The sequence below is a fragment of the Zingiber officinale genome, chromosome 2B (genome assembly GCF_018446385.1).
Source record: "Zingiber officinale cultivar Zhangliang chromosome 2B, Zo_v1.1, whole genome shotgun sequence".
Taxonomy (NCBI): Eukaryota; Viridiplantae; Streptophyta; class Magnoliopsida; order Zingiberales; family Zingiberaceae; genus Zingiber; species Zingiber officinale.
The window spans coordinates 105,495,411-105,566,246 of record NC_055989.1 but is presented as its reverse complement, the minus strand read 5'-3'; the positions used below and the strand labels follow the sequence as shown (position 1 = coordinate 105,566,246).

Here is a 70,836-nt window from a genome sequence, read left to right as displayed (position 1 = left end):
CTGTATTTTAATACAATCATGCACACACATATAAATGCCCTTGACATGTCCAAGGGTCCAATCACACACATAATAACTAAAAGCCATAATAGTTGGATCCTGCATCCACAAAGTTAGCACATCCTACTATTAACCTGCCTAAATTATGTATGACATGTGCATAATTAAACTAATACCAAATACACAGAGGCAAAACCCTAGCTGTGATACCAATTGTTGGTTGCTACTCGGAAAGCCTAGAGGTTCCACTGTACAAAAATTTTGTACAAAGGTCTGAACCTTTTCCTAGCTACCATGTGTTCTTTTAAATTAAATTTTGGATCGCCTGCGGAACTTAACACGTTTGATCCAAAACTTAATCTATTTGTTCTTTTAGGTTTTGACTTGAATCTCCTGCGGAACTTAACACGTTCGACCCAAATCACCTTAAGTTATTAATTCCATTAAATATTAATTTCCATAATCGGTTCCCAGTACTGACGTGGCGAGGCACATGGCCTTCTTGGATATGGGAGCAACCACCACCGACTAGACAAAACCTTTTATAGAAAGCTAATATATAATTTCCTAAAATAACTTTAGGTTAACCAAAAAGAACAATCAAATCACAAGGAAAAGAAAAAACAAAAGAACACAACATCGAAAAACATATTCGAAATTCTAGAATCGTAAGCCTCTTGTATTTGGTATTATTTCCAAAAATAACTAGTATGATGCAGAAAGAAAAATTACTAGTTATACCTTTTAGAAAGACCTCTTGATCTTCCGAGATGAGAAACCACCAACCACCTTCTTCTCCTCCTAGCTAGGTTCGGCTACAAAAAGGTTAACCAAGGATGAAGAACAAAACACCAACCAAACTCCAAGAGATGCTAGCTTTCTCTCCTTCTTCTTCTTCTTCTTCTTCTCCAAGTAGTATCCGGCCGCCACAAGAGCTCCAAGCCTTTGAGAGTTTCGGCCACCACAAAGAGGGAGAGAGGAAGAGGATGGTCGGCCACTCCAAGAAATAAAAGAGGGAGAGAAATAATAGAGGTTGTGTCTCATGAAGGCACCCTCACCCCTTCTTTTATATTCCTTGGCCTAGGCAAATTAGGAAATTTAATTACAATAAATTTTCCTTAATTCCCTTGACATGATTTAATTGAGAAAAATAAAATAAAATTTCCCCAATTAATCTTTAATGGCCGGCCACATTAAAGAGATAAATTAGACAAGTTTTAATCAACAATTAAAACTTCCTAATTTGTTTCCGAAAATTTAAAAAAAATAAAATTTCTCTTTAAAAATCTCTTCATGGTTGATAAAAAGAAATTTCTATAATTTTAATTTTCAACATGTGAATAATTTTTCAGAGAGAAAAAATAAAATATCTTTCCAATCTACAAATAAGGAAAGAGATCTAATCTCTTTCTTTTAATCTTTTGTAGATCTTTTAAAGAGAGATATTTTAATTTTAATTCCCTGTAATAAATTATATCTTCCACATAATAAAAATTAAAATTAAAATTCTTTTAAATTTAATGGGGCCGGCCACCTAAGCTTGAGTTCAAGCTAGGGCCGACCACCCATGAATCAAGGCTTGGCCGGCCCTAGCTTGAACCACAAGCTAGTTTGGCCGACCCCCTTCTCATGGGTATGAAGGTGGGTATAGGTGGGTATAGTACTCCTATAAATAAGAGGCTACGATAGGGACCGAAAGGAGGAATTGGTTTTGGTCTCCCGATAAAATTAAGCATCCCGTGTTTGCCCCGAACACACAACTTAATTTTATCAATAATAATTTATTCCACTAGATAACTATTATTGAACTACCGCACCAATCCCAAATTACATTTTTGGGCTCCTTCTTATTATGAGTGTGTTAGTCTCCCTGTGTTTAAGATATCGAATGTCCACTAATTAAGTGAGTTGCTGACAACTCATTTAATTAATATCTTAGTCCAAGAGTAGTACCACTCAACCTTATCATCATGTCGGACTAAGTCCACTTGCAGGGTTTAACATGACAATCCTTATGAGCTCCTCTTGAGGACATTATCAACCTAGTATCTCTAGGACACAGTTTCCTTCTATAATCAACAACACACACTATAAGTGATACCATTTCCCAACTTATCAGGCTTATTGATTCATCGAACTAAATCTCACCCATTGATAAATTAAAGAAATAAATATCAAATATATGTGCTTGTTATTATATTAGGATTAAGAGCACACACTTCCATAATAACCGAGGTCTTTGTTTCTTTATAAAGTCAGTATAAAAGAAACGACCTCAAATGGTCCTACTCAATACACTCTAAGTGTACTAGTGTAATTATATAGTCAAGATAAACTAATTCCTAATTACACTACGACCTTCCAATGATTTGTTCCTTTCCATTTTGGTCGTGAGCTACTGTTTATAATTTATAAGGTACTGATAACATCATCTTCTATATGTGACACCACATACTATGTTATCTACAATATAAATTAATTGAACAACTACAAACAAATGTAGATAAATTGACCAAATGTGATTCTTTATTTAACATAAATATTTACAAAAGCTTAGGCTTTCAGTATACACTCCAACAACTCACGTTGATCTCCTGTAGACTCTGCTAGGACCTGCAACACAAACTACGTCAATGTCGAGCCAGGGAAGGGGTCCCTGGCGTTGGTCCTCCGAGGCTCAAGTCAGTCACCGACGATGAAGTGGAAAGCGGAGCAACAAGAAGACTGTAGGGCAAACAGTGAATATCGCATACCTCCGCTGATGCTTGGACTCCCTTTATATAGAGCTCCGGTAGCGCGCGTGCATGTTTTCCAAGACGAGCACACTTCTCAAAGCTTTATCTGAAAAAACTTATTAGGAAAGTGTCCCTTATACAGTACCTTAACAGGCCGAGCATATCTCTGAAGTGACAATGGAAGCTTCCGCCGTACGATATTTTGGCAGTCCATACCCGGTGTCGACAGCACGAACTCCCAAAAGGATATCACTGGATATTATCAGAGGTGTACTGCTAGGCCGAGCGGGTTGGCCGCTCGGCCGGAATTCGGCCACCCTGGTGCCCCGTCTGACCAGCAAGAACCTCGTTGTTCCTCAGTGTGTGTCTGCTCGACCGTAGGTTCACTTTGTTATTGTCAAAGCCGCTCGGCCGAAGCGTGTTGCCAAGCCGAGTGGAATAGCCACTCCGCCAAAGTTAAACTCTGCATATCAATCTCTGTTGTCTGGCCGAGCAGGGTAGGCGCTCGGCTTGGCTTCTGCACATTGTCTCCCTTGAGCGTCGATTGTTTGATTGCTCCCCGTGTCGAAGGTCACGGTGGGTCGGAACCTTCTCCCCAGTCAGGTCATACTTCGGCCAACCGGTTGATTCTATCTACGCGTTGACCGCCTTGATTTTTACCTCCTTTGACCTCCACCGTTGCAGCGAGGTGGGACCCTTCATCATCACCGCATCATTAATATTAATGGTAATAATAAGTTTTTAAAGAATAAATATAATTTATTTATATTTTTTAAAATTTAAAATAAATTTATATATATTTTCATAAGATAATTTCATTAAGGTTTGAAAAAGTTTGTTTAAATTATTAAGAATTTTTGAATTAATTAATTCAATTAAAAACCTAAAATCACTCACTAAGAAAATCTCCTCTATTCTCTTACACCCTGTTTGGAATCCTATGGAATTGAATTCCTATGGTAATTGGAATTCAATTCCATAGTTTGGAATGAATTTTTGAGATGGATTTGATATGGAATTCAATTCCAATTCCATTCAAAATGTGAATAGTAAATCAGACCTCAAATGGTCAGATTTGGATAAGGATTTACCATGAACAACTAAAATTACTTAATTGCCCTTTTAAATTAAAACTCTTTTTTCCATCTGCCGGCTCTCTTGTTTTCTCCTGCCTTTCTCCCGTGCGTCGTTTCTCCTTGTGTCAAAAACTTCTCCTTGCACCGTTTCTCCCGTGCGCCACCTTCTTTATACTGCTGTCTTAACTGTGCGATCCCTTCGTCCTATTCTCTAATACTTAACTTGATTATTAAATGATTAGTTATGAGGATAAAATGGTAAATGTATAAGAATGGAATTCAATTCAAATAAATTCCAAATTAAGGAATTCAATTCAATTCTATTATTCACTAATCCATTCCAAACATAGGAATTGAATTCAATTCTTGCCATAATTCAATTTCTAATGGAATTCAATTCAATTTCTTCACTTAAGTTGTTTCCAAACAGGGTGTTAGCGAAGCGTTCTCCCTCATCTGTGCTCGCTCGCTGTCACCTTTCCACTCTGTTTCACCCATGCGATCGCACACACATGTCGTCGCCGACAATGTCTTCCCCTCTTCGTCTGAGTGCTTGCCGCCACCACTCCTCTCACAGCCTCACCCACAATGCTATCGTCGTCAGCCGCCAGCCAACACCTTCCCCTCTTCCTCTCCACAAGCCACCAACGCTGCCTCCTCACATTCCCTCCGTAGTCACTACCAGTCGAGACGCCGATAAGGATGTTTTGTTCCAGTGCCACATCAATATTGTTTGTACCATAAAATCGGACCAATTCCACCAATACTATATAATTCTGATGATTCCTTTTCAATCCCATTAAACTGATCCTCGATCGATCCAAATCCATTTTCTATTTCTGGATCATAGGATCATATGATCTAGATCGAAAGTTTACAAACCATGCCCTCTATTATCAATCACAAGCATGTCAAAGCATGTAGTTTCATTAGGTAATTGATAAGAAGACTCACCAAGATTGAGGTTGAGTTGTGAGTTTTTTTTTTTTTTGATATATTCCTTAAGTTGACTGGTTCAATCTCACGTAAGTTTTTTATCGGTCATCGAAGAAGTGCTCATGATTATTCATCCTGAGTGGTCCGTGTTCTTGAGTTTATCAACTCATCTGAGGAATGAGTTTTGCTAGAACTTTAGATTGAATTATCTCCATATCTCTATGTTCCAACAATATGCACTTCTCACTGTACAATAATGATTGCAAGTAAAAAAAAGTATTTATTCATCGTTTTATATAGTAGATAGAGGTTTTAATAGTTAAACAAGTAAGCCGAGTTAAGTTTTATGGTATTTAAATTTATTTGATAAGACAATTGAATCGAGTCAAGAGTCGTCTCAATAATTCTTACAACCCTATGCGAAAAAATTAAGATCTTAATATTTTTTAAAAAAACATTAAAAATATTATTAAAGATATTTAATTTTATTAGTAAAATTTAAAATGATAATTTCATACATTGTCAATGATTATTTATGTAATTAAAATAGGTCATGTAGGAATAATTTTATCTTAGTCAAACATCACTTCTTTATTAGTAAAATTTAAAAAATAAAAAATATTTCATGTTAACTAATTTGGCAATGAATAATAAATTACTGTAATATTATTAATATATATTTTAATTACTATTTTAAAAAAAGTTATTAATCAACTTTAACTTCAATGAAGGAAAATCTTAACGCAATGATAAAATTATTATTATGTGATCTAGAGGTACTAGGTTCAAGTAGTAGATATAGTCATTGAATACAATAGATCCTTCCCAGGATACCTCATTAACTGGAGCTTTATATCAATTTTAACATCAATAAATTATTAATTAAATTTATTTAGCCAAAAAAATTTAGCTAGCAAATATCAACAACGAATTATTAAAAATAAGAGTGCCCTAAACTCTAAAGCCTATAAAAATATCAATTAAATATAACCAATAAATATTTTAAATTTCTAAATCAAACTTAATTTTTATTAGTAAATTAAATTTTTATCATTAAAAATTACCAAGCAAATTTTAATAAAAATAAAAATAAAAATAAAAATAAATTATCAATCAAATCTAACATTAACAATAAAAAATTAAAATTATTGATTAAATAAAAAATTTTAAAAATTAATGACCAAATATAATTCGAATAGTAAAAAAAATTAAAATTACTGATTAAAATAAATCTTCATTAAAATTTATTTTAACCATAATTTTAAATATTTAATATCCAAACTTTATATATATATATATATATATAATTTAGTCGGCCCTAATATAATAGGGGTCCTAAGAATATGCCTTAATGATCTATACCTTGAACTGACCTTGCGAGTCAATCTGAATCTAAAATGAACTAAGCCGTCGAAATGATTGTTCAAACTTTACTTTGATTCTTTTTTACAAGCTTGAGGTTGGTTCAAGTGTGACTCGAACTTGATTCATTTAGCTATTATCGAGCTTTTAGTTCAAACTCGTTTGATTGTTTAAACTTTTTATAAATTTAAATTTATTTGATTGAGTTATTAAACTTAATAATATATGTTTGTTTGTTTGTTTATTTATTTTAAAATTTTCTTTATTTATTTATTTATCAGGTTGATGAGAATTTTATTAATGAATATAGTTCATAAACTTTATTTATGAGTATTTTCATGTTGTTTATAAGCGGTTAGTTAGAGGGTGACAGATTTATTATAATAGGATAAAGATAAATTTCCAATGAACACATGGTCTTGGAGAAAAAATTTTTCTCACCTCTTACTCACTTGACAGTCGATTAGAGCAACCACAATGGTTAAAGCTCTTAGAGAGCTCTTTAATTTGTTGCCCCATCTACACTACATTAAAAGTAAAAAACCTCAAACATCTCTCCACTATAAAAAAAATCTCTCAACAACTTTTTTATGGACCCCCCACACTTTTCATTATATATATTTTTCATCTCTTCTTCATATTTTCTATTATATATAATTAAATTTTTATAAAATTTAAATACATAAATTACTAACGCAAAATAACATTAATAATTAAAAAAAAATCATAAATATTATCATATGTCATATAAAAAGATATAAATTATAATAATATATAAAAATAAACTTAACACATCTATACTAGATTGCGTTTCTATTTAATTTTTTTTAAACTATTTTCTCATATATATGAAGTTGTCCTAGTGTCATCTTACTAATATCCTTTATGAGAATTTTATAATCTTTATGAAAGATCTCGATTTCCGGCAAAATTATTTTTTTATTTGATATTGTTTAATATTTTGTCATTCTTGATGTTAAGAATTTCATAAACCTTATTAAATTTTGACCGTTAACATCTAAAAATTAGTCATTGTTCAACTACTAAGTTGTTCAATGGCAAAAAAATTAGCCGCTTTTCTTGATGTTGCTTTTGGTTTCTATTTTACAAATATTAAAAAAATAAATTATTTTAATATTTAAAAAATTAAAAATTAAAAAAGCGGTTCCATGGTTCTTCGTTTAATCCAAGGAACTCTCTCCCACCATGAGAGGGAACTCCTTTTCATTGGGCACATAGACAATGAGAGCTCATCGGAGCTCCCATTGTAGATGTCCTTATAAATTGATCTTATAATTTATCTCTATTCACATAGTTTGGAAACGAATTGTGGGATACGTGTAATCATTTTTTTTTCTACAATGAATAATTTATTTAATCAATTTTATGTATATTAAATAAACATAAATAAACTCTTACTAAATACCATTGGTGATTAGATTAACTTGTACCTGAACCACTAAAACATTAAAAAGAGGATTACGATCAAAGAAACCACGCACACACAAAACCTAAAAAAGGGCATATTCCTTCACTCCAAACAAACAAAATTCAGAGCATCTGCTTATTGTTCTTTAATTTGTCTCTTGGAATTTCTTAATTAGTCTGCTGATCGGACAAATTGGTGTGACTATGCACCATCTCGGAGACAAAATAGTTAATATATTTCTGTGAATTGTAATCAGCTGTCCGAATCTCTACCTTCTCTCTGTCATCTTGCTCTGTAAAGACTCAATTAAACAAACATGTCTAATTTATACTTTTTTCAGACAGAAGTGAATTAATCCCCTCGGATTCTTGGCTTTTGTCTACTAAAATGAAAATGAAAAGGCACCAACCTCAACATATAATAATAATAATAATAATAATAATAATAATAATAATAATAATAATAATAATAATAATAATAATATGTAATAATTTTACAGTGCAAACAAATTCAATTTTATAAGTACAACAAAGTAATTTGGTAATTCTTTTTGCATAAAAATGAGGTCTCTTTGTATTTTATTGGAATCATCAGCATGACGATTCTTCTTCATTTATTATAAAATGTAAGTGTATTTTTTTAAAATTTTTGGTACTATTATAGCTACTATGAGTTTATAGCTAGTACATAATTATAGCATCTATGATTCAATAGCCACTATACAATTATATTCATAATGATTATAATATTGATATTTCAATTCTAATTAATACTAATAACACTATATTTTAGCAGATATAGTACATAATTGTTATAATATGAATACTTCATAGTCAACATTGGTCAATATATTATATTGTAACAATATCTTAACTCTTTTCAATATTAATAACACAGTGATGTATCAATTACATATCTATCACAATATAAGCATTTTATGTCTTATCAATATTGGTTAATATTATTTTACAATAATTGTAAATCATAGTTAGTATCTTATTTCTGATAACACTTGTATTATAGAAGCTAAAATTCGGTAATTGTTATTCATGGTGTTTGAAAATGATGAAGACAGTTAATTAGGAATGTAAATCAGTAGTTAAATCTCACGAAGACTCTGCTTCATCCTGTAAAACTATGAATGTCAGTGTTAGATCAGGGAAAGAGCCCCGACATTGACCCTCCGATACTCATGTTAGTCATCGAAATAGTAGAAAGATGGCAAAGAACTATAGCAATAATAGGAGCTCAATCACAAATAATGCATACATTCGCCGGTACATGGACCCCCTTTATATAGTAATCCAATAGCAAACGTGTACACTTCTCAAGGCGTGTGAAAAGATATATCAGAAAAGTGTCTCTGATATCATTCCTTAACAGAGCATATAAATCCCTGATATGATAGTAGAAACTTTTGTTGTACAATTTACCTATTGATCCTTCAGACCCACTAGGCCCATTGCCACCCACTCGATTGACTTTGGTGAGCCAATAGTTTCTTGCCTTTGACCCAAGAGCGGAGCTAGGCTTTAGGCTACCTTGGCTATAGCCCTGGGACCTAGCCAAAGTTGTGTTAATTTTAAACCTTGATTGCATTGATTTTTTCATTCCCAAATAGAACAAAAGAGTCTTTAGCCCGGGGAACTTTTGTAGGACATTTGTAGTCCGGGTGGGCTACAAATCTTGGCTCCGTCATTATTTTTACTTGATTTTGATCTCCATATCAATTGTTGTTATCATATTTAACTCATATTTGATGGGCTCTCTTTATCATCGTATCAATTATAATTGCTATTGTAACAGTTAAAAAAATCACACCCGCTACAATTATATAATAGTTATAAATAATAGCTACGATAATTATGTAATGGTTATAATCTCGTAGTTATTATAACAGCCTAAAAACAAAAAATAAGAACAGTTTTGAAAAATAAAAGGTCCGGTATCAGGATAAAATCTTCTTTTGATAATAAATGAAAAAAAAACATCCTTCCGTTTATTGCTATATATATATATGCATGGTGGTCGATGATTATGATTAAGTAAAGAATGCAAGATGGGGAGCATCAACCACTACGTGTGGAAATGGAAAACATTAAAATTAATAGTTGTAACCCGTGCACTAGTGATATGGATGTCTTAACTAATCTATTATTACGTTAATTATATCATGGTCTATCTACTATATTATTTAAACCTCTCTCTTCATGCTTTCATTGCCTCATTCAATTCCTCTCTTGCAAAGGGCTACAATTAGTTCTAAATAAACTTGGGTTATATGGCTAAGTGAGAGGGTGATGTTGGAATGGCTCGATCAGATTGAATCATAGATCTTATGATTCATTTATTTGTGATTTCATCGATTTGATTGAGCCGTGCCAATATCGATCTTTGCTTGGTCTACGATATATCGTCATCTAGATGCTTATGTTAAGTTGGAGTGGCTTGGATTATAAAGCAAGGTATGAGCTAAATTATATTTATTTTTTCTGTTATTATTCATTCTCAACAGATGCATCAACTTAGAGGAAACAAATTAGTAATAATTTTGTAATAACATATAAATTAAATTTATAGTCCTCTTAAGTTAATTACCTTTTTTAACTAAATAGATGTAAGCACAATTTAATAATTATAAATATGACATCAATTGTAATGATATTAGGCTATTATATCTCTAATAGCCGCTTTATAAAAATCACAATATAAAATTATTCCTTTAGAGCTCTTCAATTGTCTATACATCTTATGTTACAATAGGCTCAATCCGAAAGATTTAATTGGGCTATGATCAACACAACTACATTTATGAGCTTACTCTTCAACCCTTGTAAAATTATTATTTATATTATTTGGATAATATAGGTGTTCAGACTTCATCCAATTAGATAAACGGTCTTCCCCTTATTTATAATCCGGATGACGCCAAACAAAATACCGATTATTCTATAGTTAGCTTTAATTGAGAATTTTCAAGGAAGACACAAGAAATCATCAAACGCAGAGAATTCCTCTTTAGGTTTAATTGAATAAAATTAATTCAAATAAAGATATTGTCTTAATATTAACAAAATAAATGTTTAATAGTCTCTAAACCCCTAAACCATGTAAAATAAGAAAAATAACCTTAATAAAAAGGACTAAAAGTCTTTGAAATCTCCTAAAAGACTTTAATGATATTTTTAGAGTATAATATTGGGTGGTTATGAGTTACACTAATAATAAATATAGATCTCTAAATAAGTTTTAATTTAATATATTATATGCCCGTGATTCAATATGAATTAGAAGTTATAATTTTTCAAAGTTATGTTGTTTGGCATCACAAACTCCCGCATCACCTGATAAAATTGAAGCACAACATATGCATATTTAGAAGCCGACCTCTAGAATATTCATTTTTATTGAAATTCAAATTTGGATCTTCTTATTTGTTCCCTTAAGGGCATCTCTAGTTGTAGGAGTTCCCATAAGGTTTTTTCCCTTATAATTCATGTCAATGTCATATCAAAAGTAAAAGATCTCATCTATCTCTCCACTATAAAATTTTTTTTCAACAACTTCATTATGAGTCGCATTTATTTTTTCAAAAATAAATCATTATCAAATTATAAACACCATTTTAATTTTTTTAAGAAATAAAAAATTAATAGGAGTGATTCCATATTTGGGAAGCCGCTCCCAAGCTTAATTAAAAGAAACTCACTCCTATTATTTAACATGTCATTCAAATGGGCTCTCACTACAAAAATTACCGTGAATAACGACTGAATATTCCATCGGCATTTCGTCGGTGAATGAGAATTCCGACGGAATATCGACGGAATTTTTGATATCGATAAGAATTGGGTCGACGCTTAATTTACCGACGGAAATGATGTTCAGTCGGCAACTACCGACGGATTAATGTATTTCGTCGGTATATATTAACAACAGAAAACTTATCCCGTCGACAAAGGGCAAACGGATTTTAACGAAGGTTACCGACTGAATTTTATTCAGTCGGTATATTCCCGACGGAATACTTAATTCCGTCGGCAACATACCGGCGGAATACCCATTTCCGTCGGTAACTACCGACGGAATAGGTAATTCCGTCGGGAGTTTATCGAAGATGTACTGTTTCGCTTCAATAAATTTCCGACGGAACTTGTACTTCCGTCGGAAATTACCGACGGAATTAAATATTCCGTCGGCAATATGCAGTAACAAAATTTTAATGCCTCCCCTGCATTTCCCACTTATCATATATATAATTTTTATACAATAAAAATCATCACAAACGATGGTAACACAAACACAAGTCAAATATCAAACACAATCCATACATCAATCACAATCCATACAATCAACACAACATACAATATACTCACAAACAAATGATAAACTATCTAAAAAACAATACAAAACATACTAATAAGTGGTCATATATATCTCAAAAATTCAATACAAAATAAAATATAATTATCCAAATATCAAGTACTGACAATCATAAACATCCAAAAGTACTGACAAGTGAAAGTCAAATAAAAAATATCCAAACGTACCATGATACATCACCTACACATATATCCAAATATAATCCTGTAAAAATCAAATATAAGAGATTATAATCAGACTAAATCGATACAAATGTAATATTTAACTCAAAAATTATAATATATAACTAATTTTACATGTAAAAAATTACCTGGATTATATTGTAATATCTAATGATAGTACGGTGATGAATGTATCAATATGAACTCCTGGAAAATATAAAACACTTAAGATAAACATCTTATAATATCACAATAAAATAAATATATTTGACTTAACTAATTTATAAGAAATTTCTTAAAAAAATCAAGTTATAGTTAAACATACCTCAAAAAAATCTAAACATCGGCGGAGTCTGATGGGTCTCAGGTCTCCTCTGACTAGGGATGCTGTGAATGAGGCTGCTGTGATGGGTCCCATCTAGCAATGATTGCTTGCATCTGGGCCAATGCCTGCTCCTGAGCAACCCACTTCTTCTCCCACCTCTGATCCATGGTAGTCATCTGAGTCTTCAATTCTTGATTTTCTTTTCTTAATGACTTCACCTCAGAAGAAGAAGAGGAACTCGCACGACCCCTAGGAGTCCTCAAGCGATCAAATACCACCTTGGCCTGGGAGCCAAGGCCGTAGAGGGAGGAGTTCTTTGTCCTTCCACCCACAACATCATAATAAATTTCGTTTATTTTCTGGGTGGATAGATCCTATGACTCCCCTCCCTCTACTGGTGGTTGAGATGCCTGAGCAACCCTGTTTGTCATTTCCTCCTGTGTAGAAAAAATTTACAATTTATATCTTACACATAATTATTAAAGCTAATTAATCATTATTAAAGATTAAATATAAATTGCAAGTTAATAATTCAAACCCCAATGTTCTTTGATCGAGCATCAACATATGTGTCATCCTTTCTCTGATGAGTCTTGAAAAAGATCTCCAGGCAAGTAGGTTGTCTTTCTAAAGAACGCTCCTGCATGCACAAATAAGTTTGGCTAAAATTATACAAGTTTATTAATAAATAAAAATTTGATTTATATAACTTTAAATTAAAATCACCAGATCCATAGCGTGCTCAACAATGGATCGAGATCTTGATGTATGCTGAGCAGATCCGGTACTCGGGCCACCTGGCTCTGTATTCCTATTCGCTCTTGCTTTTAGAGCCTTTGTCTTCCATCTTTCTGCAGACCAAGTGGTCGTCCATGCACTCCAGATCTCGTCGGATACATAAGCTGGCCGTGTGCCATCCTTTCTCACATAGTATAATAGATCTTTGTACAACTTGACACAATAAATATTCCAAGTTACTGCAAATTCTACCTCGTGCCCATCCTCCCACGTATACTTTTTTTGCAATTAAAAAATAAAATTTTAGTATATTAAAGGATACATATAATGTACATATTCAATTTACTTACCACAAATTCTTGATAATAAAAGCCCTTAGTTGCAACATCTACATGTCTCCATGTAGTCCTAGATATGCAGACTCTTTCCTTAAATTTCCGTGTGATATATGTCGATACTCGATGGCCGTCGGGAGTAAATCTACATATAAGCAATATTAAGACATAAAATATATGTTATAAATAAAGAACTTGAAATACTAATAATAAAAAAATACTTACGACTCTCCAACAACCCTAAGGACGGTGGATCCATGGAGTGGTGCTGGAAGATCTGCCATGATACCTTATATCTACAAAAAAATTACAGCACATCATAATAAATCTTTACTAACATGATAAATAAGCAACAAAACATGATTGAAGCATTATTAAACTTGTATCACTTGAAACATTATAAATAAGATATTATGTGCACAATTTCATCTCACGATCATCGTATCATATTATCGAAACTCTCCTCTCCACTAATAGAAATGTGATAAAATTTGATCCAAATTATCTGATCCATGAAACTGCAAACTATTATGATATGTAAATATAGTTTCCAGGTTCATCGCAATGCTTATTTTTACTCTCGCCTATTAACTACAAGATCCTCTATGATGTTGGTATGAGAAATTAAAATGTTAAACATAACTTTGAACAATCCTTTTTCCAGTTTTCTTTAGTTAAATTAGATATCTAGCTGTCCTATAAACCATTAATAAACCCTTTGTTCTTGTAAACACATTAAATGTCACATATTGGCAAATATTTTGTTTAAGCTAGTTTCTGAAGATTTGCATACTAAGTGAAGAAATGTAAAGGATGTTCAAGTTATTAAGTTGACTACTACAAAGAATGTTCGAGTTATTAAGTGTCACTACAGTTTGGTGAATCATCAAACATCAGTAATAACAATTGGATGTTGTTCCAAACCCGTTGCTTTTTGTAAGCTTTCAGTTGTCGCTTGCTTGCTGTCGGCGGGCCGTCGTTGGGGGCTTCTCGCGGCAAGCCAGCCGTCGCGAGCAACTGCCTGCGGCTAGCCTGCCGTGAGCAGCTGCCTGCGGCTGGGGGTGTTGGGTTGCCGCGAGAAGCCCCCAGCGACGGCCCGCCGGCAGCGAGCAGGCGACGCCGTCCATGTGAAAACCAACAAACGACAGAGGAGAGCGAGGAGCATACCTGAGTCGCTGGTTGCGGAACGCGGTGAATGGGAGAGGGCACGAGGCTGCTGGACGCAGAGGAGATCGTCGAATCGCCGGAAAAAATCGTCGACAGAGAGAAAGAAACGAAGGTTGCGTGAAGAGGGAAGGGCTCCGTGCCCTAATTCTAATCTGTTTTACCGACAGAATTAAGGTTCCGTCGGTATTTACCGACGGAATTACAGTTCCGTCGGTGTTTATGGACGGAATTACAGTTTCGTCGGTGTTTATCGACGGAATAAATATTCCATCGGTAAATACCTCCGGTTAACGGGTCCGCGTTAACCCTTTTTAAACCAAACGGGTATGGTTTAGAAATATTACCGAAGGACATTACATTCCGTCGATATTTGCCAACGGAATTAACGTTCTGTCGGCAGGTTATATGCCCGCACCCGTTAAACTCCGTTAAACTGAAATTAAATTGAAAATATGCGACATTTACCGACGGAACCATAATTCCGTCGGTAATCACCGACGGGATAATATCCCGTCGGAAATTCCCGACTGAATTATATTCAGTCGGAAACTGCCGACATAATTATGGTTCCGTCAGTACGCCTGTCGTTAATTACGATCATTTTTGTAGTGTCCCATTACGAATGCTCTAAGGGCATTTTCAAGAGTGGAAGCTCTCATAAACTTCCACAATGTCACATTAATACCATATCAAAAATAAAAAATCTTATTCATCTCTCAACTATAAAAAAACTTCTTAATAAATCTTTTATAAGTCCCACATTTTACAAAAAAAATACAATTACAAAATTACAACCTCTTAATAACTCCTTTACTGTGTTTTTTAAAATAAAAATTATAATTAAAAAATAATTTTAATTTTAAGAGAGAGAGTAAGGAGAGGCTCCCGTAGAAAAGCGAAAAAACTCCCTCCCACTATGGAAGGGAGCTCCCTCACTACTATCACATCAGCAATAAGTGCTTTCATTATGGATGCTAAGGACATCCATAGTAGTGAGAGCACTTCATGAGCTCCCTCAATGCTATATTAACATCACCTCAAAAGTAAAATTCTCTGCATATCTGCTATTAAAAAATCTCTGAATAACTTCTTTATAAGTTTCATATTTTTTCGTTATATTTTACCTTCTATATAATTAAAAAACCTCACACGACACATCTCTCCCTTAATTAAAAAACCTCTCCACTATTATATTTAAATTAAAAAATTTATTTTAATAATAATAAAAAAAACATGAAGGAGCATCCTCGTAAACATGGAGCCACTCCTTGCCAAAAGTACGACAAGTTAACAATGAGAGTTCATAAAGAACTCTAATTTGGATACTTTAAGTACTTCTTACTCTAAACACATTATTATTATTATTATTATTATTATTATTATTATTATTTATTTTGGAGAGATAATATTCTGTCCTATTTTAAAAATTATATGAGCATGATAATTCTATTGGGCCTAATATTTTCCTTCAACTTTTCTTGGATTTGTAGCCCATCCCTTTAGTTTATCATTCAAGCTCAACATCATCTCACCAGCTTAGAGATGATCTACTTCCAATAATCAGTGTACACTTTTCTAAATTATTACGATGGTCGATTAAAGTTGTTATAGAGTTTGATCGGTCGTTTCAAATTTGATGTTATCTTTATGTTTTTTTTCATTACTTTCAATAATCAGCGTTCTATTAGCTTTTACCTTTTAAATCTGACACTGACACTGACAGTGTTTATGGAGGAGAAAGATTTCTTTTAATTTTTCACTTCTAAAAAGCCAGAAATTATCTATTAATGAATCACTTATTTGGCCACTGTTGAATTAATCATCCTGGTTTGAGCTGGGTGTTTTCAACAAATTCCCTGCAACATATAGATGCTACAAGAACAGGAAGCTAATTAAGCCAGCCCTTCTCTATCTTTACTCTACATACGCTGTCACTCACATGGATTCTTATGTTCCCCAATGAAATACTAGTTCGTATAAGCTGTTCACTGACAAGAAGATCACCTACTACAAAACCACAAGATACTGCAAAAATTTTGACCTTGGAGGCGAGCCATGTCGTTCCCAATATATATAATTATTTAACTTGGATCGAAGTTATGGATTCCACATGATTGAAACTATCAACGACAGCTCCAAACCACATGGAACCTCGAGCATGTTTGTCGTTTGATTGTTTCTGTATTGCAGCTTCGTTTCTCCCCACTGCACGCCGTTAATAATACATAATAATACGAAGAAGAGGAGAAAAAAAAATGAATCGTAAATTTCAATATCACCTACCTAATTTTTATAATTTCAAAATACAAATCACATTGCCGTTATACTCCTCCTTTCTTTCCACTAAATAATTACGTGGGTATGTGCATCGTTAATGTACTTTCGCAAATCTTCTTAATATATTCACACCATCACAATCTGAATTCGATAACATAAATTGATAGTAATAAAATTGTTTGAGAAAATTTGTCAAAGTTCATTATAAGGCTTTGGAATGAACTAATCAACACCAATGGATTTCTAGCACTTCCCTAGTTTGAAAAATGTCAAAATTTTAAATGTATCGGGCAGTTTTGTCTAAAATTAACTAATTAATAGATCTAGAGAACTCTCAATTATTTTAAATCAAAACCAATATACTTTTGTAAACTTCATTAATGCATACATGCCCTCAGATCTAAATTCAATAACATAAATTAAAAATGATGAATTTTAAAATTTACAAAGGCTTGAGAAAATTTGTCACAAAGACAATAATTCTCATTAACCAATATCACTAATGAGTTCCTAGGACTCTCTTGGCTTGAAAAATATCAAACTTTTAAAATTTTAAACTTCTAAATGTGTCAATTAATTTTGTCTGAAATTAATTGATTGACTTAGAGAACTTCGAATCACTTTAAACCAAAATCAATATACTTCTGCAAACATTCTTAATGCATTCATGCCCTCATATCTGAATTTGATAGCATAAATTAAGAGCAATAAATATTTGAACAGGTAGAGTAAAAATTTAGAGATGCGTACTCAAAGATATATAATTATTTTGTGGAAAGAAGTGAGGAGTATAATGAGAATGTGATATGTGAAATGGATGATATTGAAATTTCCTCACATGGTTTAATAAAATGTTGAGAAAGCCTCCGGGACAATGACGCATTCTCAATTTCCCAAGGATCGAGTCACAATTTCGACAAAGCAACAAATACATTTTCGATGAAAACCTTCGGTGAGATGGACCAGTTAAAAAAAATACTAACAAAAAAAAAAAGTTAACTTTAGAGAATTGAAACACTAGTAATTGTGGTGCGAGGTTCAATCATTGCAGTGCAGTAAGAGGAAGAATTGAAGTTAAATTCCTTCCCTCTTCCGTGCCAATGGCGATGTAGGTGAAGCATACCACATTGGGCTGCCTATCAACTGCCTCTTGAAGAAATGACAGTCCATAATCCATTATTTTAAGCCCTGGATTCTGTGACAAACAATACTACCAATGGCGTGAAGACCAATGAGGCATCTTCGCTTCTTTTTTGGGTGGGAAAAACTACCATATGGAGGAAGCTTCATTCAGCCATGGTGTTCATGCCCCTTTACGCTTCCATTAATTTGCTTTCCAGAGTCATCTTTTCTTATCTTTTCAGTTTGTCAAAAAAAAAAAAAAAAAAAAAAAAAAAAAGGCTGTAATCACTCTTTTAGCAAACTGTACGTAGAGGAGTGCCCCAATAATCACGTAATTCTAAGTTTTTCGAAAAATCAACTTTCAATTTAAGCAGTAGAATTCAGGTATGAGTAGAGTATGGTCACATTCAGAAAACTCAAAATGATTTTGAAATTTTTAAGATCAACAACGAGTTTTAACAAGTATGGCAGACTTAGATCTTTTAACAAGTTAACTTATCTCGAGGTTAAGAAGATTTCAAAAATCTAATACTCTCAATTTAGAATGTGAAATTTAGATCTGAGAATGTGATTATATTTAGGAGTCTCTCGAAAGTGTAATGAATTTGATTTGAAGTTCCTAAGATCATTCATGAATTTCAAATCAAAGTTATTACCTCCTTACATCATCCTACTGAAAAATTATGAGCAAACTATGTGTTTCGAGAAACAACTACATATTAAGGAAATTTAATTACGTGGTTCAATAAACTATGGTTTTCTTTAATCTCAACATGTTTGTATCCTAAGCACTGTATTGTGGCACGAAATGGAAGGGACGAAGGGTTTATGACAAATATGACGCTTCCTGAACAAACCCGAAGCTTCACTGTACTCGAACGGGAGAAGGCTATGAGACAGTTTGGATCTGTCCTCCAACAAAAGAAATCTTTCCAGCAGTGAAGTGCAGTATACTTTAATAAGAAACATGTTTTCCACCGAGATCAGAATCACATGACCTGGACAAGGTTCTTCTACTCCAAGCACTTATTCCTAGGAAAAGTTTGCATGAGACAAACTCAATTAATGACTCATGGGGCACTAGGCCTTGGCTGATTTTAGCATCTGATCTTCCCCAGACTGACACACTGACCCAATTTTTCTCTCACAAGTCAACCATACACCTACATCACCATTGCCTATCTAGGAGCAACACCAAAGTGACTATCAGGTTAAGGAAGAGTCCACTGAATGATCTATTAAACAAGTGAGGAGTTTGGTGGTTGAACTGTTTCATGAATTATTTGGGTTAGTTTGACTGTTTCCTCCACGCATTTGGCTTCTCATTCTTCTTCCTTCCTTTGATGTTTTTGTTTCTTCATCGTTGTAGGAATAAGAATGGTGAAGTTCACAGCTGCAGCAAGAGACTCCATTGATGCAGTTTCTGCAATTCATAAGCGCTCAAAAAGGTTTCACTTTTGTTTTCGTCGTCTCTCTTCTACTCTTCTTTAGGCGATTGTTTGAACGAAAACCGTCTTCTACTAGATTTAATCAAATCCTAGATTTCTGAAATGACAGTGATTGTGAAAAGAGAATCAAGAAAGATAAGCTGGATGCATCGATCCAATCATTTCATCATGTTAGTGTGGTAGAGCTCTTTCCCTCGTTTTCTTCCTTTTTTGTTTTACTCAATGAGTTTCCAAATAGCTTTTTGGACTCTGCATTTGATATGGTTGCAAGGATAAAGAAGAAGACATTCTAGCTGAAATGAACAAAAGATCATCGCCAAAATATCTGATTGAAAGCTCTTTAAAGACAGAGGTAATATGGAAATTGTCCAAATGAATCTTGAGCATGTAGCACTATTTATTCATAGGCGGCCTCTCACAGTCTCACTTCCTCAATGCAGATCCTACAACTGGAAAAATGCCTCAAAAATCAGATTGTGGTACGCCGAGCACTCGAAAAAGCACTGCAGCACGACATTTCTTATGTTGATGAATCATCTATTAGTTGCATCCCAAAAGTAAGCTCTTTCTTCTCTTAGCAGCATCCCTTGTGGCCTTTCAGCTGCTTCTTTATATATATATATATCCATATATATTTCGATTATAATGGAAGATGCCTACATGAAGAAGAATCAATATGAACCAGTAATTCAGATTTCACAATTGGCTCATCCAAATTTTTTTGATGTCAGCCAACAAAGGAACTAATAAGAGAGATTGCAATGTTAGAGTTAGAAGTTGTGCATTTGGAACAACATCTTCTATCCCTCTACCGGCGAGCATTTGAGCAACAAATACCCAATGCACCACCCCATGCCGTCGAAGATGAAACTACGCGACTGCTAGTTCCACAATCAGCACCATTTCCAGAATCTGCCTCGCATGATCTGTCTTTTAGAGAAGTAGCATCGGCAGTTCGAGGTCAAGAGAAGAATAGCCGCAGAATTCACCGCAGCCATTCGTCGTTAGTGCCACATTCAGTTCGTTCAGATACAGGGATACCTTGTGCTAAAAATCTAGCTCGAGCTTTTGGGGCATGCCATACTCTACCACTGTCTTTCCTTGAAGTATGTGATCATACTAAACCCTTTTCTTCCATGGTCACACTCTAAAGATGATAGCAAAAAGAAAGCTCTTTCTCCTTGGTTTCTAACCGTTGTTGCCTTTGGTCTATGTACAGCATGAGCAAAGCTTCAATTCAGGGGTGACGAGCCTCGCAGAACAGCTCGGAACTACAATCAAGCATCACATTCCTGAAACGCCAAACAGACTCTCTGAAGACATGGTCAGGTCAATGTGTGCCATCTATTGCAAACTTAGGGACCATCATGGTGTTTCATCTTCACCTACCTCCTCCTTCTCGTCAAGGACCACTTTCTCTCCCCGTTATACCAGAGAATTGTGGAGTCCTTGTCGTAAGAGGGATGCAATTCTTGACGCCTGGTTTGACAATTCTAGATGTTCTGAAAGATTGAAGGAGTTAAGCGGACCTTACAGTATGATGGTAGAAGTGTCTTCCATTTGCAAGGCCAGTAGAAGGTGCAGTGATATCCAAGAAATGCTGCAAAGCTACAAGTAAGGCACTGCCTGATTCATATTTGGTAATTGGAACTTTGATCTGTTACAAATGTAAGCACAGTGACAACTGAGATCCAAATAACTGCTTGATCTCAGTTTACACATCATATAAAGCTTTTGTTTGTTGAGTTTGGAACTGACTTGTCCTGTTACAGAGTGCTTATGCAGAAACTGGAAACAGTTGACCTAAGAACGATGAACAACGAGGAAAAGATCGCATTCTGGATCAATATCCACAACGCAATGACGATGCATGTAACTACTTCATTTTCAGATAATTCATCATCAACCATTTAGCTTACAGAAATTGACCCTCATCTCCTGCTGTGATCGACAGTCATACTTAGAGCATGGGATTCCAGGAAGCAACATGAAAAAGGCTTCAGCTTCATTGGCCACCAAGGTAAATCTAAAGTTATTTTTGTTTTATAGAGATTGTAAACTTGAAATGTTGATATTCTTCGTCTCAGAATGTGTACAATGTTGGCGGGCGAATGGTAAATGCTGATACTATACAGGGTTTCATACTCGGTTGCCGAATGCATCCTCCTGGGCAGGTATTTATAGCGCTTTTAATCCCTTTTTTGCATGATACTATGCTCAACTCTTCTTAATTGTAGTGGCTGAGGGCATTACTCTCCTCGAGAGTAAAGATCAAAGACAATGACGAATGGAAAGCCTTTGCCATTGAAAGCTCTGAACCTTTAATTCGCTTCGCACTTTGCTCAGGGAGCCATTCGGATCCTGCAGTAAAAATTTCTCACACTTATGTTTCTCTTCATCTGCAGCATGCTGAAAGTCTAAAACCTGTGTGAAATGGCTTTGGCTGCCTTCTGCTCCAGGTTCGAGTGTACAACCCCAAGAGATTATTCCAACTGCTGCAGGCTGCAAAGATGGAGTACATCCATGCGACCGTGACGATTGGCAAGGGACGCAGGATTCTTGTGCCAAAGATCTTGGACTACTTCGCGAGGGACTCCAACTTGTCCTCCCAGGAACTGGTGGAGATGATCAAGTGCCATCTTCCTGAAAGTTTAAGGCTCATCGTCGACGCATGCCAGGGAAGCAGTTCTGCAAAACTCATCGAGTGGGTGCCACACAACGTCTCTTTCAGATACTTGTTGCCTAGGGACCTTGGAAATCTCAAGTCTCATTAAGAGAATAAAACATGCATTAATGTATGAATCCTTTGTAAAATTGATGCTTTCCAAGTAACTAACGATCGTTTTGTTAACGGGCACACACATCAACTATTCGTTGTTGTAACAAGTCTTTCCTAAACCCCTGGGATTCAGTCATCATAGTTTGCTATTGAGGCAACTTTAATTCAACATAAAACAAATCATCAATAAGGTACGTTCTAATCATTTTCAATTATCAAGTAAAATGCTCTCAATGCTAAAACTTTTAAACCGGTGTCAACCTGCTGTTTAATGAGCATGATACCAGGAATAGAGGAACAAGATCTCCCAAATACTAATCTTTTTGTGGCATATACTTTCAGTAACCTCGAAGAGGACAGATACATAAACACAACTATGCTTACAATTCAGTAACATACATTAATCATAAGTGTGTATAGACAAAGCAATGTAGCTGTTTATTCATGGAGACAGATTCCTCAACAATAGATGACATATTTGACCTAATAACAGACAGTAGGCAAACTTACAACATCGAAATAGAATACCCATTTCATGACATTTCTTTGGTCACTTTGAATTCCATCCATAAGCACTGTATTGGACAGGATATCTGCACAACATCTTGGTTCATGAACGAGATGAAAGAGGAGGAAAATTAAAGAGCAAGGGAATACATGTATCAATGACCAGTCATATATGCAGAAGCATTCTTAGCATAAGAAACATTGAATCTAGATGATACAGATTCATTGTTGTAGGTTAAAAATCTGAGAAGATTGTTGAGACACACACTATAAAACTCACAATTTGTGTTACCTAAATCAAACAAAATGCCAGGTTGGTTATGCGACTGCTTAGGAACTATAACAGTCATGAAAACAGCACTGAGGAGTAAAATCCTAACATCCAGAAGATAAAACGCAAAATAGAACGGATTTGGTGAAAAGGTAATGTGTTAAAAGAGTAGTAGGAAAAAAAAATTCTCTTGTCAAAAGGAATCATCATTTCACAGTAACTCTAAAATCAACAAAATTGTACTCTAGAACTCCAAATATCTTTCAGCTGAAGATCTAAGTGCTTTGTCAGTCAACTTTTGGATTGCTCAATTCCATCAATCTGAAGCTCTAAAATCAACAAAATTGTACTCTAGAACTCCAAATATCTTTCAGCTGAAGATCTAAGTGCTTTGTCAGTCAACTTTTGGATTGCTCAATTCCATCAATCTGAAGCCTAGCATGATAGACTTGTAGTCCTTTCATGAACACCATTTCCTCTAATATAAATAGCTAAAATATCATCAACACTAAAAATCTAGTAAAATCAAGTAGAAACACACCCTAAATTGAGTCTTTAATAAAATGAAACCTAAAAAAACATCAAATTTAGTCTATATTAAAACACTTAAAATTAAATCTTGATCAACTAAGCTAGCACCAAAATTTAGTTAAGCTAACTCCATATCTGAGTAAGTCAGCAAATCAATTTTTAATGCAGCTAGAAACAGCTACACCTCAATCTCATTAAACTAATACTTCAATTTAATTAAGCTATCACCTTACATAATGGTCTAATTGGTGGCCACAAACAAGTTCTAAATTGATTTATAACCACAATTCAAATTTTACAAGTCACTGTTGAATAATGATGTCTTGTTCACTTCAAGCTATTCAAACAAGAAAGTAGGCAAATGGTCATTTTTTCCAAAGGCTCTTAGAGCCATGCAAGATATTTTAAATATAAGTCTCTTTTAATACTTGGTACTATTTATCGTCATGACATCAAATTTGCCAAGTAGACCAGGAGTTCACTGTTGAGAACACTTTAAATTGTCGTAGTCATCAGGTGGGCCATCTTATCAATGGATTCAAACGCTCTTAGATTCCAAAAGGACCTGTCATTGTAACACACACACTAGATGATGAACGTTGAGAACACTTTGCATTGTCCTGGTCCTCAATTGGGCCATCTTAGTGGTGGATTAAAACATTATAAGTTCTAAAAAAATTTGTAATTGTACAAAAAGAATTTTTAATTCTTTCAATACCTAATTGCTCTAACAAATACTATCTTTTTCAAGATATTTTAGTAGTAGTTCTCCCTTTGAGCTGCTTGTTAACTTCATAACTGTTGGATAATTTAGAGCAGAATAATATTCACACCACCGCAATATCATTTAGAGGATTAAAATTCTGAGAAATTGTGAAGACACTAGATTGGACAAGGCCTCCATGGAAAAAGAAATTTCTTGAGGAATTTCACAGCTCATTTCCTCGTATTATTTTCAAGAAAAGCTGCACTGAAAAAGATAATGAAAAGGAATGGAGTTTGCCACGTATCTCTATATGTAAAAGAACCCTCGTTATAGATAAATTTAGTGTCTAGGTATCTGGTAACAAAACAAGATGATTCATAGCAGATTGGGAACAGCCTCATAAATAAATATATCGAGGGTTGCCAAATTGTGCTTAAAAGATCTGAAAGTGCTTTAACATGGTATCTGTGGCAAGAAATTCCAGTCCAAAGGAAAAAGTACTTGTAATTTGCAATGCATATAGTATTATTGTAGTAAAACCCATTTTCCTGATTCGCTAGTGCCATTCTAATTGTTACACATTGATACTCCATTATTTGATCAAATTTATTTCTATAGGCATGCTTTGACTGTGTATATTGAATTGTGACTGAAATAATCAGCATATTCTAAATTTGACAAATTAGCACAACTAATCAGCATACTAGTTTACCTGATTGATAAAACTCAGTTTGCACTGGAGGCTGGAAGACAAGGAGCTGAGGTATCAGTTGGGAGACTGACCACATGATTCCCAGTGACCCCTTCATTGTTTGATATTGCAGCTGAGTTGACCGCAACAGGTGAAGCAAAAGCACTAGCACTGTTATCCCTTGTTGCTAGGTGATTTACCATGCCCGAGCCTGTGTCAATTTGTGTATTTGGTTGCCTTCTAAGTTCAGAAGTAAGATTAGGCACAGCACTATTACGAGAGAAAAGCCTCTCTCTCCATCCCCGAGTACTTTTGCTGATAGACTCTTTGTACCTAGATGGTAACACAATATGGCCATTTCAGTCCATCTGACCGTCTAGGCCTTAAAAAATGGCAAGCAAGACATTATATACCTCATTGAGACAGCATTTAAACGAGATCGCACAGATTCTGAGAAAGATTGAAAATCTGATGGTCCTGGCCTGTCTTGAAGGACTGGAACTGATTGGCTGGCGTAGGTAATGTGCAAATACTATTTATCATACAATGCAATATACAAGGAAACAGAAGAAAACAAAGATGTAATTGTATGGAGGACCTGTTGGTGGTACTGGGTCTGCTATGGTTGGTGATGGTTTCTGATGCTATTGCATCATTCTGTTCGGCTTGAATTGAGATCGGGTGTGTTTCTTCTGTTGAGGCAGTTGGTTCGTTTTCTTCTTGTGCAGAAGAGGAAGATCGATAACCAACATAGGGTGCATTTGGATGTGGAGAGAAGATCAAAAACTGTGGATGGTGATGAGATCCTGACCGACCACGATGCCCATCTCTCCTGGAAATATGGTGCACCCTTCCCATTGCTGCTGCAGCAGCTAAGTGCTGCATTAAGCGCTCTTCAAATTCAGCTTCACTTCCACCTCCTGGTAACTGCAGTATTGATCAAAAAGCTTATTATCTTCTATAGAAGGATAAAACTATGAAGTATGAAATTAACATGACTACCTACATGCTGCAATTCAAAATCTCCAAGAGCTGGATGATGAAAGATAGTAGTTGTTTGTGTTTTGTTTAGTCGAATGTTCCTCTCCCTTATTACAGCATCAAGCAGTTCCTGGCTGCCATGTTCAGCATTAAACAATGAACTGAGGATGTGGGAAATTATCCTAATAGATTTTGTCATTTTGCAATCTATGCCAAATCAAATGAAACCTGGTAGGATCCTTCAAAGAGATGGACTGCCAACACATGGGGCATTGGGAACTCCTCTGGCACCTGCTTGCAAATTCTTGGCATGAATACCTCAGTTCTACTAGCATCCATGCTAGGTGCTATTGATATTGTAAATGAAGAAGAAAAGAAAGAGATGTGCACTAAAGATCATTGAGCCAACTTATTTCCGAAGAAGCACATTAACAACCAAGTTAATGGATAAAATACAACGAAACTTGGCCTAGCTTACAATAACGACTGAAACTTACGCCACTGAGCAACAACACTGAGAGCATTAATAATGACTAGAAATTGAAAAGGCTCGTGCCTTATTAGGTGGAAACCGGATCATGGAATGCATATTTCCTTTGACCTTAATAAGACCTGCAGTGCACGGTCGGCAAGATCTTTACTTGCTGAGCAGCAAGCATAACGTCTAAAAGAATTGGTCCTTAGCAACAAATATACAACATCCTGAACAAAGTCGTTGATTACCACTCAAGAATGCACTGGAGATGGAACTCATGCTTGCAACCAGTAACCTATACGAGCAACGACAGGAATGCAAAAAATGAGAAAAATAAATAAATCCAGATTAAGTAACAAAATTGATGATTTTATCCGATCAATAAAAGATCCACTAAACCGCGTACTGTCGAAGGATCACTTTGGCAGAATTCTTCAAGACATATGCTGCAGGCATCGTCGCAGGCGTCTTGGATGCCCCCTTCCACAAAAGCCGCAGCTGACGACAAGTCCTTCTCCATCTTTGCGGCCTCCTCCATCCCTAAACCCTAAACCCGATAAACTAACAAACCAAAAACAAGCAACCAAAGAAGTCAGAAACAGATCGACATCACAGACGGTCAAAAAAAAAAAATCTTTGGAACACAACTCGATCGACTTGAAAAAACGTCAAACTAAAACCATGGGGCTATCGCTGACTCTGATAAAGCCAGCATCTTCATGGACAGATCGCCACGATCCATGATTAATCCTTGTAATTTAATCGAGAATCAGAGAAACATAGCGGAGAAAACAGTACCTGGAAGGAATCGGAGACGCTAGGTCGAATAGAGGCTCTCCCTGGCGCGTGCCTCGAGCGTTGATGATGAGCGCCTAATAATTGATTAAGTAATCAGAGGAGGAGACTTCTTCAACCTTCATTTTGACCTGGGAAGCCGATTCCCCATTTCCACGAGCATTGCAAGTGGTTTAGGAGGTCATCAATGGCGGATGAATGCGATTAACGAAAGCATTGTTTCGCTCAATGAGATTTATCAGGTTGAGTTGTCGTCAGCTAATTGGCCCTCTAAGCTCCGTGCTCTTGTGGGCCACTCAACTCACCATTTGTTGGGCCTTGTTCACTCTCCATTTGTCAGCCCATAATATATTATTTAAAAAAAAATAAATAGAAATATATTTTTACAATTATTTTTAATAAAAATATCTCTGCAGTTATTTTTTTAAAAAATATTATTCTTTTTAGAATAACCTTTGGAAAAAATTGGTTTGCACGACAATTAATTGTTAAATTTATCACAATTTTCATAATTATTATTCCTTTTATTAAATTATTCTTTTGTGCCTTTCTTCAATTAAGATATATAATTATCATAGTCCGTATCATTTAATTAAGATGTTTATTAATCATTTAAATAGATATTTATATAATCTTAAATATAATTTTTAAAATTTTTTCTTAATACAATTCAATATTTTTCTTAAATATTTTTCATTTATTATCATATTCATTATTTTATCACTATATATTCATTTTAATATCCTTATTCTTATGATTTTTTTTATATATAATTCTATCAAATGACACCGACATGAGTTCTAGTGGACTATCCAACATCACAAAAAATTCAAGTATAATGTGTCATATATAAGATTTAAAACCTTCTAAAAAGCTCTATCCAACATTTACCATCAGACCATAACTCGAGGGTTATATTCTCGATTAATATTCCGGCATAACTTCACGTATGACCTATATGATTTAATCATTATTTTATAAAATTATTTTTAAAATTTAAAGATATTTTACAATCATAAATAATACCCTACTGTTTTCCGTATATGTTAAGACTTTTTAAGGTAAATTATTCATAAAATTTCCTCTATTTTTCTCAATTTCCATGGACAATTAATACCGAAAGATACGGTGGAATTAACCAATTGCTCCTTTTTTACCTCTTTTCAAGTAAATAAAAATAATGATTTTATTTTTTATTTTTAAATTCATAAATCTGGCGTAAAAGGATTCTCCTTTCCCAAGAATAGCCTGAAAATTCTCCAATTCGAAGTATCCGTCAACATTCAATTGATAATGAAACACTTCCAAACGTTTTAATTATTAAAACATTCCAATTTAAATTTCAAATATCATTTTTTTATGAAGGAATATTTTAATAATACAAAAAAAAATTCAAGAGATATTTTGAAAATTATCTACCGTTGGATGATAGTTTCAATTACCAATCACAAACTGTTTTAAAAAGTAGGGACGTATTGGTAAGATGACCAGAATAAAGATCTATTTCTTTGCGAGGAGAGGCAGAGGCAGAAGCGAGGGGGAGGAGAGGAGTCTTATCCTTCTCTTGTGCTGTAAATCAAGAAGCAGGCGAAGGTTTTAAGATGATTTCCGGGAAGGAATTCTACGAGGTGATGGTGGCAATGGTGCCGCTGTACGTGGCGATGATCCTGGCGTATGGCTCGGTGAGGTGGTGGAGAGTCTTCTCGCCGGAGCAGTGCGCCGGAATCAACCGTTACGTGGCGCTCTTCGTGGTTCCATTCCTGTCCTTCGACTTCATCTCAAAGAATGACCCTTACAACATGAACTTTCGCTTCATCATGGCCGATGTCATCCAGAAGCTCATCGTCCTGGCAGCGCTGGCCGTCTGGGCGCTCGTCGGCGGTCGCCAGGCCGGACTTGACTGGACCATCACCATCTTCTCCATCTCCACCCTCCCCAACACCCTCGTCATCGGCATTCCCCTGTTCCTAAGCATGTACGGCGATAGCTCAGCCCCTCTCCTGTCGCAGATCATCGTCATGCAGTGCATCGTCTGGTTCACGCTTCTGCTCATCCTCTTAGAGTGCCGCGCCGCGAAGATCATGATCGCTGATCAGTTCCCCGGCGCGTCCTCTGGCGCTATCGCTTCAATCACTGTCGACCCCGAGGTCGTTTCCCTGGGCAACCTCGACGTCGACGACCCGATCGAGACAGAGTCCTGCGTCGATGACGACGGCAAGCTCCACGTTGTCGTCCGGCGATCCAGCGCTTTCAGATCCGACCTCAACCACTCACGCAATTCCTTCGATTTTACCTCCAGCTTCTCCAACGATGATATCTACCGGCAGCAGTCGTTGCGCTACCCCTCCGGCGAAGGGGCGCGGCGGTCATCGAGCTATAGTGAGGCCAAGCTCAACACCCGGTTGCCAAGGTTCCGCCACCAAATGCCGTATAGCTCTCCTCAGCCGACGCCAAATCCTTCCGTCTCCACTACCTCACTCACAGGGGCGGCCAGCCGACAGCCCCACCTCCAAAAAGCAGCGAACGGCGGGAATAAGGACCTTCACATGTTCACGCGGAGCTTCAGTGCTTCACCAGCCATCCACGCGTTCAGAAAGTCGCCGGCAGCGGAGCACCAAGTCACAGCAGCAGTTACTACGGCCGAATGTATAAAATACCACCTTTTCTCGATTAACTATCTTGTTCCAGCATTAACCAACGCACATTGGATGATCTAGTGCCAGAGGGGTTAAGCATCAACAACAAAACGATCGAGGAAGAGGAAACAGCTCCACCTCACCAAGGAGGCGATGGGAAGACCAAAGAGGAGGCGGCCGCCGACAAAAGATGGCCCGGGGAGGTGATGGCCATGCCGCCGACAGTCGTGATGATGAAGCTCATCCTGACCATGGCGTGGCGGAAGCTCATCAGAAATCCCAGTACCTATTCCAGCTTGATCGGCCTCATCTGGTCTCTCGTCAAATTCAGGTATACAGCCACATAAACCAATCTCGCAAATTCTCAGGATCGTGAGTCTAATTATTGAGTGCAGGTGGGACTTGGAGCTCCCCAGGATCATAGATAAGTCCTTGGAATTGATCCAGAAGACCGGCCTCGGCATGGCCATGTTCGGCCTCGGTCAGTCTCCACAACCCCTGTTTCCTGCATTAATTTCGCTACTTAACAATTCCAATTCGCAGGTCTGTTCATCGCGCTGCAATCGAGACTCATAGCATGCGGGTACAAGCTCGCGATATACGGCATGGTCCTGAAGTTCCTCCTCGGCCCAGCCGTCATGGCCATACCCTCAGCAGCATTCGGCCTGCGCGGCGATCTCTTGCGGATCGCCATTGTCCAGGCAGCTATGCCTTGCAGTGTTGTTTCCTTCGTGTTCGCGAAAGAGTACAATTTGCACGCGGACATTCTCAGCACAGCGTGAGCACATACCGATCTCTTGCCCTTCTTCTCTCATCTTCTTCATCGTCAATTAATCAACTCCTTGCTTGAAACTTTGTGACAGAGTGATCACAGGGATGATCGTTACTGTGCCCGTAGCTCTGGTTTACTACATCCTCTTGGGTCTATGAAACCGATCTTCTAACTCACTCACTATTACAATTAGATGCAGCTTTACCGACCTGGTTTTGTTGTCGATCGAACAGGCCTTCTTCAAGCTCTATCCTATAATTGTCATTGTTTTATGTTTGCCATGTGCGAGAGGCCGGGCCTTCTTGTTCATGTGCCCATGTAATGCCTTCGTTTTGATTGTTCGGCACATGTTTATGTGGCCATCCCTTCCTTTTGCCTCGCAAAAGAACGCAGAGAAACTTGTGCCTTTCCCAGAACAAATTGCACTGTTGGAATTGTAAATCAAATTGCATTGGCCTTCATTAAGCTAGCCTAGCCTAATTTGATTGAATGCTTAGAAAGAAATCAAGTTGCTTTAGACTTCTTTTTTTTTTGTAATGGCTATAGCTAAGTTGTTTCGTGAAAGCAATATTGAGAGAGAAAAACACAGAGTTAAATTATTTTCTTAATCATATTCTTTCACATTATTGTAGCATTCACATAATATTATATGATCAGATAATATTATATGATATTGTTCGAAATCAGTGAAGATAATAAGTTAGGGCGTGACTTTATTGTTGACTCGATGAAGACTCCGCATAATCTTGGAACACAAGGAGTGTTAGTATCGGGTCAGGAAAGGGATCTTCGGTGTTGGTCCTCCAACGCACAAGTTAGTGGTCAGTCTCAGAGAAGAAAATAGTGAACTGTAGCAAACAGCACGTGCAAATAAGAAGCATCCTATACCTCCGCCTGTAGATGGAGACCTCTTTTATAATGTCACCGTTGCATTATGCACGCATCTCAAAGCATTAACATGTTTCCCAAAACTTTCCTAAAAAATGATAGGCCATAAAATGCCCCTGACCTCTTTCCTTAAACGAGCCTGCAAATAGTTGTGACTTGACAGACTGGAAGTGTCTAAAGGACGATTTGTCGACAACATATTCTCTGTCATTTTCAGCATAAACTTTCAAAATCGTACGATATGACAAATATCTAAGTTCCGCTATAAGCTGACCGACGACCACTCAACAGGTATATCGCCAACTCGGCCGTATAGAATATAGCTATTGACTTGTTCTTCACTCAGTTTTCATGTTGTGGAGAGGCGCACTGTATTCGATCGACCCTTAGGTCAAATCAGTAAGGATGGTGGGTCGGGTAACTTAGTATTTAGTTCTTAACCTCATCTGTATTTTTCAGAGGACAGTCGTTTGGACGGTCTGGTCGGCTTTTCACATCCAGCCGACGCCGAGAGCCCGCTCGACTAACCCTGCCTGGTTCGCAATTCGCAATCTCACGATTCGATCAACCCTGCGGCTTTAACCGTTTGACTTTGACCTCCACGTTAGTCAGTCCTTACTTCTTTGGCCCGGTTTTGGGTGGACCCCTCTTTATCACTGTATTACAAGTCTTCTCCCCAAGTCTAGTCGAACGAAAATTCAAGCCCGATTAACTGGACACTTAGTATTTTCTACAAATCTTCTACCCGACCGGACACTTTGCTATTTGAATCGTCGCTCGGCTTGAACAATTACTACTCATACAACTCCTAAGAAAACTTATTTCTTCCTGGTTGGGAGACTCCGAGGTTGACGTCGCTCGGCTCGAATGTAGGCGACACTTAGATGTTTGTTATCTCTTTTCTGATTTCTTTCCTGAGCGATCTCCAATACTCATAGTGTCTTTTAATTACTGTTGACACCATCATGATTTCTTGGAAATCGCTAAATCCTTTGCCATTAATACAAAACATACCGAGCATGTTTTTTTATTGTGCGCCTACTGATTATTTCCATTCCTCATTAATGTCACCTATGATTGAATGTCATGTGTCACGTTTTCATGCCGTCGAATGTCTGATGTAACAGACAACTGTTAGGATTCGATGCGACAACTACCTTTTTGAATTGGGACGACACAGATCGAGTCTCATTTTTCTAAATCTTTGATCGAACGATTCTGAATAATCAACGACAGGGTTTTTAAACCCTCTGCTCTCATCGGCACAACATCGTTTTCTTCTTTGCCTTTGCCTTTGTCTTCGTCTACTTCTTTGCTCTCTGCTTCTAGTCACCGGTGATTCTCATCCAGTAAGTTCCTTCTCCTTTTCACTTTCGATCTTCGATCTTCCTATGGCTCGTTCTCCTTCTCCCCCTCCGGCAATCTCCAGACTGTGGTATACCTCCACTTCGTCGGATTTTAATGGCGACGAAGTGGATCAAATGACAATGCTCTATTATATCTCTCGTGATCACAAGATTGCCATCTCGTCTACCTATGATCACCCCAATACCCCTCCTGAAGGGTTTCTAATATTTTTCAAGGATTAGTTCTACATCAGACTCCATTTTCCAATCCATCCTTTTTTTGTCGAAGTTTGTAGATATTTCCATATTCCGTTGCAACAACTAGTGCCTAACTCCTTTAGGCTACTACGCGGAGTAGTAATACTGCTCTGCTTGTATAAGATTCCTCTTAATCCTCATATTGTCCATTATTTTTATTACCCTAAGCAGTCCAAACTAGGTGTCTTCCTCTTCCAAGCTAGGTCAGCGTTGTGTCCTTTGATAAAATATCCTCCTCCAACAAGGGCTGGAAGTCCCACTACTTCTACATCCAACTTCCCGGTTGAGTTGGCTTCCCGACCGACTGGCAAATGCAGCTACCTAACTCCCTCGAGCTAAGAGGATATTGGTGGGAGCCGACGTACTTCCAAGCCGCAGTGTAGCTGGTCGGCCTGAAATATCACACACACAAGTTGCTATTGAAGGGTGTTTTGTATATGTTTGTGCTAAGTCCTGTCCACACTCAACTGCCCTGCACTTTTGGTGCGCCGCTTTTCCTTTTCTTATTTTTGGGTCTAACTGATTTTTTCTTCTCTTCTGCAGCAAAAGTGATGTTTAGCATTTTACTCAGCGGCTTCACTAAGTTAACTGTGGAAGAGTTGGAAACTCATGGAGTTGTCAAGCTAGAGAGCCATGGGCTATTGCCGATTGGGACCTCGGAAGCGTAAACCGGTGAAGGAGAAGCGAGCTGAGTAGTGAGGAGTGACGTTGTTGCCAACACTAGCGAGCTACCTCTCGAGCGGCCCTCATTGGTGCCTGTAGAGATGCCTTCGAAGTCGACAACTTCCGTAGAGTCATTGATTTAGTGCCAACGCCACAAAAGACTCCATACAAAAGATACTACCCGCTCGGCCACTTCCGCCCCCAAACTTCTGCTGCCGCATATACAAATTGGCCACCTTCAGAATGGGGAGAAAGCTGCACTTTTGCTACTTCCAAGAGAGCAACTGGCGGGCCAACTCCCCCATCCTCCGACCAGACCCCTTCGCTCTCCTAGTTGCCATCCGGCGCAATCGTTGTGAAGCCTCTAGCTTATCTGTCGCCAGCACAAACTGGCCCTACGGTCCCTTTCTCCACCATCTGCTCTGATCCAACATCGAAATCCAAAGGTAAGGGTAGCTCGGAGTCGATAGACTCTGTAAGTACCCCGTGGTAGTCTTGATGTGGTCAACTAAGTTAAGTCAGATCCTATGTATTTAATCCTTGTGTCTAATGCTCTATTTACTCTAAAGCGCGGATGAAGAAGGGCCTCAGAGGAAGAGAAGAGAAAGGGTAAAGAAATCCCTTCCTTCTATGTTTGTTTATCTTGATAGAGGAAGATGGATACATACAACGTAACTTAATTTGTAAATAAAAAATGGTACATGCGTCATTTTTTTAGGTACATAGTATAATTTTATGAGTGAAAAAGGGTACATGTGTCATTTTTTTTATATATGGTGTAATTTTGTGAATGAAAAGGGGTATATGCGTCATTTTTTTCCATCCGCTGATTTTCGTTCAATTTTGAGGTGATCAATTTTGGCTCCAAAACCATTCATTGATGGATTGTGTTTCTCTTCCATCTGAAAATTTTAATGAAGTAAACGACGGAAACTTTTCCACTGTGGAAACTTTTTCTTAGTTTTGGTTTTCGTTTTCCCCAGTAAACTGACCATAAGTGTGCAAGAGCTTAGGAACACAAGAAGTCAAGCGGAAGATGTAACTAGCGAGAATGATGGCATGGAAAAAGGAGCTGACGGGCTTGATGCATCCGAGGAACGAGATGTTGTGAAGGAGTGCACCGGTGGACGAGGAGGACATGCACGACGTTCAAGGGACAAGAAGCCAAGGAGGAAGTCTGCTCAAGGAGAAAGTCGGAGTTAGGTTCAGGTGAGCTCAACTCCGATTAGCCAGAGCATCACCCACGCGAAGAGATCAACCTTTGGGATTTGATCTGCCTTATGGAAGGCGTCTTGGACCACGTTGAAGGCGTCTTCAAGCTGCGAATAACATTTTCCAGAAGTTATAAAAAGACCCTTATACCTAGCAAATATTTAACAACTCTTGTATTGATTTCCTAATTTATTTCTGAACATCCAACGAGTGTAAGAGACTTTTCCGCCTTCAAAGAAGGAGATTTTCTTATGCTTTTCTTCTGCTTTGGATTAACAACCACCTATGCTGTAACCAAGTAATTCTGGCATTCTTATACTCTTCTAGTTGTTCAGTTTATTTCAGCTTTAATTTAATTGTACTTTCTAACGAAGTTGAAAGATCGGGAAAGGTGTTGGTTTATTTTTTTTAGGGCAATTCACCTCCCCCCTCTTGTCGGTCTATCTGCACCAACAAGTGGTATTAGAGCTCAACCGCTTCAAAAAGACTAACCGTCAATTGAAGTACAAAGACGATGGCTGGACCCAACATCTACCCGCCTAAGTTAGAGGGGAGTTCGCGATATAAAAGAAACGAATAGAGGTATTTTTTAAAACTGATTTTGAATTATTATTAATAATCAAATATAATTTTGTAGCCCTCAAGGACTAATAAGGAGCCGAAAAGGAGGAATCCCGGTGGACCAAAAAGGAACAAGCCGACTTCGTGGCAAACGAACGAGCTAAGTTTCACCTGCTGAGCGTACTTCCACCCGAAGTTAGTCGAATTAGAGATTACAACTCAGCAAAAGATCTTTGGGAGAAGTTCATGGAACTACACAAAGGAACATCCGAAGCAAAGCTCGCGAGACGGGACCTGCTCCGGAACCAAATCAACAACCTCTGGATGGAAGAAGATGAATCAATTGCTCATCTACATGGAAGAATAAGGACCTAATCACTGGATTAACAAACATCGGAGAAACGATAACTAATCCGGATGCGCAAAGGTATGCTTTAAATGTATTCTCGAGAACACCGGAATGAACATATATAGTAGACTTCTACTATATCTTCAAAGACCTCGAGGTAAGTACACTAGAAAATCTTTTTTTACTTTCGAATTATACGAGTCTCGGTGTGCAAGACAAAGAAAATGACTAAGTCAGAACCTAGCACTGCAAGCCTAGAGGAGCGTACCCAATTCAGACTTATCGATTAACGAAGACGAAGCAACCTTCATGGTAAGAAAGTTCACTAAGTTTTTCAAATCTAACAAATTTAAAAAGTCGTAGACCAAGAAGTTTGTTCTGAGAACATGGAAAGTAATGTGCTATAATTATCAAGAAGAAGGTCACATCCAAGATAACTGCTCGAAATTGAAGGAGAAGGAGAAGAACAAAGGGCTAAGCAAACCAAAGCACAAAAATTTGAAGGCAACGTGAGACGAATTATAATTGGAGTCCAAACTGGAGGAGTATGCCGGACTAGCACTCATAGCAAGTCACCACGAGGAGAGCATCAATGAAGGGGAAGCTACTTCTGAGGAAAGCAACAACGAAGGGAGAACATCCAACTTCAAACATGATATGGTAAGTGGGGTATGTCTTCTGCCCCTTGATCAACTATATTCTTGAATAACATTAATGACTAGATGTTTATGCAAACTAAAATCTAAAAATAATAATTTAAAGAAAGAAAATATGGATTTAAAAAGAAAATTAACTAATGCATGTCTACTAGAATTGTTTGATAAACTCAAAAATAATAATAATAAATTAAAAAAACAAATAGAATCCTTGAAAAATGATTATGCATGTGCAACTCCGAAAGATGTACAAAATTTAAATTTTAGAAATTACAAATGGCCAAACTGATATATCAGAAACTATAGGGGTCAAATTAGAAAAATTCATAAAAATTATGTTCCACCAAAATTTTTGATTAATCTAGTAAGAAATAATTTATATTAGATTCCTAAATTATACCTAGTATAATTTAAAATTAATCTTATGCATACTTTAAATTTTAATATATTTTATTTTTTCAATATTTAAATAAATTATTTAAATGCCTACTGTTCGTATTTTGAGTTAAAATTTATTTTATGTTGTTTGATGATTTAATCTACAAACAAAAAATTTTGAAAATTTCTTTTCCATTAAAATATTTTCTATAATTTTTTTTTACTAAAACAATATTTTGAAAATTAAATAGATAAATATATCGAGGATTGTCAAATTGTGCTTAAAAGATTTGAGGTGGCGTTTGATTTAGGGATTTGGAAATGAGAGAATGGATTCATTCTCAAACCTTGTATTTGGTTGATGGAAATGAAATTAAAATTTTAGAATGAAATCCAAAAACTTGGTACTGATGAAACTCACCTTCTCCCTTGAGTTTTGATGGAAATGAGAATAAGAATTAAGTTTTAGACCAAAATATCTTTAATATATTTATTCAATTTTTCTTTCATATTATTTTCTCTGCTCTTTTTCTCTCTCATCATACTTTTTCTCTCCTTATTCTATCATCATATTTTCTCTCTCTCATCATATTTTTTCTCTCCTCAATTTCTCTGATTATACACTCTCTTCTAATTTTCTTTCAGCACACTCTCTTTATTCATTCTCTCTCATCACAATTTTTCTCTCATCATGCTTTCTCTCCCATCACATTCTCTTTCCTTATTTTTTTATCAAACTTTCTCTCTCCTCAATCTTTTCCATCTCTCTCATCACACTTTTTCTCTTATCATTATCTCCCATCACACTTTCTCTCTCATTACAATTTCTCTCTCCTCATCCTCTTTGCATCATGCTCTTTTCCATCACACTCTGTCATCATTTTTTTCATCACATTTTCTCTCTCTATATTTTTTTTCATCATATTTTCTCTCTTATCACACTTTTTCTTTCATCATATTTTTCTCTTACATTAATTTTTTTTGTTCTCTAAGGGTAAAAGAGAAAATTTTGATTTATTCCGATAGAAAATATTTTACTAACTAAAATTATTTTTAAAAGTGAAATTCATGCTCATACCGATTCTCATTCCACAATCCTATGATTTTCATTCTCATTCCGATTTCTAGAAAAGAACCAAACGCCACCTGAAAGTGCTTTAACATGGTATATGTGGCAAGAAATTCCAATCCATAGGAGAGAGGACTTGTAATTTGCAATGCATATTGTATTATTGTAGTAAAACCCATTTTCCTGATTTGCTAGTGCCATTCTAATTGTTACACATTGATACACCATTATTTGAGTAAATATATTTCTAGAGGCATGCTTTGACTGCGTATATTGAATTGTGACTGAAATAATCAGCATATTCTAAATTTGACAAATTAGCACAACTAATCAGCATACTAGTTTACCTGATTGATAAAAATCAGTTTGCAATGGAGGCTGGAAGACAAGGAGCTGAGGTATCAGTTGGAAGACTGACCACATGATTCCCAGTGACCCCTTCATTGTTTGATATTGCAGCTGAGTTGACTGCAACAGGCGAAGAAAAAGCGCTACCAATGCTATCCCTTGTTGCTAGGTGATTTACCATGCCTGAGCCTGTGTCAATTTGTGTATTTGATTGCCTTCTAAGTTCATAAGTAAGATTAGGCACAGCACTATTACGAGAGAAAAGCCTCTCTCCCCATCCCCGAGTACTTTTGGTGATAGACTCTTTGTACCTAGATGGTAACACAATATGGCCATTTTCAGTCCATCTGACCGTCTAGGCCTTAAAAAATAGCAAGCAAGACATTATATACCTCATTGAGACAACATTTAAACGAGATCGCACGGATTCTGAGAAAGTTTGAAAATCTGTTGGTCCTGGCCTGTCTTGAAGGACTGGAACTGATTGGCTGGCGTAGGTAATGTGCAAATACTATCTATCATACAATGCAATATACAAGGAAACAGATGAAAACAAAGATGTAATTGTATGGAGGACCTGTTGGTTGTGGCTTTTGTGCTGGTTTCTGATGCCATCATTGGGTGCATTTGGATGTGCAGAGAAGATCAAAAACTGCGGATGGTGATGAGATCCTGACCGACCACGATGCCCTTCTCTCCTAGAAATATGGTGCACCCTTCCCATTGCTGCTGCAGCAGCTAAGTGCTGCATTAAGCGCTCTTCAAATTCAGCTTCACTTCCACCTCCTGGCAACTGCCGTATTGATCAAAAAGCTTATTATCTTCTATAGAAGGATAAAACTATGAATATGAAATCAACATGACAACCTACATGCTGCAATTCAAAATCTCCAAGAGCCGGATGATGAAAGATAGTAGTTGTTTGTGTTTTGTTTAGTCGAATGTTCCTCTCCCTTATTACAGCATCAAGCAGTTCCTGGCTGCCATGTTCAGCATTAAACAATGAACTGAGGATGTGGGAAATTATCCTAATAGATTTTGTCATTTTGCAATCTATGCCAAATCAAATGAAACCTGGTAGGATCCTTCAAAGAGATGGACTGCCAACACATGGGGCATTGGGAACTTCGCTGGCACCTGCTTGCAAGGTCTTGGCATGAATACCTCAGTTCTACTAGCATCCATGCTAGGTGCTATTGATATTGTAAACGAAGAAGAAAAGAAAGAGATGTGCACTAAAGATCATTGAGCCAACTTATTTCCTAAGAAAAAAAAATAGGATGATAATATCAGTTAACCTCATTGATTATTTCTAATATGATCGGTTCAGTCCTACGAAAGTTTTCCATCGATCATCAGGATAAATCGGGAAGTGCATGCTGTGACCAGTCCAGAAACTCAACATCCTTTGATTACGTCTTTTATTTAGAGGAAAAATTTCTACAAATACGTCATAGCTGGGATTCAAATCATGAATATTTAGATGATAATTTGAATATCTTACCGTAATACTGTGACCCAGGGACAACTGATTTCCTAAGAAGCACATTAACAACAAAGTTAAGGGATAAGTTTTATCCCATGAAACTTGGCCCAGCTTACAATAACGAATGAAACTTACACCACCGAGCAATAACAGTGCGAGCATTAATAATGACTAGAAATTGATAAGGCTCATGCCTTATTAGGTGGAAACAGGATCATAGAATGCCTAGTTCCTTTGACCTTAATAATACCTGCAGTGCACGATTGACAAGATCCTGACTTGCTGAGCAGCAAGCATAACGTCAAAAATAATCGGTCCTTAGCAACAAATATACAACGTCATGAACGAAGTCGTTGATTACCACTCAAGAATGTACTGGAGATGGAACTCATGCTTGCAACCAGTAACCTATACGAGCAACGACAGGAATGCAAAAAATGAGAAAAATAAATAAATCCAGATTAAGTAACAAAATTGATGATTTTATCCGATCAATAAAGATCCACTAAACCGCGTACTGTCGAAGGATCACTCTGGCAGAATTCTTCAAGACATATGTTGCAGGCATCGTCGCAGGCGTCTTGGACCCCTTTCACAAAAGCCGCAGCTGACGACAAGTTCTTCTCCATCTTTGCGCCCTCCTCCATCCCTAAACCCTAAACCCTAAACCCTAAACCCGATAAACTAACAAACCAAAAACAAGCAACCAAAGAAGTCAGAAACAGATCGACATCACAGACGGTCAAAAAAAAAAAAAAAAAATCTTTGGAATACAACTCGATCGACTTGAAAAAACGTCAAACTAAAACCATGGGCAATCGCTGACTCTGATAAAGCCGGCATCTTCATCGACAGATCGCCACGATCCATGCCTAATCCTTGTAATTTAATCGAGAATCAGAGAAACATAGAGGAGAAAACAGTACCTGGGAGGAATCGGAGACGCTAGGTCGAATAGAGGTTCTCCCTGGCGCGTGCCTCAAGCGTTGATGATGAGAGCCTAATAATTGATCAAGGAATCAGAGGAGGAGACTTCTTCAACCTTCATTTTGACCTGGGAAGTCGATTCCCCATTTCCACAAGCATTGCAAGTGGTTTAGGAGGCCATCAATGGCGGATGAATGCGATTAACGAAAGCATTGTTCACTCTCCATTTGTTGAGCCCATAATATATTATTTAAAAAATATAAATACAAATATATTTTTACAATTATTTTCTAATAAAAATATTTCTGTAGTTATTTTTTTTAAAAAATATTATTCTTTTTAGAATAACCTTTGGGGAAAAATTGGTTTGCACGACAATTAATTGTTAAATTTATCGTAATTTTCATAATTACTATTCCTTTTATTAAATTATTCTTTTGTGCCTTTTTTTGATTAATATATTTAATTATCATACTCTTGTATCATTTAATTAGGATATTTATTAATCATTTAAATATATATATATTTATATAATCTTAAATATATTTTTAAAATTTTCTTAATACAATTCAATATTTTCTTTAATATTTTTCATTTATTATCATATTCATTATTTTATCACTATATATTCACAATAATATCCTTATTTTTATGATTATATATATATATATCTAATTTAGATATCAATAACTAACATGAGTTCTTGTGAATGATCTAACATCACAAATAATTTAAACTAGTGTCTTAAGATTTAAACCTTCATTATCTAAAGGGCTCTATTCTCAATTAATAATCCGGCCTAACTCCATATATTACTTATATGATTTAATCATTATTTTATAAAATTTAAAGATATTTTACTATCATAAATAATACCCTATTGTCCTCTATTGTTTCCGTATATGTTAAGACTTTTTAAGTTAATTATTCATAAAATTTCCTCTATTTTTCACAATATTTTTAATCCATTGTTTAAGAAGATATATAATTTTATCTAGATAAATCTAAATAATTTTTTATTTTTTTTCCTTTATTTATTTTTTCTGTCGTGTTATGAATCATTAACTTACCACTCTTTTCATTTATAGAATTTTATACATCCATCTAGGAAAGTCAACCATTTATATTTATTTAATTAGACTTAATTCCATTTCTCATCAATTTCCATGGACAATTAAAACGAAGATACGGTGGAATTAAGGGTGTAATCTAGTCGAGTCGAGTCGAGTCGAACTCTTGAATATTTGAGCTTGACTCGTTTATAATTGAGTAGAGCTCGAGTTTTATTTAACGAATATATTCATGGCTCACGAGCTTATTCGAGTTTTTATTGAGCCTAAACAATCTTAATAAATAAAAATCATAAATTTAAATATTCATTAAAAACTATCGACGAAATTTTTTATATTTGGAAGAATTGGGTTGGCGCTCAATTTATCGACCGAAATTATATTTAGTCGGCAAATACAGACGGAATGTATGAATTCCGTCTATATATATTAACGACAGAAAACTTATCCCGTCGGCAAAGGACAAACGGCATGTAACGGAGGTTACCGACTGAATCAAATTCCGTCGGTATATCACCGACGGAAAAGTTAATTCTGTCGGTGATTCCCGACGGAAAAGTTAATTCCGTCGGTGATTCCCGACGGAATTAAAATTTTCGTCGGTAACCACCGACGGAATTAAATATTCCGTCGGGAATCACCGACGGAATTAACTTTTCCGTCGGTGATATACCGATAGAATACAATATTCCGTCGGGAATCACTGACAGAATTAAATATTCCGTCGGTGATTTCCGACGGAATAAACTTTTCCATCGGCATTGTATCGTAAATACAGTGTTGCAATTCGAAAACTTACCGACGGAATGTAGATTTCCGTCAGAAATTACTGACGGAATATTGAATTCCGTCAGCAATATGCAGTAAAAAATTTGAAATCTCTGCTCTGCATTTCCCACTTATCATATATACAATTTTTATACAATAAAATCATCAAAAACGATGGTAACACAAACACAAATCATACATAATTAATCACAATCAACAACCAACACAATATACAATATGCTCACAAACAAATGATAAAAATTTCTAAAAAATAATACAAAACATACTAACAAGTGGCCATATCTCCAAAATTCAATACAAAATAAACATAACCAAATATCAAGTACTACCAATCATAAACATCCAAAAGTACTGACAAGTCAACGTCAAATACAAAATATCCAAACTTACCATGATACATCACCTACACATATATCCAAATATAATCCTGTAAAAGTCAAATATAAGAAATTATAATCAGACTGAATCATTATAAATGTAATATATAACTCAAAAATTGAAATATATAACTAATTTTGCATATAATAAAATATCTGGATTATATTATAGATATCCAATGATAGTATGGTGGTGAATGTATCAATATGGACTCTGCAAAATGCAATACAATTTAAGATAAATATTTAAGAATATCCAAATAGAATAATTATATTTTACTTAATTAATGTATGATAAATTAAAACCCCTTAAGAATCTGAAACCTAAAAACAACTACAATATACTTTAAGCATACAACTACTAAAATTGAGGATGATATGCCAACTACGGCTTGGTTATTGGTGTTAAGGATGGTTAATCAATGAAATAAGACACTGTTAGTAGATCAATAATATAACTTCTTTATTTTTTCTTCTTCTTCCAGTAGCATGGTTAAAGTGTGGAAAAATTATGCAATGGTTATGAGAAATTTTATGATGGCGAAAGTAAACCAGATGTTCGGTTCACAATCAAACAACACTAATATTGAATTAATAACAATTGGGATGATTGCACTAAGAAAAAAATTAGTTGTAATTGAACATACCTCAGAAAAATCTAATCATCAGCAGGGTCTAAGGGGTCTCGAGACTCCTGTGACTCAATACCATGCTCTGACTGGGGATCTTGTGACTGGGGCTACTGTGATCGGTCCCATCTAGCAATGGCTGCTCGCATCTAGGACAATGCCTGCTCCTGAGTAGTCCATCTCTCCTCCCACCTCTGATCCATGGTAGTCATCTGAGTCTTCAATTCTTGATTTTCTTTTCTTAATGACTCCACCTCAAAAGAAGAAGAAGAGGAACTGACACGCCCCCTAGGAGTCCTCAAGCGATCAAATACCACCTTGGCCTGGGAGCCAAGACCGTAGAGGGAGGAGTTCTTTGTCCTTCCACCCACAACATCATAATAAATTTTATTTATTTGCTGGGTGGATAGATCCTGTGACTCCTCTCCCTCTACTGGTGGCTGAGATGCCTGAGCAACCCTACTTGTCATTTCCACCTATGCAGAAAAAAAATATACAATTTATATCTTGTACACAATTACTAGAGTTAATTAATAATGAATAACGATTAATTATAATAAAGTTAAAAATTCAAACCCCAATGTTCTTCGATCGAAGATCTACATATGTGTCATCCTTTCTCTTGTGAGTCTTAAGAAAGATCTCCAGGCAAGTGAGTTGTCTTTCTAAAGAACGCTCCTGAAGCACAAATAAGTTGGTTCACAAATATACAAGCTTGTAAATAAATAAAAATTTAATTTACAAAATATTAAATTCAATTCACCAGATCCATGGCTCGATTAACTATCTTGTTTCACCAATAATCAACGTCAATTGACTCGAAATATCGTTCTTACATGCATTGGATGATCTAGTGCCAGAGGAGTTAAGCATCAACAACAAAACGTTCGAGGAAGACGAAACAGCTCCACCTCACCAAGGAGGCGATGGGAAGACCAAAGAGGAGGTGACCGTCGGCAAAAGATGCCCCGGGGAAGTGACGGTAATGCCGCTGGCCGTCTTGATGATGAAGCTCATCCTGACCATGGCGGGGCGGAAGCTCATCAGAAATCCCATTACCTATTCCACCTTGATCGACCTCATCTGGTCTCTCGTCAAATTCAAGTATACAACCACATAAACCAATCTCGCAAATTCACAGGATCGTGAGTCTAATTATTGACTGCAGGTGGGACTTGGAGCTCCCTAGGATCATAGATAAGTCCTTGGAATTGATCCAGAATACCGGCCTCGGCATGGCCATGTTCGGCCTCGGTCAGTCTCCAAAATCCCCTGTTTCCTGCATTAATTTCGCTACTTAACAATTACAATTCGCAGGTCTGTTCATGGCGCTGCAATCGGGAATCATAGCATGCGGATACAAGGTCACGATATACGGCATGGTCCTGAAGTTCCTCCTCGGCCCGGCCGTCATGGCCGCGCCCTCCGCGGCATTCGGCCTACGCGGCGACCTCTTGTGGATCGCCATTGTCCAGGCAGCTCTGCCTTGTGGCGTTGTTCCCTTCGTGTTCGCGAAAGAGTACAATTTGCACGCGGACATTCTCAGCACAGCGTGAGCACATACCGATCTCTTGCCCTTCTTCTCTCATCTTATTCATCGTCAATTAATCCACTCCTTGCTTGAATCTTTGTGACAGAGTGTTCATTGGGATGATCGTTACTGTGCCCGTAGCTCTGGTTTACTACATCCTCTTGGGCCTATGAAACCGGTCTTCTACCTCACTCGCTATTAGGCCTGGGTCGGTACGGTATACCGTACCCATAATCGAATACCGTTCACCGTACCGAAAAAATCGTTATTTTAAGAAATGATACCGATACCGTACCGACATTTCGGTATACTGAATTTCGGTATACCGAATTTCGGTATACCGAAATGTCGGTACGGTATCCGTAAAATACCGTCATGCCGAAGTTATATATATATTACATATAATATATAAAAAAATAATTCTCTTGTAATGAAGGGCAGTGATTATATAAGAACAAGAGTTGGGATTTCGGACCCAAATATGCAAGATTAAAGATTAAACCAGTAGCTAGTGGTCCCAGGGTGGTGGCTCGCCGGGGACTCGTCGAAATCTTGCCAGAAATAACTAAATGCTAGCTGGAAAAATAGGGGAAGCATATAGGCTTCAATCCCTACTAAAAATACCATAAATCCACCAAAGAAACAAAAGCTAAAACTCACCAGAAAATCGGACAAGAACTTGCGTAGGCATAACTCTTAGAACAGAGCTCGGTGATTAGATTTCTTCATATTCAATGAAGGGAAAAAAATATTAGGGATGGAGAAGAAATTTCTAAGTTGTTGTGCATCTTCTCCGGCGACTACGTGCGGTGGTCGACTATGGAAGGAAAGAATCACGAGTCGCGATGTGTGCGCCGACGGCGCAAGGAGAGAATATGATTTGGGGCCGTTTAGAGTTTGGTTTAGGTTTTAGGGGAATCTAAATTAATCATTTAATCTATAGTTACTCGGTATTTCTGTATACCGAAATATTTTAAATCGTTACCGTTACCGTTACCGACAAATTCGGTATGGAATAATATCGTACCGATTTTTTCGGTATACCAAAAATTTCGGTATATACGGTATTTTTTCGGTACGATTTTTCGTTATTTCGATATTTCGGTATTTTTTTACAGCCCTACTCACTATTGCTATTAGATGCAGCTTTACTGACCTAGTTTGTTGCCGATCGAACAAGTCTTTTTCAAGATAGTAAAAAATGAATACGCACATCTCCAGCGCCCTCGCCAATCTGTCTCAGGGTCAACACGGAGGAGGTAAATCATAAGCAGCTACTAGCCTTTGGAATAGTGACTAGCACATAAGGAAGATATTTTCCTCGGCTTTGCCGATATTCGAACCCCAGATCTCATGGTGGCAACACCTCATGTGCTAGCCACTAGACCCATCCTAGGGGACGAATAGGCCTTCTTCAAGCTCTATCCTATAATTGCCATTGTTTTATGTTTGCCATGTGCGAGAGGCCGAGCCTTCTTCTGCAAGCTCTATCCTATAGTTGTCATTGTTTTATGTTCGGGCCTTCTTGTTCATGTGTCCATGTATGGTCATTGGTTTACTTATTTAGACAAAGTTACAAGTATTCACTACAAAAATAGTCGCGAATAACGACTGAATATTCCGTCGGCACATGAGCTTTCCGACCGAATACCGACGAAATTTTTGATATTGGGAAGAATTGGGTCGGCACTCAATTTATCGACGGAAATTATATTTAGTCGGCAAATACAGACGGAATTCATACATTCCCGTCGGTATATATTAACGACAGAAAACTTATCCCGTCGGCAAAGGGCAAACGACATGTAACGGAGGTTACCGACTGAATCAAATTCCGTCGGTATATCATCAACGAAAAAGTTAATTCCGTTGGTGATTCCCGATGGAATTAACTTTTTCGTCGGTAACAACCGACGGAATTTGATATTCCGTCGGGAATCACCGACGGAATTAACTTTTCCGTCGGTGATATATCGACAGAATACAATATTCCGTCGGGAATCACCGACGGAATTAAATATTCCGTCGGTGATTTCCGACGGAATAAACTTTTCCATCGGCATTGTATCGTAAATACAGTGTTCCAGTTCGATAACTTACCGACGGAATGTGGATTTCAGTCGGAAATTACCGACGGAATATTGAATTCCGTCGGCAATATGCAATAAAAAATTTGAAATCTCTGCTATGCATTTCCTACTTATCATATATACAATTTTTATACAATAAAACCATCAAAAACGATTGTAACACAAACACAAATCATACATAATTAATCACAATCAACAACCAACACAACATACAATATGCTCACAAACAAATGATAAAAATGTCTAAAAAATAATACAAAACATACTAACAAGTGGCCATATCTCTAAAATTCAATACAAAATAAAACATAACCAAATATCAAGTACTGCCAATCATAAACATCCAAAAGTACTGACAAGTCAACGTAAATACAAAATATCCAAACTTAACATGATACATCACCTACAAATATATCCAAATATAATCCTGTAAAAGTCAAATATAAGAGATTATAATCAGACTGAATCATTATAAATGTAATATATAACTAAAAAATTGTAATATATAACTAATTTTGCATGTAATAAAATATCTGGATTATATTGTAGATATCCAATGATAGTATGGTGGTGAATGTATCAATATGGACACCTGCAAAATGCAATACAATTTAAGATAAATATTTAAAAATATCCAAATAGAATAATTATATTTTACTTAATTAATGTATGATAAATTAAAACCCCTTAAGAATCTGAAACCTAAAAACAACTACAATATACTTGAAGCATACAACTACTAAAATTGAGGATGATATGCCAACTACGGCTTGGTTATTGGTGTTAAGGATGGTTAATCAATCAAATAAGACACTGTTAGTAGATCAATAATCTAGCTTCTTTATTTTTTATACTTCTTCCAGTAGCATGGTTAAAGTGTGGAAAAATTATGCAATGGTTATGAGAAATTTTATGATGGTGAAAGTAAACCAGATGTTCGGTTCACAATCAAACAACACTAATATTGAATTAATAATAACTGGGATGATTGCACTAAGAAAAAAATTTAGTTATAATTGAACATACCTCAAAAAAATCTAATCATCAGCAGGGTCTAAGGGGTCTCGAGTCTCCTGTGACTCAATACCATGCTCTGACTGGGGATCTTGTGACTGGGGCTACTGTGATCGGTCCCATCTAGCAATGGCTGCTCGCATCTAGGACAATGCCTGCTCCTGAGTAGTCCATCTCTCCTCCCACCTCTAATCCATGGTAGTCATCTGAGCCTTCAATTCTTGATTTTCTTTTCTTAATGACTCCACCTCAAAAGAAGAAGAAGAGGAACTGACACGCCCCCTAGGAGTCCTCAAGCGATCAAATACCACCTTGGCCTGGGAGCCAAGATAGTAGAGGGAGGAGTTCTTTGACCTTCCACCCACAACATCATAATAAATTTTATTTATTTGCTGGGTGGATAGATCCTGTGACTCCCCTCCCTCTACTGGTGGCTGAGATGCCTGAGCAACCCTACTTGTCATTTCCTCCTGTGTAGAAAAAAAATATACAATTTATATCTTGTACACAATTACTAAAGTTAATTAATAATGAATAACGATTAATTATAATAGAGTTAAAAATTCAAACCCCAATGTTCTTCAATCGAAGATATACATATGTGTCATCCTTTCTCTTGTGAGTCTTAAGAAAGATCTCCAGGCAAGTGAGTTGTCTTTCTAAAGAACGCTCCTGAAGCATAAATAAGTTGGTTCACAAATATACAAGCTTGTAAATAAATAAAAATTTAATTTACAAAATATTAAATTCAATTCACCAGATCCATAGCTCGATTAACTATCTTGTTTCACCAATAATCAACGTCAAGTGACTCGATATATCGTTCTTACATGCATTGGATGATCTAGTGCCAGAGGAGTTAAGCATCAACAACAAAACGTTCGAGGAAGACGAAACAGCTCCACCTCATTAAGGAGGCGATGGGAAGACCAAAGAGGAGGCGGCCACCGGCAAAAGATGCCCCGGGGAAGTGACGGCAATGCCGCTGGCAGTCGTGATGATGAAGCTCATCCTGACCATGGCGGGGCGGAAGCTCATCAGAAATCCCATTACCTATTCCACCTTGATCGGCCTCATCTGGTCTCTCGTCAAATTCAGATATCCAACCACATAAACCAATCTCGCAAATTCACTGGATCGTGAGTCTAATTATTGACTGCAGGTGGGACTTGGAGCTCCCTAGGATCATAGATAAGTCCTTGGAATTGATCCAGAATACTGGCCTCGGCATGGCCATGTTCGGCCTCGGTCAGTCTCCAAAATCCCCTGTTTCCTGCATTAATTTCGCTACTTAACAATTACAATTCGCAAGTCTGTTCATGGCGTTGCAATCGAGAATCATAGCATGCGGATACAAGGTCACGATATACGGCATGGTCCTGAAGTTCCTCCTCGGCCCGGCCGTCATGGCCGTGTTGGTGCGGGAAGCATTCGACGATCGAACCTTAGTTTTGATAATGGCAAAGGATTCAAAGTTAAGTTAGTGTGTGATCTAACATGTTTGAATGAGTGTTTCAGGAAAGTCCTAGCTGCGGTTAGGCAGGTGAAAAACCCTAAGGGGTGGTAACCTTAGTGTTGGTTGCTACTCGGAAAACCTAGAGGTTCCACTGTATAAAAATTTTGTACAAAGGTCTGAACCTTTTCCTAGCTACCATGTGTTCTTTTAAATTAAATTTTGGATCGCCTGCGGAACTTAACACGTTTGATCCAAAACTTAATCTATTTGTTCTTTTAGGTTTTGACTTGGATCTCCTGTGGAACTTAACACGTTCGACCCAAATCACCTTAAGTTATTAATTCCATTAAATATTAATTTCCATAATTGGTTCCCAGTACTGACGTGGCGAGGCACACGACCTTCTTGGATATGGGAGCAACCACCACCGACTAGACAAAACCTTTTATAGAAATCTAATATTTAATTTCCTAAAATAACTTTAGGTTAACCAAAAAGAACAATCAAATCACAAGGAAAAGAAAAAACAAAAGAACACAACATCGAAAAACATATTCAAAATTCTAGAACGTAAGCCTCTTGTATTTGGTATTATTTCCATAAATAACTAGCATGATGCGGAAAGAAAAATTACTAGTTATACCTTGTAGAAAAACCTCTTGATCTTCTCCAGATTCCTCTTCTAACCTCGGACGTTGTGTGGGCAACGATCTTCCGAGATGAAACCACCAACCACCTTCTTCTCCTCCTAGCTAGGTTCGTACAAAGAAAGAAGCTTCACCAAGGAAGAATTAAACACCAACCAAACTCCAAGGGATACAAGCTTTCTCTTCTTCTTCTTCTTCCTAGTATCCGACCACCACAAGAACTCCAAGCAAGAGATAAGTTTCGGCCACCACAAAAGAGGAAGAAAGGAAGAGGATGGCCGGCCACAATAATTTTCTTCAAGGATGAAGAATTTCGGCCACCACCAATGCTCCAAGGGATGCTAGAGATGAGACTTGCTTTCTCTCCTTCTTCTCCTTCCTTGATCCGGCCACAAACAAAAGCTCCACCAAGAAGATAGGTTACGGCCAACAAGAGGAGAAGAGAGAAAGGGAAGGGCCGACCACCACACCAAGGAAAAGAGGGAGAAAAATAATAGAGGTTGTCACCCATGAAGGCACCCTCACCTCTTCTTTTATATTCCTTGGCTTAGGCAAATTAGGAAATTTAATTACAATAAAATTTCCTTAATTTTCCTTGACATGAATTAATTTGAAGTATTAAATAAAACTTCCTTTTTATCCATGTATTGGCCGGCCACAATCAATAGAGAAAAATTAGGAGAATTTCAATCAACAAATTAAAACTTCCTAATTTATCTCCGGAAATTTTAAAATTAAAATTTCTCTTCAAAAATCTCTTCATGGTTGATAAAAGGAAATTTCTATAATTTTAATTTTATCAACATGTGAATAATTTTAAAGAGAAAATAAAATATCTTACCAATCTACAAATAAGGAAAGAGATCTAATCTCTTTCTTTAATCTTTTGTAGATCTTTTATAAGAGAGATATTTTAATTTAAATTCTCTTTAATAAATTATTTCTTCCACATAATAAAAATTAAAATTAAAATTCCTTTTTAATTTAATTTGGCCGGCCCCCACTATCTTGGGTTCAAGCTAGGGCCGACCACCCAAATTCATACCTAGGCCGGCCCTAGCTTGTTCCCAAGCTAGCTTTGGCCGGCCCCTATTGGGTGGGTATAGAAGGTGGGTATAGGTGGGTATAGAACTCTACAAATAAGAGGCTACGATAGGGACCGAGAGGAGGAATTGGTTTTGGTCTCCCGATAAAATTAAGCATCCCGTGTTCGCCCCGAACACACAACTTAATTTTATCAATGATAATTCATTCCACTAGAGAACTATCATTGAACTACCGCACCAATCCCAAATTACATTTTTGGGCTCCTTCTTATTATGAGTGTGTTAGTCTCCCTGTGTTTAAGATATCGAATGTCCACTAATTAAGTGAGTTACTGACAACTCATTTAATTAATATCTAAGTCCAAGAGTAGTACCACTCAACCTTATTATCATGTCGGACTAAGTCCACCTGCAGGGTTTAACATGACAATCTTTATGAGCTCCTCTTGAGAACATTATCAACCTAGTATCTCTAGGACACAGTTTCCTTCTATAATCAACAACACACACTATAAGTGATACCATTTCCCAACTTATCGGGTTTATTGATTCATCGAATTAAATCTCACCCATTGATAAATTAAAGAAATAAATATCAAACATATGTGCTTGTTATTATATTAGGATTAAGAGCACACACTTCCATAATAACTGAGGTCTTTGTTCCTTTATAAAGTCAGTATAAAAGAAACGACCTCTAATGGTTCTACTCAATACACTCTGAGTGTACTAGTGTAATTATATAGTCAAGATAAACTAATACCTAATTACACTACGACCTTCCAATGGTTTGTTCCTTTCCATCATGGTCGTGAGCTACTGTTTATAATTTATAAGGTACTGATAACATGATCTTCTGTGTGTGACACCACACACCATGTCATCTACAATATAAATTAATTGAACAACTACATTTATCATAAATGTAGACATTTGACCAATGTGATTCTTATTTCTAGATAAATGTTTATACCAAAAGCTAGGCTTTTAGTATACACTCTAACACTTAGGTCCTAGGGGGCGGTAACCCTAGGTGGAGGAAAACCCTAAGGGGCGGTAACCTTAGGTCCTAGGGGGCGGTAACCCTAGGTGGAGAAAAACCCTAGGGGGCGGTAACCCTAGGTCCTAGGGTGGGGTAACCCTAGGCGAAAAGTCCAGTCGGTCTGGAGGACCAGACTGACATCAGGTAAATCTCCTGAGTGGAGTAGGTGAGGACGCGTTCCCCGTAGAGGGAACATTAGGCGTCGGGTTAACCTAGGGTTTCTGGTTGGAAATCCGAAGTCAGACTCGGACAGTCCGAAGACTGTCAGCTCTTTTTCACTTATGAATTATCAGATTCTAACATTGTCTTGCAGGGTATGCAATTGCTCGGACTAACCTTGTTTTGCAGGAGAAGCGGCTCCTGGAAAAAGGAGGTCCGGGCGCCCGGGATGGATCCGGGCGCCCGGGACCAACTTTTATCCCCTGCGCGACTTCGCGACGTGGAGCAACCTGGTTGGCTGACCACGTCACACTCCAGGCGCCCGGAAAGGTCCCAGGCGCCCGGAACCTCATATAAAAGGAGGGTTGAGGTGCAGCTTTAGAACAACAATCTTCTAAGCATTCTCCGTGCGAGAAGCTGCTAACGTCTCGACTCAGAAGTGCTGCAACGACAACCCGGAGCTTCAGTTTTAGTCTTTTTATTGTCGGTACAATATTCTTTTCTGCTTAAATTGTACTTAGCTTGTAATAGCTTTTACGAATTATAGTTGTTGCCCACCGGAAGCGATCAAGGATCGCGGGCTTTCGAGTAGGAATCGTCACAAGCTCCAAACGAAGTAAATCCTTCGTGTCCACTTTATTTACTTTCCACTGCGTTATTTCTGAACAAGCTTTTATGATTTCGAAAAATGAAATAGCCACGAGTGCTATTCACCCCCCCTCTAGCGCTTTCGATCCATCAATTGGTATAAAAGCGGGGTCATTTTGAATCGGTGCAACTACCATTCAAAATATTTTTTCGTGGTATTTTTTAGATTTTCGGAGTCGATTAGAATTTAGCCTCATAGCTATATTCTAATTCTTTTTCCCTCAAATCGGTTTTTCTCGGAATTGGTGCAACACCACCCGAGTTCGTGATCCATTTTTTTCCTTCTGCACTGCTAAGCCAGGACCAAGTCCTGGGACATTTTGTTGGTTGTTTTCCGTTTTAGGTTAATCTGAAATGGCCCTTCAAGAAGGCTACAGTATAGCCCGCCCTCCGCTATTCACCGGAGACGACTTCGGGTACTGGAAGGGTCGGATGGAGGCATATCTCCAGACTCACTTTGAAGTCTGGATGATTGTCAAAACCGGATTCCAACTACCATCTGATAGCGCCGGCAAACCACTACCGTACGAGGACTGGGATGCATCTTTGATCAAGAAGGTGGAAGCTAATGCCAAGGCATCCTGCACCCTCCAGTGTGGCCTATCAAAAGAAGAACTCAACCGCGTCGGCCCCTTCAACAGTGCCAAAGAGTTGTGGGAGAAGCTAATTGAACTTCACGAAGGGACATCCGACACCAAAGTAAGTAAAAGAGACCTAATTTTTAATAAATTATTTAACATCAAATTGCAGGAAGGTGAAACAGCTGCCCAACTCCATGCCCAGATTTAAGATCTGCTCAATGGTCTTCATGCAATTGGACAGAAGGTAGACAACCGGGACATCATAAGGTATTCTCTAAACGCCTTTCCAAGGAACACCTTGTGGGCATCCATGGTAGATACCTACAATGTCTCCAAGGACTTATCTACCACTAAACTAGATGAACTTTTTGCAGAACTCGAACTTCACGAACAGACTAATGCACGCCCGACCGAGAAAGGGTTGGCTTTGGTTGCAGGAACAGGGAGATCGTGTGAGTCAAAAATCAAGCGGAGAACCGAACCTGAGTCAGAAGAAGAACCAGATTCGGAAGACGACGATGAACTTACAACCGAGATAGTCAACTTAGTAAAGAAGCTCTGCAAAAAGAAGAGCTTCAACAAAAAGGATCTCAGAAAGGCCATCCAGTCTAAAGAAGCCCAACCAAGCTCGAAGGTTAAATTCGAAGTGACCTGCTACGGGTGCAATCAGAAGGGTCACATCAAGGCAAATTGCCCGAACCAGAAGGATCCAAAGAAACCCAAAAGAAAGAAGGCATTGAAGGCAACATGGGACGAGTCTTCTTCCGAGGAATCCGACGACGAAGAACTAGAACAGACGAACTTTCTCGCCTTGACAGCCCGGGACTACACCAACGGATCCGGAAGTGAGGACGAATCGGAAGCCGAGTCCGAGAGAAGCCACGGATCCGCATCCGTTTCCGAAGGACCGAACCCCTCTGTAAGTAAAAATCGTTTATATAGCTTAATTAATTATTTAATGCATAAAGTAGCTAAGTCCAAGATTCGAATCAAATCGCTTCTAAAGGAGGTAACACTCCTTAAAGAAACGCCTAACAACGAATCCTTAACTGATCAAGTTCAGACTGGAACCTCAACTCAAGTTCAAAAACTTGAGGAAGAGAATTCCAATCTGAAAAGTCAGGTAAAGGATTTGAAAACAACCCTAGAACGATTTTCCTTGGGATCCAAGAATCTTGACTTGATTCTTGGAACACAAAGGGCAATCTACAATCGAACTGGACTAGGATATAAAAAGAAATATAAATCTTACCTATCATTAATAAACAAACCAAATAGTAAATCGGTCCAAGCTTGGGTTGCCAAGTCCAACCTGATCAATCAAGTAGGACTTGGACATTATTGGGTTCCTAAGGATCAAATACATTACCTCGATAAACCTTATCGAGGCTATGATCCAGGGGGAGCTAAAACAATAAAAATTTGAAATTAATCTAAAACTCAAAATTCAAAATTCGAAATTAATTTAAAACTCAAAATTCGAAATTAATTTAAAATTTAAAATTCAAAATTTGAAATTAATTTAAAACTCAAAATTCAAAATTCGAAATTAATTTAAAATTCAAAATTAATTTAAAACTCAAAATTCAAAATTCAAAATTAATTTAAAACTCAAAATTCAAAATTTGAAATTAATTTAAAACTCAAAATTCAAAATTCGAAATTAATCTAAAACTCAAAATTAAAAATTCAAAATTAATTTAAAATTCAAAATTAATTTAAAATTCAAAATTAAAAATTAAAATTTTGAAATTAATTTAAAATTCAAAACTCAAAATTCAAAATTAATTTAAAATTCAAAATTAATTTAAAATTCAAAATTCAAAATTCGAAATTAATTTAAAACTCAAAATTCAAAATTCGAAATTAATTTAAAACTCAAAATTCGAAATTAATTACTAAAATTCAAAATTCAAAATTCAAAAATTTGAAATTCAAAATTATTAAAACTCAAAATTCAAAATCAATTATTCAAAATTTATTCAAAATAGAAGGAGGGTCCAGAATAGCTGGCAACTCCGAAACCTAACTACCCGTAATGGGTAAACAAGAGTAGATTACCCGGATGGGTAAATAAGGATAGATTAAAAAGGGTTAAATTTTAACTGGAAGCACATCACTGGTGAAGTTTTTGGATGATAGTACGTTGGGAAAACTTGGGCATCGCATGTCTAGGAAGATATGGCTTCGACCTGGTGCATTTGGCCAAGTGGAACTAACCGAAGCTACCCTTAAATGGATCATAACTAGTTAGACCAAGGTTTAGTATTAAGTTCAATGGGTAGGACTATTTGGAAAACCTCAAAGGCTTGATTACTTTAATGAGCTCCTTGTGACTCACCATAGCCCAGAAGTTTATCCAAAGAATGCTTACTTGTTTAACCCAAAGCTAAACCCGAATCTAACATAAAGTTAAACTAAGCCCTAAAACTTGAACTAATTCATCTCACAGAATAATAGGATCTCCTGATTGAAAACATAGATCGGGTGAGATAACTAAGCAAACTAAATTTTAAATGTTACTTAAGTTAAGTTAAATATTTTCAAAATTAAATTAACTTAAACATTTTTTTAATCAAATCAACTTAAACATTTTTTAATAAATTAACTTAAACATTTTAAAAATTAAATTAAATTAAACATCTTCAAATTAAATTAACTTAAACATTTTCAAAATTGAATTAATTTAAATATTTCTCAATTAAACATCAAATCACCAAACAAACCCCCATAGAATTAACTCAGATTAGGTAAGATGCTAAATTAGGGACTTACTTCAATCAAACTGTCTTTTGATCCATCAACTACTTTATGTGTAGGAATTGGATCAATGGATGTTAGACAGTGGATGCTCCAGACATATGACTGAAGATAGGTTGAAGTTCACTAAGCTAAAACTAAAGAACCTAGGATCAGTTGCATTCGGCAACAATGGAAAACTGAAAGTAATCGGAAAAGGTAATATCGAACTTAATTCTGATTTTATTATTCGAAAAGTACTGTTAGTTGAAAATTTTAATTTTAATTTATTAAGTATAAGTCAACTATGCGATACTGGTTATTCAGTCAATTTTACCAAGTCTGAATGTATAGTCAAACATGTCGATAATCCAAAAATCATACTTAAGGGCACTAGGAAAGATAATGTCTACACCATTTATCTACCATCATCCTCAATAAAGTGTTTTCTAACACAACAAGAGGAAACTGAGTTATGGCACAGAAGACTCGGTCACACTCACACAAGACTCATTTCAAAAATGAGTCAAAATGGACTAGTTAGAGGGTTGCCCAAATTAAAAGTTATTGAAAACTCAATCTGTAATGCATGTTAACAAGGAAAACAAACCAAGTCCACCCACAAGTCAACCAATACGGTTAGAACTACCTATCTACTTGAGCTCCTTCACCTAGATCTATTTGATTCACATGGAGCCAAGTCACTAAGCAAGAAACAGTATTGCTTAGTTATAATTGATGACTAGTCCAGGTTCACCTGGGTAAAATTTCTAAAAACAAAAGATGAAACCTTTGAAAAATTTAGTAATTTTTGCAAATTAACAAAAAATGAAAAAGATACTAAAATTAAAAGAATAAGGAGTGATCATGGAGGAGAATTTGAGAATCACAACTTCACTGAATTTTGTGAGATAAATGGGTACAAACATGAATACTCCTGCCCTAGAACCCCCCAACAAAATGGTTTAGTAGAACGTAAAAACAGAACCTTACAAGAAGCTGCTAGAACCATGTTAAACGAATATAATCTATCTAATCAATTCTGGGCTGAAGCAGTTAGTACAGCATGCTACATTCAAAATAGGATCTTAATTAACAAATTTCAAAATAAAACCCCCTATGAAATTTATTATAATAAAATTCCTAACTTAAACTATTTAAAAGTATTTGGGTGTAAAGTTTTTATTTTAAACAGTAAAGACTACTTAGGAAAATTTACATCAAAAACAACCCTAGGAATATTTTTAGGATACTCAACCACTAGTAGAGCATATAGAGTATATAACAAGAATACCCTAAAAGTAGAAGAAACAACAAATATAAAATTTGATGAAGACACTATAGATGAAACTGAAGATACAGAAAATGCTAATCCAATAAACAGAGAAGATGACGAAATTCAATCTGAACCTATTGAATCTGAAGAATAAATCACTAATTCAAATGACATACGACCAACCAGAACAAGCACAAATCACCCATCTGACCAAATCTTGGGTGATCCAACTGTAGGAGTAAGAACTAGGTCATCCTATAGAAACCAGAGTCAAATAGCCCTAATTTCAAAAATTGAACCCAAAACCATAGAAGAAGCCCTACCAGACCCAGATTGGACTATAGCAATGCAAGAAGAATTGACCCAATTTGAAAGAAATCAGGTATGGGAATTAGTGCCTAAGCCCATTAACAAAACCATAATTGACACTAAATGGGTTTTTAGAAACAAATTAAATGATCAAGGTGAAATAGTAAGAAATAAAGCCAGATTAGTAGCCAAAGGGTTCAATCAAATAGAAGGGCTAGACTATGATGAGACCTATGCTCCTGTAGCAAGACTTGAATCCATCAGGATGCTGTTGGCCTATGCAGCACACAAAGGATTCAAGCTATTTCAAATGGATGTAAAATCCACATTCTTAAATGGATTTATAAAAGAAGAAGTATACGTAGGCCAACCCCCATGATTTGAGGACATAGAATATCCAAATTATGTCTTCAGATTAAAAAAAACCCTGTACCGACTAAAACAAGCACCTAGAGCTTGGTATGAGCGACTATCCAACTATCTAATATCAAAAGGGTTCAACCAAGGTCAAATAGACCCAACCCTCTTTGTAAAAACCTTTGAAAATGACATCTTTATAGCCCAAATTTACGTCGACGATATTATTTTTGGATCAACCAACTCAAAGTTTCTAAAAGAATTTACCAAACTAATGGAAAATGAATTTGAAATGAGTCTAATAGGTGAACTCAATTTCTTTTTAGGTTTACAAATTAAGCAAACCAAAGATGGAATTTATATTTATCAAACCAAATATACTAAGGAATTAATTAGTAAATTTGGAATGGAAATTCAAAAATCATTAATACACCAATGACTACTAATGTTAAAATTGACTCAAACTTAGAAGGAAAACCAGTAGACTTGAAATACTATCGAAGTATGATAGGAAGTCTACTGTACCTAACTGCAAGTCGACTAGACATCATCTTCGCAGTAGGTATGTGTGCAAGATATCAATCTTGTGCAAAAGAGTCTCACTTAACACTAGTAAAAAGAATCCTTAGGTATGTTAAGGGAACCCTAAACGTAGGACTTTGGTACCCTAGATCCTGCACCCTTGATCTAACCGGCTACTCTGACTCTGACTATACCGGGTGCAAGCTAGATAGAAAAAGCACAAGTGGCAGTTGTCAATTTTTAGGGCACTGCCTAGTAAGTTGGTCAAGTAGAAAGCAACACTGTGGTGCCTTATCTATCACTGAAGCTGAATATATAGCACTAGATGAATGCACATCTCAATTACTATGGATGATGCATACCCTTAAAGACTATCAACTTGAATATCAAAAAACAAAAATCTCAATTGATAACATAAGTACAATAAATCTAACAAAAAACCCAATTCATCACTCAAGGACTAAACATATAGAAGTGAAACACCACTTTGTAAGGGATCATGTAGCTAAGGGTGATATTGTACTCAACTATGTTGAATCCAAATCAAACATAGCTGACATCTTTACAAAACCCTTACCTGAACTTGAGTTCAGTACACTTAGAAGACAAATAGGAATGTGCTGGGTAGAATAGATACTTTCAATTCAGTCCATTTAATGTTTTTTTTTACATTTTTATAACTTCTAGGCAAACTTTTGATTTTTCAAAATCCCTACTTTACTAGACTTTCAAAAGTTGGATTTAGCCTAGGATTTCCCCTAGAAATCATGTTCCCCCAGGACTCAGCCAGAGCATCTCACAAGCACCTAGGTTTACCTTGATTGTGTTTGTAAAACATAGAACGGTGTGAGATGCATAGGGTACAGCCTGGACTCAAGAATGCTTATTTCTGTGCATCAATATGAGTCTAGACGTTAAATACATGATTAACAGTAATCAAATCAAGTCTTCCAGCCTTAGTCAAATCTAACTGGATCAATTGACTTGACTTGACTAACCAAGTGAACACTGTTGCCCTCTAGGCAATCAGCAAGTAGCTAAACGGTTAGACAGTTGGTGAAGGAAATAATAAGTTTAAGCATGTCTGTACTTAAGGGATCTGATACCTGATCAAAACAAATCTTGACTCATGCTTGGTCTTTAGGGCTCTGATACCTTACTAAAACAAAATGGCAAGCTATTAAACATTAAGGTTATCGCTTCTCATTTGCCTTAAGTATTCTTGAAATTCATTTCAAAAACATGCCTTAAACAACTTTTCAAAAAACTTCTCCAAATTTAAAACTTTCAAGTGTCCTCTATTTTGAAATTTTGTTAGAAAATTATTTAAGCTGAAACTTTTTCGAAAATTCGTTAAGGTAAATTTTTTTTTCTTAAGTTAGAAAATTCTTTAAAGTTTGAAAAATTTTGTTAAGCTGCAATTAACTTCTTTAAGTTGAAAATTTTCCTTGGAAATTTTCTTTAAAAAACTTGAATATTTTTTTTTCGGAAAATTTCTGAAGTTGAAAATTGTGTTTTGAAAATTTTTCTGTGAAAATTTTTGGAAACTCCTCAAAATACACTAAGTTAAAAAGAGCTCCTTTTTGCTATATCTCTTCAAGCAAAATCAATTCTAAGGTGTTGCCTTTCACTTGCTCCTTGCCTAAGTTAAATGTTTTCTGCTAAATTCTGTCTTGAAAAGTTAAGTTTTTCAAAACTAGCTCATTTTTGATATATGGCAAAGGGGGAGAGTAGAGAAATTCAAAGAAAATATTTTAAAGGGAGCTTGTATTAAGGGGGAGCTATGGCTATTAGTAAAAAATTCAAAGAGAATAACTTATATTAAGGGGGAGCTATGTTTAAGGGGGAGCTATGTTTATGCTTATCTTGCTATCACGCTTATCTTGTTTCTTGTGCTTATACATAACTGCATATTTTTTACTTAACATTGAATTTCGGTTGCCATTATCAAAAAGGGGGAGATTGTTGGTGCGGGAAGCATCCGACGATCGAACCTTAGTTTTGATAATGGCAAAGGATTCAAAGTTAAGTTAGTGTGTGATCTAACATGTTTGAATGAGTGTTTCAGGAAAGTCCTAACTGCGGTTAGGCAGGTGAAAAACCCTAAGGGGTGGTAACCTTAGGTCCTAGGGGGCGGTAACCCTAGGTGGAGGAAAATCCTAAGGGGCGGTAACCTTAGGTCCTAGGGGGCGGTAACCCTAGGTGGAGAAAAACCCTAGGGGAACCCTAGGTCCTAGGGGGTCACCAGCGAAAAGTCCGGTCCGGAGGACCGGTGACATCGTAAATCTCCGAGTGGAGTAGGTGAGGCGCTGTTCCCGTAGATGGAACAGTGGCGTCAGTCGACCTAGGGTTGTTGGAAACAAGTCGACTCAACTCAAAGACCGCCAACTCTTTTCACTTATGAATTATCGATTCTAACATTGTCTTGCAGGTATGCAATTGCTCGGACTAACCTTGTTTTGCGGGAAAAAAGCCGGAACAGGTCCGGGCGCCCGGGACCAACTTTTATCCCCTGCGCCACTTCGCGACGTGGAGCAACCTGGTAGGCTGGCCACGTCACACTCCAGGCGCCCGGAAAGGTCCCAGATGCCCGGAACCTCATATAAAAGGAGGGTTGAGGTGCAGCTTTAGAACAACAATCTTCTAAGCATTCTCCGTGCGAGAAGCTGCTAACGTCTCGACTCAGAAGTGCTGCAACGACAACCCTGAGCTTCAATTTTAGTCTTTTTATTGTCGGTACAATATTCTTTTCTGCTTAAATTATACTTAGCTTGTAATAGCTTTTACGAATTATAGTTGTTGCCCACCGGAAGCGATCAAGGATCGCGGGCCTTCGAGTAGGAGTCGTCACAGGCTCCGAACGAAGTAAATCCTTCGTGTCCACTTTATTTACTTTCCGCTGCGTTATTTCTGAACAAGCTTTTACGATTTCGAAAAATGAAATAGCCACGAGCGCTATTCACCCCCCCACTAGCGCTTTCGATCCATCAGGCCGCGCCCTCCGCGACATTCGGCCTACACAGCGACCTCTTGTGGATCGCCATTGTCCAGGCAGCTCTACCTTGTGGCATTGTTCCCTTTGTGTTCGCGAAAGAGTACAATTTGCACGCGGACATTCTCAGCACAGCGTGAGCACATATCGATCTCTTGCCCTTCTTCTCTCATCTTATTCATCGTCAATTAATCCACTCCTTGCTTGAATCTTTGTGACAGAGTGTTCATTGGGATGATCGTTACTGTGCCCGTAGCTCTGGTTTACTACATCCATTTGGGCCTATGAAACCGGTCTTCTACCTCACTCACTATTGCTATTAGATGCAGCTTTACTGACCTAGTTTTGTTGCCGATCGAACAGGTCTTTTTCAAGATAGTAAAAAATGAATACGCTCATCTCCAGCGCCCCCGCCAATCTGTCTCAGGTCCAACACGGAGGAGGTAAATCACAGGCAGCTACTAGCCTTTGGAATAGTGACTAGCACATAAGTGAGACATTTACCTCGGCTTTGCCAAGATTCGAACCCCAGATCTCATGGTGGCAACACCTCATGTGCTAGCCACTAGACCCATCCAAAGGGACGAACAGGCCTTCTTCAAGCTCTATCCTATAATTGTCATTGTTTTATGTTTGCCATGTGCGAGAGGCCGAGCCTTCTTCTTCAAGCTCTATCCTATAGTTGTAATTGTTTTATGTTCGGGCCTTCTTGTTCATGTGTCCATGTATGGTCGTTGGTTTACTTATTTAGACAAAGTTACAAGTATTCACTACAAAAATAGTCGCGAATAACGACGGAATATTCCGTCGACATTCCGTCGGTACATGAGCTTTCTGACCGAATATTGACGGAATTTTTGATATTGGGAAGAATTGGGTCGGCGCACAATTTATCGACGGAAATTATATTTAGTCGGCAAATACCGACGGAATGTATGAATTCCGTCGGTATATATTAACGACAGAAAACTTATCCCGTCGGCAAAGGGCAAACGACATGTAACGGAGGTTACCGACTGAATCAAATTCAGTCGGTATATCACCGACAGAAAAGTTAATTCTGTCGGTGATTCCCGACTGAATTAACTTTTTCATCGGTAACCACTGACAGAATTAAATATTCCGACAGGAATCACCGACGGAATTAACTTTTTCGTCGGTGATATACCGACAGAATACAATATTCCGTCGGGAATCACCGACGGAATTAAATATTCCGTCGGTGATTTCCGACGGAATAAACTTTTCCATCGGCATTGTATCGTAAATACAGTGTTGCAGTTCGATAACTTACCGACGGAATGTGGATTTCCATCGAAAATTACCGACGGAATATTGATTTCCGTCGGCAATATGCAGTAAAAAATTTGAAATCTCTGCTCTGCATTTCCCACTTATCATATATACAATGTTTATACAATAAAACCATCAAAAACGATGGTAACACAAACACAAATCATACATAATTAATCACAAGCAACAACCAACACAACATACAATATGCTCACAAACAAATGATAAAAATGTCTAAAAAATAATACAAAACATACTAACAAGTGACCATATCTCCAAAATTCAATACAAAATAAAACATAACCAAATATCAAGTACTGACAATCATAAACATCCAAAAGCATTGACAAGTCAACGTCAAATACAAAATATCCAAACTTACCATGATACATCACCTACACATATATCCAAATATAATTCTGTAAAAGTCAAATATAAGAGATTATAATCAGACTGAATCGTTATAAATGTAATATATAAGTCAAAAATTGTAATATATAACTAATTTTGCATGTAATAAAATATCTGGATTATATTGTTGATATCCAATGATAGTATGGTGGTGAATGTATCAATATGGACTCTTGCAAAATGCAATACAATTTAAGATAAATATTTAAGAATATCCAAATAGAATAATTATATTTTACTTAATTAATGTATGATAAATTAAAACCCCTTAAGAATCTGAAACCTAAAAAAACTACAATATACTTTATGCATACAACTACTAAAATTGAGGATGATATGCCAACTACGGCTTGGTTATTGGTGTTAAGGATGGTTAATCAATCAAATAAGACACTGTTAGTAGATCAATAATATAACTTCTTTATTTTTTCTTCTTCTTCCAGTAGCATGGTTAAAGTGTGGAAAAATTATGCAATGGTTATGAGAAATTTTATGATGGAGAAAGTAAACCAGATGTTCGGTTCACAATCAAACAACACTAATATTGAATTAATAACAACTGGGATGATTGCACTAAGAAAAAAAATTAGTTGTAATTGAACATACTTCAGAAAAATCTAATCATCAGCAGGGTCTAAGGGATCTCGAGTCTCCTGTGACTCAATACAATGCTCTGACTGGGGATCTTGTGACTGGGGCTACTGTGATCGGTCCCATCTAGCAATGACTGCTCGCATCTAGGACAATGCCTGCTCCTGAGTAGTCCATCTCTCCTCCCACCTCTGATCCGTGGTAGTCATCTGAGTCTTCAATTCTTGATTTTCTTTTCTTAATGACTCAACCTCAAAAGAAGAAGAAGAGGAACTGACACGCCCCCTAGGAGTCCTCAAGCGATCAAATACCACCTTGGCCTGGGAGCCAAGACCGTAGAGGGAGGAGTTCTTTGTCCTTCCACCCACAACATCATAATAAATTTTATTTATTTGCTGGGTGGATAGATCCTGTGACTCCCCTCCCTCTACTGGTGGCTAAGATGCCTGAGCAACCCTACTTGTCATTTCCTCCTGTGTAGAAAAAAAATATACAATTTATATCTTGTACACAATTACTAGAGTTAATTAATAATGAATAACGATTAATTATAATAAAGTTAAAAATTCAAACCCCAATGTTCTTCGATCGAAGATCTATATATGTGTCATCCTTTCTCTTGTGAGTCTTAAGAAAGATCTCCAGGCAAGTGAGTTGTCTTTCTAAAGAACGCTCTGGAAGCACAAATAAGTTGGTTCACAAATATACAAGCTTGTAAATAAATAAAAATTTAATTTACAAAATATTAAATTCAATTCACCAGATCCATGGCTCGATTAACTATCTTGTTTCACCAATAATCAACGTCAATTGACTCGAAATATCGTTCTTACATGCATTGGATGATCTAGTGCCAGAGGAGTTAACAACAAAACGTTCGAGGAAGACGAAACAACGGCACCTCACCAAGGAGGCGATGGGAAGACCAAAGAGCTAGCGACCGCCGACAAAAGATGCCCCGGGGAAGTGACAGCCATGCCGCCGACAGTCGTGATGATGAAGCTCATCCTGACCATGGCGGGGCGGAAGCTCATCAGAAATCCCATTACCTATTCCACCTTGATCGACCTCATCTGGTCTCTCGTCAAATTCAGGTATACAGCCACATAAACCAATCTCGCAAATTAACAGGATTGTGAGTCTAATTATTGACTGCAGGTGGGACTTGGAGCTCCCCAGGATCATAGATAAGTCCTTGGAATTGATCCATAATACCAGCCTCGGCATGGCCATGTTCGGCCTCGGTCAATCTCCAAAATCCCCTGTTTCCTGCATTAATTTCGCTACTTAACAATTACAATTCGCATGTATGTTCATGGCGCTGCAATCGAGAATAATAGCATGCGGATACAAGGTCACGATATACGGCATGGTCCTAAAGTTCCTCCTCGGCCCGGCTGTCATGGCCGCGCCCTCCGCAGCATTCGGCCTACGCGGCGACCTCTTGTGGATCGCCATTGTCCAGGCAGCTCTGCCTTGTGGCGTTGTTCCCTTCGTGTTCGCGAAAGAGTACAATTTGCACGCAGACATTCTCAGCACAGTGTGAGCACATACCGATCTCTTGCCCTTCTTCTCTCATCTTATTCATCGTCAATTAATCCACTCCTTGCTTGAATCTTTGTGACAGAGTGTTCATTGGGATGATCGTTACTGTGCCCGTAGCTCTGGTTTACTACATCCTCTTGGTCCTATTAAACCGGTCTTCTACCTCACTCGCTATTGCTATTAGATGCAGCTTTACTGACCTAGTTTTGTTGCCGATCGAACAGGTCTTTTTCAAGATAGTAAAAAATGAATACACTCATCTCCAGCGCCCCCGTCAATCTGTCTCAAGGCCAACACGGAGGAGGTAAATCATAGGCAGCTACTAGCCTTTGGAATAGTAACTAGCACATAAGGGAGACATTTACCTCGACTTTGCCGAGATTCAAATCCCAGATCTCATGGTGACAACACCTCATGTGCTAGCCACTAGACCCTTCCTAGGGGACGAACAAGCCATCTTCAAGCTCTATCCTATAATTGTCATTGTTTTATGTTTGCCATGTGCGAGAGGTCGAGCCTTCTTCTTCAAGCTCTATCCTATAGTTGTCATTGTTTTATGTTCGGGCCTTCTTGTTCATGTGTCCACGTATGGTCGTTGGTTTACTTATTTAGACAAAGTTACAATTATTCACTACAAAAATAGTCGCGAATAACGACTGAATATTTCGTCGACATTCCGTCGGTACATGAGCTTTCTGACCGAATATTGACGGAATTTTTGATATTGGGAAGAATTGGGTTGGCGCTTAATTTATCGACGGAAATTATATTTAGTCGGCAAATACCGACGGAATGTATGAATTCCGTCGGTATATATTAACGACAGAAAACTTATCCCGTCCGCAAAGGGTAAACAACATGTAACGGAGGTTACCGACTGAATCAAATTCAGTCGGTATATCACCGACAGAAAAGTTAATTCCGTCGGTGATTCCCGACTGAATTAACTTTTTCATCGGTAACGACCGACGGAATTAAATATTTCGTCGGGAATCACCGACGGAATTAACTTTTCCGTCGGTGATATACCGACAGAATACAATATTCCGTCGGGAATCTCTGACGGAATTAAATATTCCGTCGGTGATTTCCGACGGAATAAACTTTTCCATCGGCATTGTATCGTAAATATAGTGTTGCAGTTCGATAACTTACCGATGGAATGTGGATTTCAGTCAAAAATTACTGACGGAATATTGAATTCCGTCGGCAATATGCGGTAAAAAATTTGAAATTTCTGCTCTGCATTTCTCACTTATCATATATACAATGTTTATACAATAAAACCATCAAAAATGATGGTAACAAAAACACAAATCATACATAATTAATCACAATCAACAACCAACACAACATACAATATGCTCACAAACAAATGATAAAAATGTCTAAAAAATAATACAAAACATACTAACAAGTGGTCATATCTCCAAATTTCAATATAAAATAAAACATAACCAAATATCAGGTACTGACAATCATAAACATCCAAAAGTATTGACAAGTCAACGCCAAATACAAAATATCCAAACTTACCATGATACATCACCTACACATATATCCAAATATAAATTGAATCGTTATAAATGTAATATATAACTCAAAAATTGTAATATATAACTAATTTTGCATGTAATAAAATATCTAGATTATATTGTTGATATCCACTGATAGTATGGTGGTGAATGTATCAATATGGACTCCTGCAAAATGCAATACAATTTAAGATAAATATTTAAGAATATCTAAATAGAATAATTATATTTTACTTAATTAATGTATGATAAATTAAAACCCCTTAAGAATCTGAAACCTAAAAACAACTACAATATACTTTAAGTATACAACTACTAAAATTGAGGATGATATGCCAACTACAGCTTGGTTATTGGTGTTAAGGATGGTTAATCAATCAAATAAGACACTGTTAGTAGATCAATAATATAACTTCTTTATTTTTTCTTCTTCTTCCAGTAGCATGGTTAAAGTGTGGAGAAATTATGCAATGGTTATGTGAAATTTTATGATGGAGAAAGTAAACCAGATGTTCGGTTCACAATCAAACAACACTAATATTGAATTAATAACAACCGGGATGATTGCACTAAGAAAAAAAATTAGTTGTAATTGAACAGACCTCAGAAAAATCTAATCATCAGCAGGGTCTAAGGGGTCTCGAGTCTCCTGTGACTCAATACCATGCTCTGACTGGGGATCTTGTGACTGGGGCTGCTGTGATCGGTCCCATCTAGCAATGGCTGCTCACATCTAGGACAATGCCTGCTCTTGAGTAGTCCATCTCTCCTCCCACCTCTGATCCATGGTAGTCATCTGAGTCTTCAATTCTTGATTTTCTTTTCTTATGACTCCACCTCCAAAGAAGAAGAAGAGGAACTGACACGCCCCCTAGAAGTCCACAAGCGATCAAATACCACCTTGGCCTGGGAGCCAAGACCGTAGAGGGAGGAGTTCTTTGTCCTTCCACCCACAACATCATAATAAATTTTGTTTATTTGTTGGGTGGATAGATCCTGTGACTCCCCTCCCTCTACTGGTGGCTGAGATGCCTGAGCAACCCTGCTTGTCATTTCCTCCTGTGTAGAAAAAAAATATACAATTTATATCTTGTACACAATTACTAGAGTTAATTAATAATGAATAACGATTAATTATAATAAAGTTAAAAATTCAAACCCCAATATTCTTTGATCGAAGATCTACATATGTGTCATCCTTTCTCTTGTGAGTTTTAAGAAAGATCTCCAGGTAAGTGAGTTGTCTTTCTAAAGAACGCTCCTGAAGCACAAATAAGTTGGTTCACAAATATACAAGCTTGTAAATAAATAAAAATATAATTTACAAAATATTAATTCAATTCACCAGATCCGATCCATGGCTCGATTAACTATCTTGTTTCACCAATAATCAACGTCAATTGACTCGAAATATCGTTCTTACATGCATTGGATGATCTAGTGCCAGAGGAGTTAAGCATCAACAACAAAACGCTCGAGGAAGACGAAACAACTCCACCTCACTAAGGAGGCGATGGGAAGACCAAAGAGGAGGCGACCGCCGACAAAAGATGCCCCGGGGAAGTGACGGCAATGCCGCTGGCAGTCTTGATGATGAAGCTCATCCTGACCATGGCGGGGCGGAAGCTCATCAGAAATCCCATTACCTATTCCACCTTGATCGGCCTCATCTGGTCTCTCGTCAAATTCAGGTATACCAGAGTCTAAGCTATTACTTGATGATGAGGAAGTCACAGTCACCATTTCAGAACCTCCAAGCACCTTTCAACATGATATGGTTAGTATTTCTTGTGATTCATCAAAAAATTTCATAGCGGTACCATTAATTGATTTTATTGGATGTGATGCATTTCTTGACACATGCTTTATAGAGACTAATATTGTTACATCTTTTTCTTACCTTATATGCTTGCGAGGGATTTCTACCTTCCATCTTTATAAGCTTCCAGAGTGGATACTTAAATTGAACCATCTTCAACCTCCGAGGCAAATTTTCGAGGAGCATATGGTGGGAGGAGAGGTCTTGACCTCAATGCACAATATTCCACTTCCAAAGTGGATTTTGCTCCTTAACCGATTCCAACAACCGGGAAGAACCATTCCAATACCGACGTGGATTCTAATTCTAAATCGTTTGCAACCACCTGGAATAAAGGGGAGTTCATTCCTTATTTTTCTTTTTGCTTTATACATTTCTTTTACTTTCATACTTTACATTTACATTTTGATTCCATACTTTGCATTTTGTTTAGTCTACATAGCATCTCATTTTGAATAAAATTCTCCATGAAATTGTTCTAGTAATACTTTTTAAATGGTAAAAGTTCTTTAAGTTTGACCATCAATTTTAGGTCATCTTACATGATTGAAGTCGCTACTTGCATGATATTGGTTAGTGTGGTGGTGGATTTTATTTTCATTTATTGAGCTTGATTGCAATAACTTAAATTTGAAATCTCTGCTCTGCATTTCTCACTTATCATATATACAATGTTTATACAATAAAACCATCAAAAACGATGGTAACAAAAACACAAATCATACATAATTAATCACAATCAACAACCAACACAACATACAATATGCTCACAACAAATGATAAAAATGTCTAAAAAATAATACAAAACATACTAACTAGTGGCCATATCTCCAAAATTCAATACAAAATAAAGCATAACCAAATATCAAGTACTGCCAATCATAAACATCCAAAAGTACTAACAAGTCAACGTCAAATACAAAATATCCAAACTTACCATGATACATCACCTACACATATATCTAAATATAATCCTGTTAAAGTCAAATATAAGAGATTATAATCAGACTGAATCATTATAAATGTAATATATAACTCAAAAATTGTAATATATAACTAATTTTACATGTAATAAAATATCTGGATTATATTGTAGATATCCAATGATAGTATGGTGGTGAATGTATCAATATGGACACCTGCAAAATGCAATACAATTTAAGATAAATATTTAAGAATATTCAAATAGAATAATTATATTTTACTTAATTAATGTATGATAAATTAAAACCCTTTAAGAATCTGAAACCCAAAAACAACTACAATATACTTTAAGCATACAACTACTAAAATTGAGGATGATATGCCAACTACGGCTTGGTTATTGGTGTTAAGGATGATTAATCAATCAAATAAGACACTGTTAGTAGATCAATAATCTAGCTTCTTTATTTTTTATACTTCTTCCAGTAGCATGGTTAAAGTGTCGAAAAATTATGCAATGGTTATGAGAAATTTTATGATGGAGAAAGTAAACCAGATGTTCGGTTCACAATCAAACAACACTAATATTGAATTAATAACAACTGGGATGATTGCACTAAGAAAAAAATTTAGTTATAATTGAACTTACCTCAGAAAAATCTAAT

General features: G+C 36.8%; 7 protein-coding genes, 1 long non-coding RNA gene and 1 pseudogene across 9 annotated transcripts; 5 read left to right on the top strand and 4 right to left on the bottom strand.

The window, feature by feature from the left end:
* Positions 1 to 19,139: 19,139 nt before the first annotated feature.
* Positions 19,140 to 22,351, top strand: LOC122046652. Of its 2 annotated transcripts, none has more exons than XM_042607436.1 (12): positions 19,140 to 19,333; positions 19,416 to 19,494; positions 19,604 to 19,664; positions 19,766 to 19,846; positions 19,935 to 20,051; positions 20,226 to 20,600; positions 20,714 to 21,108; positions 21,267 to 21,366; positions 21,449 to 21,514; positions 21,582 to 21,668; positions 21,732 to 21,860; positions 21,954 to 22,351. In XM_042607436.1, the coding sequence occupies exons 1-12, from the start codon at positions 19,321 to 19,323 to the stop codon at positions 22,266 to 22,268; spliced, it is 1,818 nt and encodes a 605-aa protein (XP_042463370.1). In that variant the 5' UTR covers positions 19,140 to 19,320; the 3' UTR covers positions 22,269 to 22,351. The 2 variants fall into 2 exon arrangements, with proteins under 2 accessions (XP_042463370.1, XP_042463369.1); XM_042607435.1 differs by having other exon boundaries at positions 19,604 to 19,673.
* Positions 22,352 to 22,583: 232 nt separating this feature from the next.
* Positions 22,584 to 27,432, bottom strand: LOC122046653 (E3 ubiquitin-protein ligase RHF2A-like). Its single transcript, XM_042607437.1, has 9 exons — positions 27,234 to 27,432; positions 26,842 to 26,996; positions 26,684 to 26,730; positions 26,189 to 26,251; positions 25,986 to 26,094; positions 25,578 to 25,906; positions 25,393 to 25,488; positions 25,001 to 25,312; positions 22,584 to 22,866 (listed from the first exon to the last, which is right to left on the bottom strand). The coding sequence occupies exons 2-8, from the start codon at positions 26,971 to 26,973 to the stop codon at positions 25,015 to 25,017; spliced, it is 1,074 nt and encodes a 357-aa protein (XP_042463371.1). The 5' UTR covers positions 26,974 to 26,996; positions 27,234 to 27,432; the 3' UTR covers positions 22,584 to 22,866; positions 25,001 to 25,014.
* A 1,393-nt stretch (positions 27,433 to 28,825) lies between these two features.
* LOC122048528 (probable auxin efflux carrier component 1c) lies at positions 28,826 to 30,821 on the top strand. The gene is made up of 5 exons (XM_042610084.1): positions 28,826 to 29,911; positions 29,956 to 30,197; positions 30,262 to 30,347; positions 30,410 to 30,644; positions 30,730 to 30,821. The coding sequence occupies exons 1-5, from the start codon at positions 28,832 to 28,834 to the stop codon at positions 30,794 to 30,796; spliced, it is 1,710 nt and encodes a 569-aa protein (XP_042466018.1). The 5' UTR covers positions 28,826 to 28,831; the 3' UTR covers positions 30,797 to 30,821.
* Positions 30,822 to 38,168: 7,347 nt separating this feature from the next.
* On the bottom strand, positions 38,169 to 38,866 carry LOC122046650 (E3 ubiquitin-protein ligase RHF2A-like). Its single transcript, XM_042607433.1, has 2 exons — positions 38,759 to 38,866; positions 38,169 to 38,677 (listed from the first exon to the last, which is right to left on the bottom strand). Exons 1-2 carry the CDS (start codon positions 38,761 to 38,763, stop codon positions 38,380 to 38,382), a joined length of 303 nt encoding a protein of 100 aa, XP_042463367.1. The 5' UTR covers positions 38,764 to 38,866; the 3' UTR covers positions 38,169 to 38,379.
* An 11-nt stretch (positions 38,867 to 38,877) lies between these two features.
* LOC122048527 (E3 ubiquitin-protein ligase RHF2A-like) lies at positions 38,878 to 39,501 on the bottom strand. The gene is made up of 3 exons (XM_042610083.1): positions 39,441 to 39,501; positions 39,238 to 39,346; positions 38,878 to 39,159 (listed from the first exon to the last, which is right to left on the bottom strand). The coding sequence occupies exons 1-3, from the start codon at positions 39,476 to 39,478 to the stop codon at positions 38,878 to 38,880; spliced, it is 429 nt and encodes a 142-aa protein (XP_042466017.1). The 5' UTR covers positions 39,479 to 39,501.
* A 701-nt stretch (positions 39,502 to 40,202) lies between these two features.
* Positions 40,203 to 40,991, bottom strand: LOC122046651. Its single transcript, XR_006130338.1, has 3 exons — positions 40,779 to 40,991; positions 40,371 to 40,536; positions 40,203 to 40,260 (listed from the first exon to the last, which is right to left on the bottom strand). It is a non-coding gene; the product is annotated as an uncharacterized LOC122046651 (long non-coding RNA).
* A 3,638-nt stretch (positions 40,992 to 44,629) lies between these two features.
* LOC122048526 (probable auxin efflux carrier component 1b) lies at positions 44,630 to 45,348 on the top strand. The gene is made up of 4 exons (XM_042610081.1): positions 44,630 to 44,748; positions 44,813 to 44,898; positions 44,962 to 45,196; positions 45,282 to 45,348. The coding sequence occupies exons 1-4, from the start codon at positions 44,630 to 44,632 to the stop codon at positions 45,346 to 45,348; spliced, it is 507 nt and encodes a 168-aa protein (XP_042466015.1).
* A 3,910-nt stretch (positions 45,349 to 49,258) lies between these two features.
* LOC122048525 (probable auxin efflux carrier component 1c) lies at positions 49,259 to 62,341 on the top strand. Its single transcript, XM_042610080.1, has 5 exons — positions 49,259 to 49,374; positions 49,439 to 49,531; positions 49,592 to 49,691; positions 62,053 to 62,189; positions 62,275 to 62,341. The coding sequence occupies exons 1-5, from the start codon at positions 49,259 to 49,261 to the stop codon at positions 62,339 to 62,341; spliced, it is 513 nt and encodes a 170-aa protein (XP_042466014.1).
* Positions 62,342 to 65,323: 2,982 nt separating this feature from the next.
* On the top strand, positions 65,324 to 67,116 carry LOC122048524 (annotated as a pseudogene).
* Positions 67,117 to 70,836: the final 3,720 nt, after the last annotated feature.

What these genes read in the sequence shown, in the direction of transcription:
- LOC122046652 (XM_042607435.1), top strand. An exon ending in TACCACTGTCTTTCCTTGAA is followed by an intron (nt 20,601 to 20,713) that starts GTATGTGATCAT and finishes GTCTATGTACAG; the next exon opens with CATGAGCAAAGCTTCAATTC. An exon ending in GAAATGCTGCAAAGCTACAA is followed by an intron (nt 21,109 to 21,266) that starts GTAAGGCACTGC and finishes GTCCTGTTACAG; the next exon opens with AGTGCTTATGCAGAAACTGG.
- LOC122046653 (XM_042607437.1), bottom strand. Translation starts at nt 26,973, where the DNA reads ATGGAGGAGGCCGCAAAGATGGAGAAGGACTTGTCGTCAGCTGCGGCT. An exon ending in GCCAAAGTGATCCTTCGACA is followed by an intron (nt 26,731 to 26,841) that starts GTACGCGGTTTA and finishes TTGCTCGTATAG; the next exon opens with GTTACTGGTTGCAAGCATGA. An exon ending in TTAAATGCTGTCTCAATGAG is followed by an intron (nt 25,313 to 25,392) that starts GTATATAATGTC and finishes GTTACCATCTAG; the next exon opens with GTACAAAGAGTCTATCAGCA.
- LOC122048528 (XM_042610084.1), top strand. Translation starts at nt 28,832, where the DNA reads ATGATTTCCGGGAAGGAATTCTACGAGGTGATGGTGGCAATGGTGCCG. An exon ending in TTTTCTCGATTAACTATCTT is followed by an intron (nt 29,912 to 29,955) that starts GTTCCAGCATTA and finishes CTAGTGCCAGAG; the next exon opens with GGGTTAAGCATCAACAACAA. An exon ending in TGGTCTCTCGTCAAATTCAG is followed by an intron (nt 30,198 to 30,261) that starts GTATACAGCCAC and finishes TATTGAGTGCAG; the next exon opens with GTGGGACTTGGAGCTCCCCA.
- LOC122048527 (XM_042610083.1), bottom strand. Translation starts at nt 39,478, where the DNA reads ATGTGTTGGCAGTCCATCTCTTTGAAGGATCCTACCAG. An exon ending in TCTTTGAAGGATCCTACCAG is followed by an intron (nt 39,347 to 39,440) that starts GTTTCATTTGAT and finishes TGAACATGGCAG; the next exon opens with CCAGGAACTGCTTGATGCTG. An exon ending in GAGATTTTGAATTGCAGCAT is followed by an intron (nt 39,160 to 39,237) that starts GTAGGTTGTCAT and finishes TCAATACGGCAG; the next exon opens with TTGCCAGGAGGTGGAAGTGA.
- LOC122048526 (XM_042610081.1), top strand. Translation starts at nt 44,630, where the DNA reads ATGCCGCTGGCCGTCTTGATGATGAAGCTCATCCTGACCATGGCGGGG. An exon ending in TGGTCTCTCGTCAAATTCAA is followed by an intron (nt 44,749 to 44,812) that starts GTATACAACCAC and finishes TATTGACTGCAG; the next exon opens with GTGGGACTTGGAGCTCCCTA. An exon ending in CATGGCCATGTTCGGCCTCG is followed by an intron (nt 44,899 to 44,961) that starts GTCAGTCTCCAA and finishes TACAATTCGCAG; the next exon opens with GTCTGTTCATGGCGCTGCAA.
- LOC122048525 (XM_042610080.1), top strand. Translation starts at nt 49,259, where the DNA reads ATGCCGCTGGCAGTCGTGATGATGAAGCTCATCCTGACCATGGCGGGG. An exon ending in GCCATGTTCGGCCTCGGTCA is followed by an intron (nt 49,532 to 49,591) that starts GTCTCCAAAATC and finishes ACAATTCGCAAG; the next exon opens with TCTGTTCATGGCGTTGCAAT. An exon ending in GCGGACATTCTCAGCACAGC is followed by an intron (nt 62,190 to 62,274) that starts GTGAGCACATAT and finishes TCTTTGTGACAG; the next exon opens with AGTGTTCATTGGGATGATCG.